Source organism: Calliphora vicina, chromosome 1 (genome assembly GCF_958450345.1).
Source record: "Calliphora vicina chromosome 1, idCalVici1.1, whole genome shotgun sequence".
Classification (NCBI taxonomy): Eukaryota; Metazoa; Arthropoda; class Insecta; order Diptera; family Calliphoridae; genus Calliphora; species Calliphora vicina.
The window spans coordinates 98,404,953-98,477,041 of record NC_088780.1 but is presented as its reverse complement, the minus strand read 5'-3'; the positions used below and the strand labels follow the sequence as shown (position 1 = coordinate 98,477,041).

The 72,089-nt window shown below is 29.6% G+C and overlaps 4 protein-coding genes across 4 annotated transcripts; 2 read left to right on the top strand and 2 right to left on the bottom strand.

The window, feature by feature from the left end:
* The first annotated feature begins 22,207 nt into the window (after positions 1-22,207).
* LOC135956762 (lectin subunit alpha-like) lies at positions 22,208-23,170 on the top strand. The gene is made up of 2 exons (XM_065507370.1): positions 22,208-22,347; positions 22,418-23,170. Exons 1-2 carry the CDS (start codon positions 22,216-22,218, stop codon positions 22,922-22,924), a joined length of 639 nt encoding a protein of 212 aa, XP_065363442.1. The 5' UTR covers positions 22,208-22,215; the 3' UTR covers positions 22,925-23,170.
* Positions 23,171-29,914: 6,744 nt separating this feature from the next.
* Positions 29,915-30,515, top strand: LOC135951774 (lectin subunit alpha-like). Its single transcript, XM_065501497.1, has 2 exons — positions 29,915-29,932; positions 30,015-30,515. The coding sequence occupies exons 1-2, from the start codon at positions 29,915-29,917 to the stop codon at positions 30,513-30,515; spliced, it is 519 nt and encodes a 172-aa protein (XP_065357569.1).
* Positions 30,516-46,654: 16,139 nt separating this feature from the next.
* On the bottom strand, positions 46,655-52,920 carry LOC135963387 (CLIP domain-containing serine protease B8). The gene is made up of 4 exons (XM_065515219.1): positions 52,182-52,920; positions 47,512-47,608; positions 47,101-47,399; positions 46,655-47,022 (listed from the first exon to the last, which is right to left on the bottom strand). The coding sequence occupies exons 1-4, from the start codon at positions 52,780-52,782 to the stop codon at positions 46,688-46,690; spliced, it is 1,332 nt and encodes a 443-aa protein (XP_065371291.1). The 5' UTR covers positions 52,783-52,920; the 3' UTR covers positions 46,655-46,687.
* A 6,938-nt stretch (positions 52,921-59,858) lies between these two features.
* On the bottom strand, positions 59,859-71,469 carry LOC135963388 (serine protease 7-like). The gene is made up of 4 exons (XM_065515220.1): positions 71,326-71,469; positions 60,868-61,302; positions 60,692-60,797; positions 59,859-60,628 (listed from the first exon to the last, which is right to left on the bottom strand). The coding sequence occupies exons 1-4, from the start codon at positions 71,438-71,440 to the stop codon at positions 60,058-60,060; spliced, it is 1,227 nt and encodes a 408-aa protein (XP_065371292.1). The 5' UTR covers positions 71,441-71,469; the 3' UTR covers positions 59,859-60,057.
* Between the last annotated feature and the right edge of the window lie 620 nt (positions 71,470-72,089).

Genomic DNA, 72,089 nt, shown 5'->3' with positions numbered 1-72,089 from the left:
TGGGAAGTGTAAATTCATGTTTGTATTTGGTTTTAGTTCAAGAGGTTGTATAAAATAAATAAAAAATCAAAGTTAAATGTTGTTTCTTAAACAGTGTTTGTAACCGAATTTAAGTAGAACACACTTCACATACAAGGAGTAGCACTTGAAATGCTTGTATCCATTAAATATGTATAAATAAATTTAAGAAGACTCAAGAAATGAAATCTGTTGTAAATTTTGATGAGCCAACTTTAACTTAAAGACGTACATATTTCTAAGTTGAACGTTTTTTTGTTGCTTTAAAAAGATCTAGTCTAAGAGCACTGCTACATGTACAATATATGAGGAGCCGCAGAAAAAAAGGTACTTTTTCGCATCTTTTCAAAAATTGGTTTTTTGGTCAAATCTTCTAGAAACAATCAAGTCAGCAACATTTTTTTAATTTTTTTACTAAGTAAATGAGTTCTTAGCAAAGCGTACAACACTTGTACAAAACGAACAAAAAAATTATTTAATTTCAATGTGTAATTTGTTTATATATTAGATCAGGATTAAAAACATTCATTTAAAATATTATCGTTAAAGAACGCATAAAAAACATACTTTTTAATTTTGTTTTTAACAAAACGTACTTTTTTTCTTTAGTTTTTAACAAAAGGTTCCTTTTCCGATATTAAAATGGTTTTATATCAAACATCCTTAACATTTCATGTGGTGACTAATGGCAGTTAGATGTATCTATTGATAATTAAGAAACTTGTTACCATTTCCAGGTTAATGCAGTTTTTTAAGGGGTCGAAATAAATAAAACTCATTTTCCCAAAAATTTGAAATGTGCGAAAAAGTACCTTTTGTTCTGCGGCTCCTCATATATTGTGATATTTGGAACTCGATCAATGGATTGATGGATCACGCGCCAATGCTACATGTTTTATATTTTTCACGTCAGTATTTACATTATTTTTATATTGTAAGGGTCGGCGTTGATTACAAAATGCTTTGAAAAAGGTGGATCAAAAAATGATTGCTGGATCAAGAAAAATACACTCGCTTTCACTATCTTGAGACAGCCACAAACTACACAAAAACATGCTAAAATATTTTCCTTTCTTATTTGATTAATTTTTTGTACAGCTTATCGCTATTTTTATTTTATTTTTTTTCATTTCTGACTAGGGTTTGGGGTTTTCCGGATAATTTAATTTCCCGGGAAACGGGATGAAAAAGTTCTTCTTTTCAACTATAAAAATAAGTAAAAAAGAATATAATTTTACAAAATTGTTTAATTTTATTAAAAGAAAATGAAAAACAATACATTACAATTCATTCTACTAACATATGTAAAACCAAAAAAAATGTTTGATAAAATATTTGGAGATCATTTGTTACTATAAAATTAAATATTAGCGATATTCATGATGTAGAGCTCATGTCCTGGTAATAGAGCAAAAGAGCAATTAAGTATCACAAAATTTCATATAAATAATGTTATATGTTCGTCAAGAACTATTTTTTTTAAAAAAATGAGTTTTCAAAATGCATTCAGTAAGTCATTTGACGATTTCTTATCTTATTTCTTATTTAGACACCGAGAAAACACATTCGTTTTAAACAGGTGGTGGCTTTATCGATAATAAAGCATTAAAAGACAATATCATTTTTTGCTAATTGCTTCAAATAAAGCTAATTCCCACTTAAAACGACTTTCAGCATGTGATTTTAAACGTTTAGGATTTTCAATATTGATTGAATAATATAATTCGTTTTTAAAATTTTGCTCCATTTGTATTTCGGAAACATCATCATCATCGCTTTGAACTGATGAGGGAACATTGCGGTCAAATAGGTGTATGTATGAACATTGTATTTATACCCTACACCACCATAGTGGGGAGGGTATTATGCGTTTGTGCAGATGTTTGTAACGCCCAAAAATATTAGTCTAACACCCACCTTAAAGTATACCGATCGACTTTCTGAGTCGATTAAGCGATGCCCGTCCGTCCGTCCGTCTGGTTGGCTGGCTGGCTGTCCATGTAAACCTTGTGCGCAGAGTACAGGTCGCAATTTTGAAGATATTTCAATCAAATTTGGTACATATCATTTTTTCGGCTCAAGCCAAGCCTATTGAAACTGGCTGAAATCGGTCCACTATTTCACCTAGCCCCCATACGAATGTCCTCCCGAAATTGGACTTTATCGGTCATAAATGTTTAATTTATATATGTATCTCCACAAATTCCGCTCCAAATAAGTTTTATATACACAAAATTCATGTCACCAAATTTTGTTACGATCGGTCCATAATTAGTCATAGCTCCCATATAGACCCGCTTCCGAAAATCACTTTAACGTGCATAAATCGCTTAAAAATGTTGGTAAACACACAAAATTCAACATAGTTAACTTTAATATAGACATAAATCACATGACCTAATTTCATGGTGATCGGTCCATAATTGGTCATAGCCCCCATATAAGGCCCACTTCCGAAAATCACTCAAAAATATAAATAATTTAAATTTTAAAAGAAACATTTTTTTGCTCTTTTACTTAGTGTAGGGTATTATATGGTCGGGCTTTACCGACCATACTTTCTTACTTGTTTTGTATTATAATTTAGCTTATTATGTTGTAAAGTTATTCGGGCATTTACATAAGTCTGCTGTTATATTGTTTATTAACTTTACATTTTATTGCAAGAACATTTTTTTGAGAAATCGTAGAATTTTTAGATAACAGCTGTTCATAAAGTGTGTTCGTCATAGCAAAATGTCGGCTTAATGCTTCTACTGTATCCTTAATGGGGTTTAAAACCTCCACTAATATTTGGAACAATCCATTCATCAAACAGAGATGTTATATTTAAATGTATTAAAGTATTTTTAATTTCCCGTTTTTCCCGGGAAAAAAATTTAAATTTCCCGGGAATTCCCGGCAATAATTTTACGGTAATTCCCAGGATTTCCCGGACCCCAAACCCTATTTCTGACCAACATATCGCTACACATAATCAACATTTTTTGGAAATAAACCTGTCATTTCTAAACGGCTGGTCCTATCAGTATAAAATTTGACGTGGACGTAGCCAAGGAGTATTCGAGTTTAAGCTATTAAAATGTTTTTTTCTTTTTCTTGTTTAGATAAGTTAATTTTTGGTCTTACAAAAAAATGTTCAAGTCAATATATCAATTAGATTCAAAAATATTCCACTTTAAAACTCCGTCCTTCACAAATATTGCACTTTTTCATACTAATAAATTTTCTTAATATTTAATTCAACAACAAGTCATTATTGGTTCTGACTCAGTCACATTAAGAAAATTTATACAAATTTTTTAGTATGAAAAAGTGCAATATTTGTGAAGGACGGAGTTTTAAAGTGGAATATTTTTGAATCTAATTGAGATACTGATTTGAAATTTTTTTTGTAAAACCAAAAATAAATTAGGTCGTGTGATTTATGTCTATATATATAAAATTGTTCAATGACATGTATTAAAACAAGTAAGTAAATGAGCAAAATCATTTTTCTTTTAAAATTTCAATAATTTATTTTTGGAAGAGGGTCTTACATGGGAGCTATGACTAATTATGGACCGATCGCCATGAAAGTTATTTGCGTTGAATTTTGTGTGTATACCAACATTTAGAAGCGATTTATGCACATTAAAGTGTTTTTCGGATGCAGGTCTATATGGGAGCTATGACTAATTATGGACCGATAGTAACAAAATTTGGTGACATGAATTTTGTATATATAAAACTTATTTGGAGCGGAATTAGTGGAGATACATATATAAATTGAACATTTATGACCGATAAAGTCCAATTTCAGAAGGACATTTGTATGGGGGCTAAGTGAAATAATGGACCGATTTCAGCCAGTTTCAATAGGAATGGTCCATGGGAAAAAATAATATGTACCAAATTTGATCGAAATATCTTCAAAATTGCGACCTGTACTCTGCACACAAGGTTTACATGGACAGCCAGCCGACCAGCCAGCCAGACGGACGGACGGACATAGTTTAATCGATCGGTATACTTTAAGGTGGGTGTTAAACTAATATTTTTGGGCGTTACAAACATCTACACAAACGCATTATGGATCAAATTGTTCCTAATACTTGCAATACTGTTAAAATGTTGATACAATTGTAGTTTTAGAAACTCAATTAATAAGTAATATGTAATAAAATCTTTATTTATTAACAAAACTCAATGAAATTTTCAGCGTTTTTCTAAATTTGCCATTCTTAATAACAAAGTGTAAAAAACCTTGTCAAAAGGTCAAAGGGAAAATCCCAAATATTGTATTTATTACAATTTTGCCCATAGGATCCACATTTAATTCGGGGCTGGGAAAGTACTTTGGGGATAAATAGGAAACACATCAAGTTTTCCAAAAGCTGCTTTTCGTTTTCTGATTCCTGCTTTGGGATTTTAGAACATGTGGCCCAAATTTTAAATTTTTATAAAAAATAGGTCAAATTCAGAAGGGCTTAATGGCGACATATTTCCATAATAGGACACGCTTTTTACGCCAAAATGTTCTCCGTAAAGATACCTTACAGAAAAACATAAAATTGTTATATGTTCTTAAAGAAAGTTTTTTTTTAATAAAAAAAAGTTAAGTCACCTTTTCACCCTAAAAACAAAATCAAAATTTTTTTTTTAATTTTTAAATTAAAAATCGTTTATTTTTGGATCCATACTTGATATTGCTCTGAAATCCTTTGCATATTATTAGTAATTTAGTTGTCTAACTAACAAAAAAATTCAAGTCCATTAGGTCCAAAAGTACACGCAGAGAAAAAATATAGTTGGGCATGGTTACTGTAAGCATTTCAATATTGTTACAAGTTTTTTAACTATATTATAGTCACAGTAACCATTTACATGATTGTGGTAACCATAATATGGTTAATTTACGATTCACATGATTGTATCAACCATATATATGGTTACAGTAAACAAATATATGTTTGTGACAACCATTCATATGATGAAGGACTTATCATATTATGGTGCTCTCGGCTTAAGGCTTATCATAATCTGAGAACAACATATTATGATAAAATTATTCATAATAAATATGATTGCCACAAACATATATATGTTTACTGTAATCATATATATGGTTGATACAGTCATGTGGATCGTAAATTAACCATATTATGGTTACCACAATCATGTAAATGGTTACTGTGACTATAATATTGTTAAAAATCTTATAACACTATTTAAATGGTTACAGTAACCGTGTACCATTACATAACCATTATTTTTAAAAAAGCGGACCAAGGCATGGTAAAATTTTGAAATTTCAATTTTGAAATGCTTATAACTCGGAAATTATAAGGGATTGTAAAGAAATTATTTCTTTATTATTTTTTTATTATATTATTTATTGATAAAAATTTTTTTATTATTTTCAATTGAAATGGAAAATTATGAATGATCATTTTTTAAAAAAAAAAAAATATGATAATTTTATAAAGTTGTGAATAGTTGATCAAAGTTATAAAATTTAAAAGTAGTAAGTTGTGCAGTACAATATGTATGTCGCCACAAGATAAATAACACAATTAAGCATGTTTTTTCAAGACCTAGCCAAGCACTTTCCAAAAGTATAAGTATGAAATCGGATATGAAACAAAAAAATGGCACGTGTTTAAATATTTTACATGTCGATGGTACCCTATTTTGAGCCCTCATATCGTCGCCCGTAGTACATCTGTAAGATCCATTTTAATAACTTAAACTCGAATAGTTCTTGGCTACATCCACGTCAAATTTTATACCGATTGGACCAACCGTTTAGAAATGCCAGGTTTATTTCCAAAAAATTTTGATTCTGCACCACTATGAGCTAGTTGATACATATCACGAAGTATGCTAAACTTTCAATACTTATCGCGTAAAATGCTAAGCTATTCTGCTATATGGATCGCGATCCATTAATAATGCATGTTAAACTTTCAATAAATATCGAGATACTGGATCGCGTTCAATATATATTGTACTTGTAGCAGTAACCTAACATTTGGTCCTTCGAACCATTTTCAAAAGAAAACTACATATTTCCCTAAAGCGTTCAATTCCTCTACAAAATTTGGAGTCAATTTTCTTTAGTTTCTAAAACTCCATCGAATACCAAATGATTCGAAAGGCAGTTCTAATTTATAGAAAATACAGAATCCTTTAGATCACTCCTTACATGTGTTCGAATTTCTCACATTTTGGGGTTGTTTCCTAACAAAACAGTTTATTTGTTAAAACTTAAAGTAATTACATTGCAATTTGCAACTACCATTTTATCAAAATTGTTAAATTTTTTATAGGGCAAATGTGATTTTCACAGCATGTTTCTTTATATGGATGTATGTTTGGTAATGTTTTCTATTTAACTTTAAACGATTTTCCCGCTTTTCTACTTCAGAATTCTCTCTATAGCCTCTGGCTATAATTTGATTGTCAAACTGAATGAATACAACAGGCAAATAGAATAATGTTTATGTTGTGTCGGTTGGTTGGATGGTTGTTTGGAAATTGTTACAGTAACAATTTAGTGGACCACATACACGTTTTCACATATTCAAATTTTTCCCTTTAGAAAATGGGAAAACAAAAGGAAAATGTAACATTTGCATATGATTGTTGTTCTTGCACAGCAAAAACAAACAAACCAACAATAAGCAACAGCGGTGCTACCAACAGCAATAGTCTTCATAATATAAATAAAAAAAATTAATTGTTTTTCAAAATAACCACTTTTGTAACAGTTTTCCTTTTGATTTTATTTAAAATTCTAACGTTGGGCTCATATGTTGCCTTTTGTATTGTTTATAGTCACAGTCACAACCCAGTAAAGATCCTTTATAGGTTATCACATTTGGTTTTTATTTGGTTACACGAGCATTTCAAATGTTTTTTTTCAATTTAATTGTGTTGTTATAGTTTTATGTTGCTTTAAATTATAGTAATTATGTGTTTTTTGAATCGTTTTTATGATATGTGTGATAGTTTTTGTATGCAAAATGTGTTGTGTAAACTTTAATTACTATTTTAAATTTTTTAGTCCTTTTTAATGTCTAAATGGCTTTTGGGTAACATTTGCAATTAATGAGCTAAACAAAATGGGATTTGGTAAAATTTTAAATTATTAAATAACATAAATAACTATTATTTAAAAACCTTTAATTTTAAACTATCTTGTCTATGTTTTCTTTAAATTAACATGAACCACCTGCGATGTATTTAAAAATGTGTTTTGCTATATATGAATTTTCTCTTATCAATACAATTTTAAAATATTTTTTAAATCGTAATAATCATAACAGAAAGATTTGGCTTTGATCTCAACAATCCAAATATTGACACTAACAGACAGAAAATAGCAGACAGCTGTTTGAAATTACAACTTTTTAAGGAAGAAAGTGTTCAAAAATATATATTGATGCTTTTTTGGCATCCTATGTATCTTTTAAAACCAACTTTTTTGACTTTTTCAAAATGGGCCTTTTTTTTCTTTTTTTTTCTTAAAATAAAACTTAGATATTTTCCTTCAAGACCTATTTGGCCGCTTAGTAAGATGCGAGTTTGGTATCTATAAAAATAAATGTTTTGTAACTCAAAACATACAATTTTTTACTTTTTGCAAAATCAAAAACTTTGTTGACTTTTTTTTCAAAATGGACACTTTTTTACATTTTTTTTAGCTCAAACAAAAGCTTCGAAATTTTCCTTCAAGACCCTGCCAAATAGGTATTGAAGGAAACTATCTAAGCTTTATTTTAAGAAGAAAAAAGGGTCCATTTTTAAAAAAAAAGTCAAAAAAGTTTTTGATTTTCCAAAAATAATATTAAAAATTTTTAATTTTAATTTTTTTTAACCCCTATAACACCTAAGGAGTGAGATCGAAAAATTCTTAACACACGTTTTTCATTACATTTTTTAACCCAAGTATTATTTGAATTTTTTTTTGATCAAGTTACCTTTGAAAAACATGTCAGTTATTATGTGTAATGTCAATTATATTAATTTTTTTGTTAATCTGATTAAAATGAGTGACCAGAAAAAAGTGCGTACTGAAATTATTAAATATTTTCAACAAAACCCAACTTGGTCTTACAAAAAGTTGGCCAAGCATACAAAGGTCTGCCGTCAAACTGTTTCCAATGTTATTAAACAGTACCGGGAGAACTTGTCAGTTGATAGAAAACCTGGTTCAGGTAGAAGGAATGGTCCACATGATGTTTCTAAAGCCAAAAAAATAGAACGCATTTTCAAAAGAGCTCCCAACACATCCGGTAGGAAAGCAGCCCGGTTAGCTCAGTGCTCGGACTATTTGGTACGAAAAGTTAAAGCTAATGCAGGTTTAAAAACATACAAGGCTCAAAAAGTTCCTGACAGGAACGCTACTAAAAATTTAGAGGCCAAAAACAGAGCACGGAAATTGAAGTCAAGTTTTATAAAAAAATATTCTTGCTGCATAATGGATGACGAAACGTATGTTCTGGCAGATTTTTCGCAACTTCCAGGTCAAAAATTTTATGTTGCTGATGCTCGAGGGAATGTTGAAGAAAAGTTTAGGACCCAAAAGCAGACAAAATTTCCCAGAAAGTTCTTGGTATGGCAAGCAATATGCAGTTGCGGCAAAAGAAGCCACTCATTTGTTACAACGGGCTCTATAAATACCGAAATTTACATCAAGGAATGTTTACAAAAAAGGCTGCTTCCATTCATAAGACTTCATAATGTGTCCACTTATTTTTGGCCTGACTTGGCATCCTGTCACTATGGCAAACAAGCCCTTGAGTGGTACAAGAACAATAATGTGGTATTTGTACCAAGAGAGGCAAATCCTCCAAACTGTCCGGAGCTAAGGCCAGTGGAGAGATATTGGGCTCTTGTTAAAAGAGAATTGAAGAGTACAAAAAAGGTGTCCAAAAGTGTGGTAGATTTTAAACGGAGATGGACTACATGTTCGAGCAAAGTGACAGAAAGCACTATAAAAACGTTAATGGAAGGGTTTCCGAAAAAGGTTCAAAATTTCATCACTAGTGATTAAAACTATAAAAATAATTTTTTTTGTAAATTGTAATAATAATTTCAATCAAATAAAAAAAAAATTAAAGCTGTAAGTTTAGTGGTTTCTTTTTTATAAACATATATGTATGTTAAGAATTTTTCGATCTCACTCCTTACATCACAAAAATATTTTATTGTTTTTTCATTTACATTTCCCTCCCCTTCAGATCTATGTTCGATGTATTTATCTTACAAATATCTACCCCTGTTAGAACCGTCAGGTCGTGCTAAAATTGACTGCTCAATATCACAGTCCTTATTGATCTGGTCTGAATGGACCCATAAAGTTCCTGACGTACAAGTCACTTACAGCTTAAAAGTTTAACACCACCTTGAATACGTTACCCAGTTTGTATAAATGTCGTGTAGAGATATGTTCAAATAAATTTACCTTGTGAATTAAGAATTGTACATTTTTTTTCTTTTTATACCCTACACCAGCATAGTGGGTAGGGTATAATGCGTTTGTGCAGATGTTTGTAACGCCCAAAATATTAGTCTAATACCCACCTTAAAGTATATCGATCGACTTAGAATCATTTTCTGAGTCGATTAAACGATGTCCGTCCGTCCGTCCGTCTGGTTGGCTGGCTGGGTGGCTGTCCATGTAAACCTTGTGCGCAGAGTACAAGTCGCAACTTTGAAGATATTTCGATAAAATATGGTACATATTGACCGACCATACTTTCTTACTTATTTTTTTTTTTGTTTTTTTGTACTCTTCACCATGAGTGGCAAGTATGTCATTCCTTTTGTAATTTCTATATTTCTATACGGACTGAGCTACATATCGATAAGTTGTCGAGCATCGTTGAAAACGGTTTTTTATACCCTTCAGCTTCGTGAGAAGGGTATATATAAGTTTGTCATTCCGTTTGTAATTTCTACATTTTTCATTTCCGACCCTATAAAGTATATATATTCTGGATCCTTATAGATAGCGGAGTCGATTAAGCCATGTCCGTCTGTCTGTCTGTCTGTCTGTCTGTCTGTCTGTCTGTCTGTCTGTCTGTCTGTCTGTCTGTCTGTCTGTCTGTCTGTCTGTCTGTCTGTCTGTCTGTCCGTCTGTCTGTCTGTCTGTTGAAATCAGTTTTCTGAAGACCCCAGATATCTTCGGGATCCAAATCTTCAATAATTCTGTCAGACATGCTTTCGAGAATTTTGCTATTTAAAATCAGCAAAATCGGTCCACAAATGGCTGAGATATGAGGAAAAAACCAAGACAACCTCGATTTTTTACCAATTTTTTACCTATATCTGGATTACTAAGACATTAATATAGACAATATGGATATCTAATGATAGATATTTCAAAGACATTTGCAACGACGTATATAAGACCATATTAAGTTGGACCTACAATGGGTCAAAATCGGGAAAAAAAATTTTTAACCCGAATTTTTTTTTTCAAAAAAAAAAAATTTAAAAAACCAAAAAAAAAATTTTTAAAATTTAAAAAAAAAAATTTTAAATTTAAAAAAAAAAAATTTAATTTAAAAAAAAAAAAATTTAAAATAAATTTTTTTCCAAAAAATGAAAAAAAACAACTAAAAAAAATTAAATTTTGTTTACCTAAAAATATTTAAAATTTTGAAGTATAATTTGGTGAAGGGTATATAAGATTCGGCACAGCCGAATATAGCACTCTTACTTGTTTTAGAATAACTTCTGCATTTGAGAGTGTTTCTGACATTTTTACACTTTTGTTCTTCTTGTAAAATTTTAAGTTTTGTTCAAATAAACTAAAAAAGGACATACAAATTTCAATTTGTTGTCCGAAAAAGACATAATTATCTTTCAAATGCATTTTAAATCAATCAAATCTGACATCAGCTTTAAAAGATACGAATATGTGAAGATACTAGGGTATTAAATTAATCGGGTTTCTGGTGAATCGAGCAAATAATTAATCGGGATTTTGATTTAATCTGTTAATAATCGGTTAATTTGAAATTCTTCGATTAACCGAATAATTTCTATTTTAATTTTAAACTGAGAAACAAACAAAACATAACAATTCAACAATATTTTTTATATAAAAATGTGAGTATTTTTTTAGGATTTTAGTGAGATCTTCTGAAAAAATCTTTAAACAAAACTAAATAATTTAAATGTTTTCCTTTTAAATGATTTTTTTCTTTAGTTTTAATAAAAATTGACTTGAAAAAAACTGTATCACTGATTGTCGATGTTGGAGAAATATAAGTAAGGCATTATAAAGAATATCCAATTTCGCAGTTCTTTTTTTAGTTTTTTCTAATTTTTTTAAGATTTTGAATACATTGAATACTTTCTTTAAGTTCTGATAAAAGACTCTGTCTCTGTAATGTCCTCCGACTCATTTGGACAAAGTTAATCATAGAACATTCTAGAAAAATTGTAATTTCCAAATTCCTTAGTTTCAGTTTTGGAGCTATACTTCAAAAAACTATTGTTAGAAGGGAATGTTCATGAGTTAAGACATAAAATTTGTTTCTATATAAAGTGAAAAAAAGAAATTTCGGTTAATCGGTTAATCGACAATTTTAAATTATTCGAACAGTTAACCGACAAAAATTAATGGAGTAACCGATTAACGGTTAATCGATTGAATACCCTAGAAGATACACAATACCTAAATTTTATTATTTCTTCAAAAATTTAAATCGCGAATAAAGTAGCGAGCTTTCGAAATTCGCGAAAATTAAAATCGAAATGTCCCAATGACTCTCTAGAGTATATATTTATTAGAGTGTCCAAAAAAATCGGCAAATTTAAAAAACCGGTTCCCGGTTTAACGGAAAAATGTGTTTCTGATTGTTGTCGTTTAAAAAAATCGGTTAAATGGTTTCGGTTTTTGTCTGAAAAAAAGCGGTTAACCGGTTTATATTAAATTTTTATACAAAATTAAAAATTTTTGAATTCTTAAAGCTCTATCTTTATGCAATTACTTTATATCTTTTACGAAATATTGTCAAATGCTACAATTTTCTATAAAACAAAACAATATTTTTAAAAATGGTATCAAAGTTTTTCAAAAATATCTTTAAATGAGATTTGGAAAATATATTTCATTAAAGCCGGTTAATCGTCTTAAACCGGTTTCTCAAAAAACCGAAAAGTAAAAGAAAACCAAAACCGGTCGAGTTTACAAAGATGAAAAAACCGGTTGAGCGGTTTTCGGTTTCGGTTTTGGATACTCTAGTTTTTATCGAATGATGTCTGTTGGAATTCATAATAAAGTACAATATATTAAGGAACATTATTTATTATGTTTTCTTATAATTTAATAAGTAGTGAAAATTTAACTTGACTTCCTTTAATTTTTTTATGAAAGTTTTTCTTTATTTAGTTTAGTTATTTATTAAATTTTTTTTTATTTTCTTATCAAATTGTCTTTGAAGTCATTTCATTTTCATCTCTCACTTTTCATTTCTCCTTTGGGTTTTTATTGACTTTGAATATAAAAAAAATGTGAATAAATGTATTGTACTATCATAAGCAATTTGTTGCTGTTGTTGCCAATATTTAATGTCAATATCAATAAATGTGTCTGTTAAGGATGTCAATAGATTTTGACATAATAAAAACAACAAATACAATACAACAAACATTGAACTTGAAGGATATTAAGAACATCATGTGTGTGATTGTGTGCATAAATATTTACGTTGGTATTTGTGAATGTGATACAATAAAGCTGGCGCAATACATCCCAGCAGTTCTAGGAGACAGTGCCGAACTAGTGATTTTACACATCATTTAGGGTGGGAACTAGTTACTTCAATAGCTACGTGGCTAGGTAATTTAACACATGAATGTCCTAAGCATGGATTCAATTGAGCCTTTTTGACTACAATGAGGCTGTCCGATAGCTGGTCCAAAGTAGTCAACGCATTGGATTCAAATGCTGGTTACATAGCGGCAGTTACTTTACTAGCCACCTGGTTGGTTACTTGATCAGCTACAAACTAGTACATGCTAATTGACCTCAAATAGTCAGCTAAAAAGACATATCAAAATAAACGTTTAAAGTGACTTCACTATAGGTTACTAAGAGACACTAAAGTGACTATTACCTTCACGCTATGTTACATGGATATCATTATACTTAAGCAGAAATAAAAACAAACTGTATGAGAATTATATTAACAAAATTTGTATAAAACCAGTTTGTACGAATTACTCACAAAACGTTTAAATAAACTACACTTTAGATTACTTAGAGACACTTAAGTGACAATTGTCTTCAAGCTAGATTATCTGGGGTGTATAAAGTAACCAATTTATAGAACATTAGTGACAATTTCTGACTAATTGCTAAACTGCTGGGATATGCATACTTATGGAAAGGAAACTAATACAAGAATGAACAAGGTGTAGACAATTTTGTAAGGAAATGTTAAGATTGTTCAGATATTTAAAATCAACGAAATTGAGAACCAATATCCAAGAGTGATAGACATTATTTTTTTACATCTTAAACAACTTATATCAAGACTTTATTTTGTTTATATTTCAGTTTATATTTATTTGCCGATACCCTGTTTATTTCGCCTTAAAAACATTCATACATACATATAAAATGAAACAATTTACTTTTATTATACCCTACACCACCATAGTGGGGAGGGTATAATGCATTTATGCAGATGTTTGTAACGCCCAAAAATACTAATCTAACACCCATCTTAAAGTATACTGATGGACTTGTAATCACATTCTGAGTCGATTAAAAAATGTCCGTCCGTCTGGCTGGTTGTCAGTCCATGTAAACCTTGTGCGCAAAGTCGCAATTTTGAAGATATTTTGATAAAATTTGGTAGATATAATTTTTTCGACCAAAGGACTAAGCCTATTGAAAATGGCTGAAATCGGACCATTATTTCACTTAGCTCCCATACAAATGTCCTCCCGAAATTGGACTTTATCCGCCATAAATGTTTAATTTATATATGTATCTACACAAATTTCGCTCCACATAAGTTTTATATATACAAAATTCATGTCACCAAATTTTGTTACAATCGGTCCATATTTAGTCATAGCTCCCATATAGACTCGCTTCCGAAAATCACTTTAACGTTCATAAATCTCTTAAAAATGTTGGTATACACGAAAAATTCAACATAAATAACTTTCATATAGACATAAATCACACGACCTAATTTCATGGTGATCGGTACATAACTGATCTTTACTCCCATATAGGGTAGCCAGATATTGAATTGGCAAAAAAAGTACACCAAAGAAAAAAAAGCAGTACAATTAATAAAAAAAAAGTACATTCGTGTTTTTTATTGAAAACTTCCTTAAATTCATTAAATAACATAAAATAACATATTCTTCAGTAAATGAGATCGTAAATATTATTTACAACAAATTAATAACTTAAAATTAGTCAGGTTTTAATTTGTGATTAAAAACAAAGTTAATTTGTACAAATTTATATTAATATTTTTAATACTGATATCACTTGTTTTTTTGTACATTTCGGTTTGGTTGATTAAATAATTATATTTAATTTTTTTTAATAATTTATAAGTCTTACAAATATTTATCATTCTTTTTAATATGGTTAACAATTCCATTTTTGCCATTTTCAGTTTTTAAAAAATTAAAAAACTCGGCACATGTCAATTCAAAATTAGTCTTAATAGTCAGTTCACTCTCTAAATTTTCAATTAAAAGCTTATTTCTTTCTTTTCTCCAAAAGTTAAACATTAAACTGAATATTCTCTCAGTTGCCGCATTTGAATGTGGTATAGAAAAAATAAACATACAAATTTTTTCAAAATTTGGAAATGATCCACTATTTAAAAACTCTTTCCATTTTTCTTCAACAGTTTTTTCTTTTGTTACATTTCCAGCAAAAGTTTTTAAATTAACGAATTCATCAAACAGTTGATCCATGTCAATGTTTTTGATAGAAAATGATTTAATGACATCTGCAAATTCATGAAATGATATGTTCGAGTTAAGATTAAAAACAGAAAGTTTTTCGAAATTATTTTTTTTCAGTGGAAAACGTTCTTTAATATAATTATTTATATACAATAAAAACTCATATGCACGTTTTTTGAATAAAGAAATTTCCCGTTCATTATCAGAGTTGTTGCAGATAGATTCAGCCAAATATCCATAAAATTTTTCATTCTTTTGTTGTTCAAATTTATCATAGAGCTGTTTAATTATCTGGAATAAGTCAATGATTACTAGATTATGGTTTTCTTCTAATCTTTTTATGGACAGTAATATTGAATTTCCAATGTTGTGGACGAATCCCAAATAGGCTTCAGAAAGTTCATGTTCAAAAAATTGGCTTAAAACTGGTGAACAGCTATCTTGAGACAAAAAATAAGCTTTTATTGCTGGATAATTTTTTAACAATCTTTCTACTGCAGGTGTTAGAGTAAGCCAACGTGTTGGTACGTGACGCAGCATTTCAGACCATTCCAATTCACAAAACTCAAACATTTCTTTTAGAGTTGCAGTCTTTTTTGTTGAGGTCGAAAATTCGTTAAAAATCTTTATTATAATATTTTCTAAATCAAATTTCATCAGCTTCATAGCATTTTTAAACGAATTGTTTAAAACATGACACAAACACCCAACACCAATAATATTGGGGTTGTTTTTTTTAAGCTCCACAAATACACTTTTCTTAGAACCAAAATTTACATTTGCGTTATCCGCGCAAAAGCTAGTTACATTTGCCAAACTTAGATTTCGGTATTCCAATTTTGATTTTAACGAATTTGCTATGTCTAACGACATTTCAGAATCAGAGTTGTAAAAACTCAAAAGTTTTGTGTTCACTCCTTTTTCTTTATTGAAATATCTCAAAACAATAGGAAACGTTTTAATATTACCTTTATTCGACGCGTCAGTCGAGATCGAAAATGGGTGAGAATTGCCTAAGTCTTTCAATAGGGATTCAACTGAATACTTAGCTAGAATGTTGGATATGATTTTAGCCATTTTAGTTTTACCACAAGTAAAGTTAGAAGCCACATTTGAATCTGGAAAAATCTGTTTGACTAGTTTGCTTGTGCAATCTGCTGATTGATAACTATGGCCATGCATTACAGTGTGGTAAGCAAAAGCTGCTTCTGCTGCTGCACTAGACTGTTTCGCTTCTGATTGTTTATCACTATTACGATTTAAAAAGACACTGACGGATTTTTGTTGGCTGCTTTCCAAGTTTCGCAAATGTTTTGTTGTTTTCATATGTCGCTTAATATCGGCTAATCCCCCATACGCAATAGAAAACACAAATCCACATGCCGTACACTTGGCCATAGTATTATCATTAGTTCTCGCAATCCAACTAAAATTATTTTTCCACATATCATTGAATTTGTTTTTTCGTCTTCTAACAACTTTTTTCTTCTTTTGCCCAGGTGATTTGTATGATACTTCCTCGACTTCAGAGTTTGAGCTACTTAAAAGCGATTCATATGAAATATTTGCATCTTTTTCCATTTCTAAAAATAAAGTTTTGCTGTTTATATTTACAATTGAAATATAAATGTTACTTACTGTGAACTTATCAACATTTTATTTAAAAATTTATAAATTATTCGATATTCTGCTTTACAAACTTTTTTATATTGAAAATTCTTTATTTTATTCGCTTTTCTAAAAAGACGTTTGCAACATATGAGCAATATTTACGTTTTGTTTTGATTAACAGATTGATCACAATTCTGGCGATTAACGACTGATTAATATAAAGAAGAAAAGTCGTCACGACTAGCGATTTTTTGCTTCTAATATAAAATACAATGAAAAATTTTTCGGTTTGTCGCCACAAATGTGTTCTGGTTGTAAAAACATTTTAACAGGGCGCTTCAAACTATGTGATTCTTTCTGCACTGAAAAAAAATGTTACTGAAAATGCTAAACAGAGAAAAAAGTACAAATAAAAGTACAAAAGGCAAAAAAAAGTACTTTAGCGTACTTTTTTAAGGGTTATGCAGACAGCAGTACATTGACTAAAAAAAAGTACGCGTACTGCTGAAAAAAGTACGTCTGGCTAGCCTACTCCCATATAAGGCCCACTTCCAAAAATCAGTCACGAATATAAATTATACATATTTTAAAAGTAAAATGTTTTTGCACTTTTACTTAGTGTAGGGTATTATATGATCGGCCTTGACCGACCATACTTTCTTACTTGTTTTTTTTCATACATTTTCATATAAATACAAATGTAATGTTTATGTTTACAACAACAATTGAATAAATAAAAAACAACAACAACAAAAATTTAGTGAAAATGTACGTTTAGATGTTTGAAAATTGTTGCGTTCGTTTGCTCCGTTTAAATGGGGTTGTCAAAACAATTTGACATGTTTTTTCAATTTTATTTTGGGTGAAATTATAGAGTGAATTTAATGAAATTACAATGTGATAATACAGGGTTTTATACACTCACACACACACAACCAATTGCACTCATACATATGAACACATGCCCTCAGTCATATGTAATAGTCCAAAATTGTGAAAACTGACTACAATTGAGTGGTAAAAAAAAAAGAAAATATAGGATTTTTTATAGAAAAATTGTGTTGTTATTTTGTCATAAAAAAAAGGAAATGAAACCTTCCTTGTCATCATGATGATATTGGTTGGTTGGTTGATGGTTGCAATTAGTTAATAGAGTATTATATGTTTATTTTTTATTTATTTTTTATATACATATTTGTATTTACAAATAAACTTTATTATTATTTCTTTACTGTACTTAAATATGAGTATTTACTTAACTTGGTAAATATCATCCTTAGTTAAATTTCATAGTAGGTAGGTACTACTGAGAATCATTCATACGTCCCAGTATTTGTTTTTCATTTTATGTATAGAACTGGTATTTGTTTGTTGATTTCCATACTCCTTAACTTGGACACCACCTGGTTTAATTGATTTAATTTTCTAATTACATTTCAAACATCTGTCGTTTTTTTTTTATTATTTTCTATTTTGTTTTTTGGCAAGAGTTTTACCCAAACGTCAATCAAATATTAATAATAGTGTTGACCACAATAGATTCCTAAAAAAAAATAAAAAATGTTATGTTCGAAATACTTGTAAAACCTCCCCTCATTTATTAGAAGTCAATTTGTTTTTTTTTTTAATTTCAATTTTACAACCCACAATTTTAAATATAATAAAGTTTGTTTTTTTTGTATACACTGAGCTTTTCCACCATTCAATTTTCCAATTAATAAAGTTAATAGAAAATGTACACAGTTTTAGAGGGCTAATTTTTTTGCTTTTGAAAAGGACTTTTTCATGGCCAATTGTTCGCATTTTTTCTCTTCATCGGGGGGTCATTAGAATTGTAAAAAAAAACTCTTGCATAATGAAATTGTTTTGAATTTTAAATGTAGCATACTTTTTGGATGTATATCAGGGAGGAAAAAAATGTGTTGGATATCAAATTGTATTGAACGAAATTTTGAACAAGTAAGAGTGTACAATGAGGTATAATCTATATATATGTACATATGTATGTTGGAATTAATTCTTGATCCGATTGAGATGAAATTACACATAGGCTTAACAGAAATATATTCCAGAACCTTAAGGAGTGGCGCTACGGGGTTTTAAAATACACACAGTCTCAAAAGTGAGTAAACACCTGTAAATTTACGAGTGCAAAAAAATACATTTCAAAATTAAGAAAATGTTGAATTTTGGTATTTCCTTGGCCTAGAATAAAAGTTCCTTAATGATCAATTAGGATTTTTTTTTAAAATTTTTAGTTTTTATTTTGAAACATTTGTAAAATAATAATTTATTCAAAGTATTGGCTATTGTTAGCTATGACTCTTTGCCATCTTTCTGGCAACATATGAATTTCGAACCAAAAGAACTGCTTATCTTTTGAGGCCAAGAACAAATTAAGCCAATTTTCGGACGAGGCACGATCTAGACTATAAATCGAGTGAGCCAACACTTCCCAAACTCGGTGGCCAGTTTACATTACTTCCGCGTGAGATAGCCATGCCATCAAATTTAGGCCAAAAGAAGTTGGAATTCATTCTTCTATAGCGCTCGCCGTTGACGGTGATCATCGTCGCACAGTGGCGCCATTTGAGTTTTTTCGTTGCAAAAGTCATAACTTTTGAACCAAATGAGGTAATCAAAAAATTTAAAAAGCATATAATAGCTAATTGATCCGCCTATGAAATGAGTGTTGGAAAATGGTTCTATGCCTTTCAGGTGCCTACTTATAAATAAAAAATAAAATATTTTTTAAAATTTTTTCATTTTTTATGAAAAGATAAAAAAAAAATTTTTTTCTGAAAACAAATTTCTGTTGAATTTTGTGTTTATACCAACATTTTTAAGAGATTTATGCTCGCTAAAGAGATTTTCGGAAGCGGGTCTTATATGGGAGCCATGACTAATTATGGACCGATCGCCATGAAATTAGGTCGTGTGATTTATGTCTATATGGAAGGTATTTCTGTTGAATTTTGTGTTTATACCAAAATTTTTAAGAGATTTATGCTCCTTAAAGTGATTTTCGGAAGCGGGTCTTATATGGGAGCTATGACTAATTATGGACCGATCATCATAAAATTAGGTGCGTAGATACCTATATAAATTAACCATTTACGTATAATTTCGGGATAACATTTGTATGGGTGATAGGTGAAATAATGGACCGATTTCAGTCACTTTCAATAGGCTTTGTCCTCGTACCAAAAAAATTTATGTACCAAATTTTATCGGAATATCTTCAAAATTGCGACTTGTACTTTGCGCCAGACATATGAATAGGTAAAATAAAAATAGAAAAAAAAATTGGGAGTAATTTCATTCAAATGAAAAAAGTGTTCAACAAACAGGTCAAAACAGGTCAACAAGTATATATGGGCGCAAAGAGGACACTTTGGCCTTTCTCCTGGTAGTAAAATTTGTTTAACCCCTTTTGTCCCTAAGCACTTTTATTCCACTGAAATTCAAATTTGACTAAAATATAGTACCTGAGAAAAAATTAATAACACATCAGTTATAAATGGTACAGTGACAAATCATACCAGTTCTTAAAGACTATTATCCTACCAACATAACAAAGAAAAAATCATCCAATTGTCTATAATAGTTTGCGAGTAATGATAATTTATTTCTGATCAAATTTACAAAAATCACATTTTTTATAAAATGACATAAAATATTTTAATTTAACAGCATGCCACGCACACAATTGCCAATATTTTTATCTATTTTTTTGGCTACCATAGTTTCAATGTGTTTACCATTGAATGGCATTACAATTTTTGAAATCGGAGTTAACAAAAAGTTGGACTTTTGGCCGATGAAATTGGATATGAGTCACCGTGCGTCATTCTCAAAGAAATATGGATAACGATAACGCCACCAACCCAAAATCCACACCAAACCGATTTTTCGGTACGGATTGGATGTTCCAAGATCTCATGGATATTGGTATCGTACCAAATTCGACAACTTAAAAACAAATTTGTTTGTTGACACACTCATTCATCCAGAAATGTATTTAACCGTAAAATGGACGAAGCGCTCGGAACATTTCCCGAATTTTGAAAAAAAAAAAACAATTTTATCATCTGCAAGTGTTGTAGAACGCTGATTTGGCAAAACGAACTGAATAAATGACGGAAAATATCGACCTCAAAATTTTACTTACGAAACAAATAAGTTTAGGCACATTTTTAAGAGTTTTTTGTTGATACTGTTCCGACATTTTTCCTAAACCATGCGCCGCTATATAAAATTTGCCTCCCACACATGTGCAAATTCCGCAAATACATATTAAAATAAAACAAGTAAGAGAGTTATATTCGGCCGAATCTTATATACCCTTCACCAAATTATACTTCAAATCACAAATTTTAAATATTTGTAGGTAAACAATATTATTTTTTTTTCCAAAGTTGTTTTTTTGATGATTCAAAACAAACAATTTAGTTTTATTTTATTTGATGCTGCTTGATCTTACAAAACACTTGTAAGAGTAAACACGTCAAACAAATTTGTGCTAAAAAAGTGGTTACGCTTTTTTGGGCAAATATTTGCCATGTGTGGCCCTACCTTAAGTAATCCAGATATAGGTAAAAAAAATCGAGGTTGTCCTGGTTTTTTCCTCATATCTCAGCCATTTGTCAACCGAATGCTGATTTTAAATAGGAAACTTCTCGAAAGCATGTCTGACAGAATTATTAATGATTTGCATCCCAAATATATCTGGGGTCTTCAATCCAAAAATTGATTTCAACAGACAGACGGACTGACAGACAGACGAACATGGCTTAATCGACTCCGCTATCTATAAGGATCCAGAATATATATATAGGGTCGGAAAATTATATTGTGAAAATTACAAACGGAATGACACACTTATATACACTTACAATTATACCATTCACACGAAGGTGAAGGGTATAATTATACTATTTATGATTATTTACTAGAAATATGTGACCACTTCGGTTTTTATTCACATTTTCATTTCCCACAAAATTCGTTGAAGTAGTATATTTGTAAATAAATGGTAATACTGGGTAAAAGAATGAAATTAAGTTTTGATTAAAATTGTATATGTACTATGTAATAAAGTAAACGTCAGATGAATTTATTTTAAGTTGTGGTTTGTCCAGAACTCAAACAGGCTCCCTTAGCACTTAAGAATTTCGATATCGAATTGTTTTCGTACGCCATGTTGTGGTAAATCACATACAAATAAATTCTCTCGTTAAATAATGAAATCTACAGCAAGTTTAACTCTTTGATTAGCTAAATAATACGCTACAATTAAATATTATGTATGTTTAGTTTGTTTCTAATTAAGGAATATAATAGAGGGAAAATGTTTAATCTGAAACTAAGTAATATGTAAAATATAAGTATTATGTAATTACAGTATAATGGTAAAAAATATAAATTTTTACAAAAAAAATCACACTATCCTTGATCTTTGCCGATTATTAGCTTCTTCCCTTATATTCAATTGATATTTGACTAGTGTGTTAACAAAAGAAAAACTTAAATCTATAATACCAACCCGAAATAAATTTCTCTACATTTCAAGATTTTTATATATAAATAATTTCCATTTAATAAATTCCTCCGCAGTCTTCAAAAGTAAATGAAATAAACAAAATGGCAAAATCTAGTAAGGTGCTGCTAGTAACTTTTTTAATATTTATCACAAAACTTTATGTCATAAAAGGCAATGAAAATATTTTTGTATCGAACCAAAAGAATGTTTATTTCATTGAAAGTGAGCAAAAGGTAAAAATATTTAACTTCAAACGTTTTTAAACAAATCAATAATTCGAGATCTTTTAAAACATTGTTACAGTTTACCTGGTATGATGGTCTGGCAAAGTGTGCCAGCATGAACATGAGTTTGGTGACCATCGATTCTAAGCTTAAATCTGAAGAGATAACGGCCTTGTTGAATGATATATTTGGCAAAAAAACAAATCTGTGGATGGGTGGCGCTGTTAATGAAGATAATCCCAGACAATTTGTATGGATCTCCACTGGTAGAAAATTCACTTACACCAATTGGGCTAATGCACAACCAGATTTTGCTAGCAATAATGAATATTGTGCCCAAACTGGCTGGACCAACGCAATGGAATGGAATGATTATAAGTGTTTCAATAAACTTGGTTTTATGTGCGAATACAGTCATCAATATCAAGGGGAAATGCAAAAGAAAGTCCAAGAGGAAATGATAAAACAACAGCAAGTAGAGTTGAAGGAAATGGTGGGGCAACTGCTGCATGGTCTTAAGAAGGTTGATGGGGAAAGTCGAACATTTCGTGATATAGTTTTTAATATTAATCCACATAATCCTTAAGTAAAATGCGGGATTTTGCATAAAATAAGTGTAAGGTTTTTTATCTAAATTATAATTTATGGTACTTAACTGAGTGAAATTGAGATTGTGTCTACAATGACGCACAGTGCACTACAAGAATTATGCTTCATAAATCCAATGAATCAATTTCATTAGAATTTTTCATTAATCCAATGAAATATTTCACAACGTGAATTGTATTTTTTAGATACAACGCAAGAATTTCATTAAAATTGCTTCATTAGACAACATAATTTCATTGGATCAATGAATTTTTTTTTAATTAAAGAAAATTTTTTAAATTGTTAAACATTTTTTCAATAGATTATTTTGCAATATGGCTTAAATTTAAATAAAATATAAAAACACACTTATTTATCTTTCCACTAATATATAATATGTCAATATAATCCAATTCAATTAATAAATAAAATGGTCAAAAGATATCTAGGATCAAATTTGTAAAAAGTGAATTATTTCATAATGTATGTATACTTGAGTACTCCAAAAAAAACTTCGAATTTTGGCCTTACCCAACCCCCCTCCAGAATTGTTGCATGTATTGTAGTAACACGTTGAGTAAAGGTTTGAGCTGCATTTACAGGAAAAAAATGCAATATTTTCAGTTTTTGTAAAAATTTTGCCATTAAAAAATTAATTTTGCAATTTAATATAAAAGAATCGAAATGTATACGTAATTGTCGTTGTAATGAGATATAAAAGACAAAAATTGGTTAAACAAATTTTAAAGTTATTAAAAATTGCCCAGGCCATTAACCTGTCTCAGGCCACTAGAACAAAAAATGGAACAAATTTAACATATTTTGAGAAATCTATATAAATAAAAATCAAATGTCGTTCGTTGGCAATTGCATCCATCAGTAGAGAACGGCCGGACCGATTTAGACAATTTTTTTTAAAATGTTGGTCATAGCCCAACTTAGGTTTCTACTAGGGTATTCGAATTATTCGATTTTTCTCTTGTTCGAATAAAACGAATAATTCGAATAAGAGATTTTAACTTGTTCGAATAATTCGATCACACGTTTAAAATTAATCGAAGTATTCGAATAATTTAATTTTTTTTAAAAAAGTAAAGAATGAAGTTTTGATGTCGGTTTTTTAATATTTTATTGTTAAATAAAAACAAAAAATAACGTTAAAGTTAACAATTCAAGTATTGATAATGTTAAAAAACATTCGAAAACAAAGTCCATCATTAAATTTTCAACAGAAATATTCTGATCAGATTAACTCCCGAACAATCTTCAAAATAATTGACTAGTAAACTCTTTGGTTTCCGTTTTGGAGCTATGCTTTAAAAAATTTGAACTAGTTGGACATGATCCTGAATTCAAATAAAATATAAACGTATTAAGAACTTTTTTATTTCGTTCACTAATTCAGGTTTTAAATTGAGTAACTAATTCTTTAGTAAATTAATTATTCACTTTATCTAAATTATTTATAACAAATTGTATTATACATCAAGCTCAATCAACGTTGCCGAATCTTTGCTTAATAAAGTGGTCTTGGCGAATTACATAATAAAGGGAATCTGTCCAAAGTTTGATATCATTGTCAGTGATCGTGGCTAATTTGAAGTCAGGGAGTGCATGATTGACGCATTTACAAATACGCGAAAAGTTTATTACCATCTTAGACAAAGATGTTCAACGATGTTCAAAATCGTGTATAAGACGAACTCCATGCTTTTCTTGCAACAAAACGTTAGTTTGCAATATTTGTGTTCATCATTCGATTTATTAAATATTTTGCAACACTTACATACGCGGTTAATAACATCACTTACATACATATATTTTAAGATCATGGCCTTCATCTATTTCAATGTAGTCATTATAAATATCATCCTCAATATCACTTTCGAAGACCGTTTCAAAATCACATTCTCCATCACATTCAACTCCACTTTAATCAAAGTTAATAGTTTGATTATTAATTGCGATTCTTCTAATATTTCGCCAGCTAAATAACAAATATTTTATTCCGTACCTTTTATTTTCATTGGTTCAAGTCCTAAGTTAAAAATTTTGAAAGATTTGTTTTTAGAATTGTAACTTCTTGCAGATTTATTTATATATTTATAGAAGCAGCTAGCGGAACACTCATCTACAGTGATCGAAAGTTCCTTTGTCTTTAGTTATTTGTCGAATTTCAGAAACAATACAATTTTTATGAATCATTATTACTTATTTAAATTTGAAATTATGAAAAATTTTAAGCAATTTAATAAATTTAAATATATATGAACATTTATTCGTTTTATTCGATTATTCTACATAAAATTGTTCGAATTATTATTCGTAAGAAATTATTCGATTAATCGAACGATCATTAGTCGAATGAATACCCTAGTTTTTACGGAATGAAAAATTGACCACGCCCACTTTTTTCGATTTGGCTAATTTTTTGTTTAAATGACTTAAAATGACCACGTCCACTAATACACCCACTTATTAAATACATCTGCAAAATACATCGGTCTGTGATCATATTTCAGACCAAAATTCGATTACTTGTATAAAAACTCACAATAGCTTTAATCGATAATAACTTGGCCAATAAGCGTTTAATCAAGAAAAGGAGCTCGATCCGTGATCACTCATATTCCTGAACAAAAATCGATTTTTTATATAAAAACTCAAAATATCTAAATTCGCTAATAAATTGGCCAATAAGCGTTTAATCAAGAAAAGGAGTTTGATCTGTGATCACTAATATTTCTGACCAAAATTCAATTTTTTATATTAAAACTCAAAATATCTAAATTCGCTAATAACTTGGCCAATAAGCGTTTAATTAAGAAATAGAGCTCGATCTGTGATCACTCATATTTCTGACCAAAATTCAATTTTTTATATAAAAACTCAAAATATCTAAATTCGCTAATAACTTGGGCAATAAGCGTTTAATCAAGAAAAGGAGCTCGATCTGTGATCACTCATATTTCTAGCCAAAAATCGATTTTTTATATAAAAACTCAAAATATTTAAATTCGCTAATAACTTGGCCAATAAGCGTTTAATCAAGAAAAGCAGCTCGATCCGTGATCACTCATATTCCTGAACAAAAATCGATTTTTTATATAAAAACTCAAAATATCTAAATTCGCTAATAACTTGGGCAATAAGCAATAATAAAAGGGCAATAATAAAAAAGAGCTCGATCTGTGATATTTTTGACCAAAATTCGATTTTTTATATAAAAACTCAAAATATCTAAATACGCTAATAACTTTTAATCAAGAAAATCAGCTCGATCTGTGATCACTCATATTTTTTAACAAAAATCGATTTTTTATATAAAAACCCAAAATATCTAAATTTGCTAATAACTTGACCAATAAGCGTTTAATCAAGAAAAAGAGCTCGATCTGTGACCACTCATTTTTCAGACCGAAATTCGTTTACTTATAATAAAACTCAAAATATGTACATTAGGGCGGGTCTATTTTTTTCACGAAAAATCGTATAGCAGAAACGCATTCTACAGAAAATTCTAAGAAATTTTCCCCAAGAAACCATAGGTCTAAAATCAAATCCTACCTTGCGCATTTCGTCTTTTATCCAGTGATATTTCAATACATATTTTTTTTAATAGTTTTTTTTATTGGATAAAAGTCGAAATGCGCAAGTCTGCTATTGTGAATAAATTCGGAAATAATCCATTGATTTTTATGATCGATATCTCATTTTGTTCCTTTTACATGTGGCTTTGCGATAAAGCAATAAACATAAACAGTTTCTGCCGTTTTCGATTTTTCATAATTTTTATAAAACAAAAAAATTGGATATTTTTACATAAAAAGTATATTTTTTGCTTCAATATATTATTATAACTCCCAAACTACTGAGCCGATTAAAACGCAATATATATGGAAATATTTGTACATAGTATGGGGAAAATGTTTTTAATGTTCAATCAATTGAAAGAAGAACATTAACTACTCAATTTTATGTATGTCAAACAAAAAACTAAATTTTTGTGAAAGAGCGAATTCACTTAATTGTGAATAAATTCGAAAATAATCCATCGATTTTTATCATCAATATCTCATTTTGTTCCTATTGTACGCGGCTTTGCGACAAAGTAATAAACCTGAACAAGTTCTGCCGTTTTCGATTTTTCATGAGTTTTTTAAAACCGGATTAAAGGTTATGTAAATTTGAACTTTTTTAGGTTTACTTCAATAATATCGGACTAACCGTTTTTGAGTTATCATAAATTATGTGGAGAAACATTTAAAAAAATTTACAATTTTAGAAACAAAATTTTTTAAAAAAAATCTATCCATAGAATTTAATAATTTTACCATTTTTGTACTACTGGTACCACAATACATCAAAATTGTGTAGTGGTTTAAAAAGCCAGTAAATATACAATTGTTTATATTTGTTTAGATAAATAAATATAATTAGACTATTTATGGTTATTTACTACAAATATTTGACCATTTCCATTAAAGAAGTGGTCACTTAAAATCGGTACGGAGTAAAGCGAGCATAAGTTTTAAATGAAACAACTTATGTTAACATTTTATACATGAAATTAAAGGTAAAGGTAATATTAAGATTTAAAAAAATATAACTGTAGGTTTATGTGTCTTTATTGCGAATAAATTTTCTGGCTTTTCTACTTATGCCTCCCATTAATAGCTGCACAACTTTTCTTCCCACTTCATCCGTTATTCCAGCATATTTATTCCACTTTGTTCTCATCAAAATCTGGTTATTTACTAGGGTATTCATTCGACTAATGATCATTCGATTAATCGAATAGTTTCTTACGAATAATTATTCGAACAATTTAAAAATATCCATTTTCGAATAACGAATAATTCGAACAATTTTATGTAGAATAATCGAATAAAACGAATAAATGTTCATATATATTTAAGTTTATTAAATTGCTTAAAATTTTTCATAATTTCAAATTTAAATAAGTAATAATGGCTCACAAAAATTGTATTGTTTTTGAAAGTCGACAAATAACTAAAGACAAAGGAACTTTCGATCACTGTAGATGAGTGTTCTGATAGCTCCTTCTATAAATATATAAATATTACTGCTAGAACAAGTTACAATTCTAAAAATAAATCTTTCAAAATGTTTAACATAGGACTTGAACCAATGAAAATAAAAGGTACGGAATAAAATATTTTTTATTTAGCTGGCGAAATATTAGAAGAATCGCAATTAATAATCAAAATTTTAACTTAGATTAAAGTGGAGTTGAATGTGATGGAGAATGTGATTTTGAGGATGACATTAATGTCATTTACTACATTGAAATAGATGAAGGCCATGATCTTAAAATATATTCATATAAGTAATGTTATTAGCCGCGTACGTAAGTGTTTCAAAATATTTAGTAAATCGAATGATAAACACAAATATTGCAAACTAACGTTTTGTTGCAAAAAAAGCATGGAGTTCGTCTTATACATGATTTTTACCATCGTTGAACATCTTTGTCTAACATGGTAATAAACTTTTTGCGTATTTGTAAATGCGTCAATCATGCACAGCCTGACTTCAATTTAGCCACGTTCACTGACAATGATATCAAACTTTGGACAGATTCCCTTTATTGTATAATTCCCCAGACCACTTTATTAAGCAAAGATTCGGCAACGTTGATAGAGGTTGATCTATAATACAATTTGTTATAAATAATTTAGAAATAGTGAATAGTTAGTTACTCAATTTAAAACCCGAATTAATGAACGACATAAAAAAGTTCTTAATACGTTTATATTGTATTTGAATTCAGGATCATGTCCAACAAGCTCAAATTTTTTAAAGCATAGCTCCAAAACGGAAACTATAGGGTTTGCTTGTCAATTGTTATGTATATTGTTCGGAAGTTAATCTGATCAGAATATTTCTGTTGAAAAATTAAGGATGGACTTAGTTTTCGAATGTTTTTTTAACATTATCAATACTTGAATTGTTAACTTTAACGTTATTTTTTGTTTTGCTTTAACAATAAAATATTAAAAAACCGACATCAAAAATTCATTCTTTAATGTTTTAAAAAAATTTAAAATATTCTAATAATTCGATTAATCTTAAATGTGTGATCGAATTATTCGAACAAGTTAAATCTCTTATTCGAATTATTCGTTTTATTCGAACAAGAGAAAAATCGAATAATTCGAATACCCTAGTAAATATACAATTGTTTATATTTATTTAGATAAATATAATTAGACTATTATGGTTATTTACTACAAATATTTGACCACTTCCATTAAATATATGTGTAAAAAAGTTAGTTTTCATTCACAACATTTTCAATTCCCATACAATTTGCTTGATTTACTATAAAATAAATGATAAGAGTTAGTATATGAATGAAAGTTTTGAATAAAATTGTATACTAAGAAAGTAAACGTCAGATGTATTTTTTTATTAAATAGTGGTTTCTCCAGAACTCAAAGGGGGTTCCCTTAATAATAATAACTGTTCAGTAATGAAATCTACAGCAAGTTAACCTATTTTACGCTACAATTAAAAATGATGTGTGTTCAGTTTATTTGTAATTAATGAATATAATACAGGGCAAATATTTAATCTGAAACTACGTAAGTAATGTAAAATAAAAGTACTAAGCAATTACAGTATAATGGTAAGAAACATACATTTTTTACAAAACAAATTACACAATCCTTGATCTTTGCCGATTCAAACTTTCTCCCTAATATTCAGCTGATATTTGACCAGTGTATTGCAAAAGTAAAACGTAAATCTATAATACTGACCCGAAATAAATATCTCTCCATTACAAGATTTTTGTATATATAAATAAATTCTATTTAATAATTTCCTCAGTAGTCTTTGAAAGTAAATGAAATAAACATAATGGCAAAATCTTCACAGCTACTACTAATAACTTTTTTAATATTTATCACAAAACTTTACGTCATAAAAGGCAATGAAAATATATTTTTGTCGAACCAAAAGAATGTTTATTACATTGAAAGTGAGCAAAAGGTAAAAACATTTAACTTCAATCGTTTTTTAAACAAATCACAACTTCAAGTTCTTTTAAAACATTGTTACAGTTTACCTGGTATGATGGTCTGGCAAAGTGTGCCAGCATGAACATGAGTTTGGTGACCATCGATTCTAAGCTTAAATCTGAAGAGATAACGGCCTTGTTGAATGAGATATTTGGCAAAAAAACACATCTGTGGATGGGTGGCACTGTTAATGGAGACAATCCCAGACAATTTGTGTGGATCTCAACGGGTAGAAAATTCACTTACACCAACTGGGGTAATGCACAACCAGATTTTGCTGGTAATAATGAATATTGTGCTCAAACTGGCTGGACCAACGCAATGGAATGGAATGATAATAAGTGTTTCAATAAACTTGGTTTTATGTGCGAATACAGTCGCTATCATCAGTGTCAAGTGGAAATGCAAAAGAAAGTCCAAGAGGAAATGATGAAACAACAGCAAATTGAGTTGAAGCAAATGGTGGGAGAAAAGCAGCTTGGTCTTAAGAAGGTTGATGTGGAAAGTCGAACATTTCGTGATATAGTTTTTAATATTAATTAGAGGACAATCATCTATTTCAACTGGCTGTCATCTATAAAATTTGTGTCCTCTATCTGTCATCTTTTTTCCAAATCTGCCATCTTTTGCCACCTTAATTTTTAAAAAAGCATGATCAATATTTATTTTTAATTTTATAAATTAAAAGAAATTTTATATCCCGCCGCTCACCGGTGTTTTGGTCATATCGTTCATTTCTGTTCATTGTTCTGTTCATACTCTTCTGAAATTTGTTAAACAAAATTTGGTGTTTGTTTAAGCTTTGATATTTTTACAAAATAAAGCGTCTGTAATTCTCATTCACTCTATAGTTTTATTTGTATAATATCTTTAGTTTTTCTAAAGCCTTTTGGGAAAAGGTTTCCTGATGATCTGACCTAAGCAACCAGTGAAATACGCATAGGAACTAGCTTATCCCCAACAATAATTTTTAGTGAATTTATGAATAATTGGATGGAGTTTTGAAACTGCCGTTAAAAAAATTAAATTTTGTGGGTCATACCTGCGAAGAGGTTAACGAAGACAAAAACTCATATACAAGTAAATATGGATATATTTTAAGTAAAAATATCTTTTATTTTAATATTTCTCAGAATATGTTAATACTGTTCCTACATTTCTTGTTCTAGTGGCCTGAGACACGTTAATGGCCGTCTCTAAAATTTTGTAACCAATTATTGTCCTTTATATCTGTTAAGAACGACATGCAGTGACTCATTATCATTTTTCATCGGCCAAAACTCTGTAACTTTTAAACCGATAGAGATATTTTAGAAATTTTTTTCTTTGATGGACAGATATCTTCTTGAATTTTTCTCCAGTTTTAATTTCATTAAAAGCGGTTCAGCAGTTGTTTAGAAATTTACAGCTAAATTTGAACTTTTAATTTTTTATGATAAAAACAACTAAGGAATTATGTTCGGTCAAGCTCGACCATATACTAGGGTATTCGAATTATTCGATTTTTCTCTTGTTCGAATAAAACGAATAATTCGAATAAGAGATTTTAACTTGTTCGAATAATTCGATCACACGTTTAAAATTAATCGAAGTATTCGAATAATTTAAATTTCTTTTAAAAAAGTAAAGAATAAAGTTTGATGTCGGTTTTTAATATTTTATTGTTAAAGAAAAACAAAAAATTACGTTAAAGTTAACAATTCAAGTATTGATAATGTTGAAAAACATTCGAAAACAAAGTTCATCATTAAATTTTCAACAGAAATATCCTGATCAGATTAATTCCCGAACAATCTACAAAACAAATGACTATAAAACCCTTTAGCTAGTTGGACATGATCCTGAATTCAAATACAATATAAACGTATTAAGAACTTTTTTATGTCGTTCATCAATTCGGGTTTTAAATTGAGTAACTAATTCTTGAGTAAATTAATTATTCACTATTTCTAAATTATTTATAACAAATTGTATTATACATCAAGTTCTATCAACGTTGCCGAATCATTGCTTAATAAATTACAAAATAAAGGGAATCTGTCCAAAGTTTGATATCATTGTCAGTGAACGTGGCTAATTTGATTGACGCATTTACAAATACGCAAAAAGTTTATTACCATGTTAGACAAAGATATTCAACGATGGTCAAAATCATGTATAAGACGAACTCTTGCAACAAAACGTTAGTTTGCAATATTTGTGTTTATCATTCGATTTATTAAATATTTTGCAACACTTATGTACGCGGTTAATAAGGTCAGTTATATATATTTTAAGATCATGGCCTTTATCTATTTCAATGTAATCATTATAAGTTTCATCCTCAATATCACTTTCGACGACCGTTTCAAAATCACATTCTCTATCACATTCAACTCCACTTTTATCTAAGTTTATATTTTGATTATTAATTGCGATTCTTCTAATTTTCGTTAAATAACACATTTTTTATTCCGTACCTTTTATTTTCATTGTTTCAAGTCCTAAGTTAAAAATTTTGAATGATTTGTTTTTAGAATTGTAACTTCTTGCAGTAATATTTATATATATATAGGAGCTATCGGAACACTCATCTACAGTGATCGAAAGTCCCTTTGTCTTTAGTTATTTGTCGAATTTCAGAAACAATACTATTTTTGTGAGTCATTATTACTTAAATAAATTTGAAATTATGAAAAATTTTAAGCAATTTAATAAATTTAAATATATATGAACATTTATTCGTTTTATTCGATTATTCTACATAAAATTGTTCGAATTATTCGTTATTCGAAAATGGCCATTTTTAAACTGTTCGAATAACTATTCGTAAGAAACTATTCGATTAATCGAACGATCATTAGTCGAATACCCAACACTATAATTTATTTTCGTGAATGATTTTCGGAAGATGGCATTATATGGGAGCTATGACCAATTATAGACCTATCGCCATGAAATTAGGTCGTGTGATTTATGTCTATATGAAAGTTATTGATGTTGAAGTTTGTGTTTATACCAACATTTTTAAGATATTTATGCTCGTTAAAATGATTTTCGGAAGCGGATCTTATATGGGAGCTATGACTAATTATGGACCGATCGCCATGAAATTAGGTCGTGTGATTTATGTCAATATGAATGTTATTTCTGTAACTGTCGCACACATTTCGATTCGTTTAAATTAAATTTCAAAAGCTATGATCCTAATATTTTACACAAGGTATTTATTTCAACAATACATTGTAGAACACGTACCTTGAATTCAAATAAATTTTTGACTTTTTTCTTTATGTCATCTATTTTTATTTTCAAAATCTGTTGCCTTATATTAATCCATATAATTCATCATATTAAGTTGGACATACAATGGGTCAAAATCGGAAAAAATATTTTTTAACCCGAATTTTATTTTCACCAAAAAAAAATATTTAAAAAACAAACAAAAAAATTTAAAATAACAATTCGAAAAAAAATTTTTTGGAAAAAAAATTTTGTTTACCTAAAAATATTTAAAATTTGTATTTTGAAGTATAATTTGGTGAAGGGTATATAAGATTCCGCACAGCCGAATTTATGCTACTTTATTGGGTGATATTGAGATTGTGTCTACACCCAGCAAAAATTTTGGGAAATTTTGTAATGACAACTAGTTATTTCATGCATTCTTTTGTAAGGAGTGGTGGTTACCCAGCACATTATTTTATTTAATGAACTTTTGCATTTTTTTTGCACAGCTATCTAGTGTGTTGGACTGGAAAACGGGAGGTTAGTGGTTCGCCACCTGTCAAAGCCATCAATTTTTTTGTTCATATCATATTCATTTATATGTTGATGTTAAAACTATTGTTAACTTCCAATAAAATAACTCGTACATGGAGCAGTGAGTTAGCTGCTTGACTATCAAACACAAGCAAATAATGTGACTGTTCGATTCCCACACAAGGCAATATTTTTTGTGTTTTTTTTTTAGCTACATATTCTTGTTGTGAATTTACTACTTATTTCTCAACTGATTGTAAGTACATTTGTAAGCTTGACCCCTGAATTTTTTAAAAATCTCGAACAACGGTAAGTAGTGTTTCAGTCAAATAATAAGTAGTTATCGCTTTGCTCCAATTATACTTGCTGGCTTACTAGTTAAGCAAAGTTTTTGCTGGGCAATGAAAGAATTAAGCTTCGTAAATCCAATGAATCAATTTCAGTAGAATTTTTCATTAATCCAATTTAATATTTCACAACGTGTATACTATTTAACAGATATAAGTCAAGAATTTCATTAAAATTGCTTCATTAGACAACATAATTTCATTGGATCAATGAATTTTTTTTAATTAAAGAAAATTCTTTAAATTGTTAAACATTTCTTCAATAGATTATTTTGCAGTATGGCTTAAATTTAAAAATACACTTATTTATCATTCGTTAAAATAAAATGGTGAATTATTTTATAGTGTATGTAAACTGGAGTGCTCCAAAAATCCAGGCCATTAATGTGTCACAGGTCACTACATAGAACAAGAAATGTATTAACAAAATTAACATATTTTGAGAAATATTAAAATAAAGGTTAATTTTGAGTTTTTGTCTTCGTAGGCTACCGTTAACCTATTCGCAGATATGACCAAAAAAATTTAATTTTTTTAACGGCAGTTTCAAATCTCCAATCTAAACTTAAGTAATATATAACATAAAAAATGGAAATTAACCTTTAATATCACTTGGGGTTAAAATTACCCCAAAGTTATAAAATCGTAAAAAGATCTTGTCAATTTCAATAGTGCACTACAATTAACTTTGTTAGCATACATTTGAGCGCAATGAAAATAATAATTTTTTAACAAACGTGTATCTTTATTTTTTTGGATATGAATTTTGTTCATTGTCCACTTAATATTGTTAGGTTTCTAATGAATAATAAGAAAAATAGTTTAAAACTAATGAATCTGAATATAACTTTAATGCAATTGAATAAAAAGCTATTGAACTATTTTTACAATAAAAGTCAGATTAATTCCCATGAAGACATTCAACATGTCAATATGTAACATGTTGAAATAAGTCCCCAACAACAAAATTAAATTAGTTCCCAAAAAATATGCAGAAAGCAACAATAATGTTTTTTGGGGATTTATTTCATTTTTTTTGGGAACTTATTTAATTTTTGCTTTTGAGGACTTAATATTTCATTTCTGTTTATGACGTTATTTCGTCGAGACTTATTTCATGCCGCCGATATTTATCTCATCAGAAATTTATTTAATTCTGTTCCTTCTAATGTCTAAAAATGATGTCACTTATTTCCCAATAAATTAAAGATAATCCTTTCAAACCTATACGCTTTTTGCCAGTTGATGTTGCACATTTAAAATGCCGCCAAACAAACACAACTGTACTAAAACAAAAATATACTACTATACAACACTACTGCTCTACTAAATGCTCAACTAAACTCACCACTTTTTTTTACAATGGTAAATATCACCACCCTAAAAGCATACTTTAATTTTAATACAAAATTACCCAATAACTAGATAATAACAGCAAAAGCAACAACAACACAAACATTCAATGAAAATAAATAAACAAAATGCTTGAATCTAAAGTTCACACACACAATCAAATATACTCGTTAAGAGGAGAAGAGGAAGCAGAAAAAAGCAACAATTTCTATATTAAATATTGTTTTCTCATTGAGAAACACGTGTCACACACGCAGCATTTTCCACTCCATACATGCAAATCACAATATTCATATATTTTGCAAATAGCTCAGGAATAAAAGGAATATTAAAAAAAAACATTAATTTTTAGCATTCATATTCAATATTTTCATTATGTTTTAACAAATGATATATGTATGTATTTGTTTCATGTCTATTTGGTGTGAGCAACAAAAAAAAAACAAAACAACGCTTGTAAGTAATAATCATTATAATCGCTGGCACATTATCCCACCTTCTGCTATCTGAAAACTGCTTTGGATTATTATCATCATCACTGACTCCCCCACTCCAGCTTCATCACTCAACGACTTTGTAATTTTTGTGTGTGTTGTTATTGAAATTATGGAAATTATTTTGATTAAACATCAAATTTGCATGTGTTTGCAGATTTTCCATACATTTTCCTCTGATGATAGTATGAATTAATATTTTTAAATTAAAAAAACAAATCGTTGACGAAGTAATAAACATATTTTGCCAACAAGCTGTTAACAACCATTTTGCCACAATCATCATCAGTGTCTAAGAACGTGTGCAAAATTATGTTTCTGTTTAGTTTTCTTTGGCAACATCAAATTATGTTGTGTATTGTTTGTATTTGTTGGTTTTTGCTTTCTTAATATTTACTTTTAATTTGAGAATATTTATTTATTATTAAAATGGAATTATGCAGACGAATAATAATAAATTATCAATGTGAGGTTGTTGAGGCAGTAGGAAGATTTAAATTAACTCTATAGTAACTGAAAGGCTATAGATTAGGTAGGAAACAATATAGTTTTCAACCAATTTTAACATTACCATTTTTGAGTATCTTTGATTCAATTTCTATAGAACATTTCTTTAGAGACTTACCCTGATTTTTTCAATATCTGGTTATTTTTTATCTAGACGATTACAGTTTTTCTTTTCCCGTACTTTTTCATTTCCTGGGAAATTGGGATTACTTCTGAAATTTCCCGGATCCCGGAAATTCCCGCCTAGAACAAATTATTTAATTTTAAGATCGTAGACTTCGTTGGTTTTAAAATGTAATTGGATAAAAATAAAAAAATCCAATACAAATTTAATATAAAGAGATAAACTGACTCGATTTCTAATTTTGGTGATATACAATCCTGTCTCCATTTGTCATTTGTATCGGAATGGCTTCAATTTCCTTTAGATTGTGTTCTACCTTCGTTATTAATTCTGTTAATTCGGAAAAATAAATATTTTATTTTTTTTAAATTTTGAATTGGCAGTCTTTTGCTTACTAAATTAACATGTTAAGATGTTAATTAAATCTTGAAGAAAACCCAATAATATTAAACAAAAACTCTATTCCACGGAAAATGGTTTTATTCCCAGAATGTTAGTTTTACTCTTCACATAAAACTAAGAAAAATTATTCCCGGGATTTCTCGCACAATCTCCCGGGATTTCGGCATTGAAAATTTGGCGGAATTCCCGGGATATACCGTCCCGGGGGGTGTAGGCCTAGGTGAGGACATACAAAAACCGTTTTCAAAGATTTTGAAACACACTTAAAAATTTCGAGTTATTTTAGTATGATAGTATATGAAAAAACATAAAAAAAATTCAAAGGGGGCAATGTTTGTGGAACTTTTTAGGAGAAAATAAGTTCTTCTTATATAAATAAATATTTGATATTAGTGAAAATCTTAGGACTTAAAGTTTGATATTTTAAATTAAATAATTTTATAAATTTTTTGGACTAAAAACTAAATAAATTATATTATGGTGATTTTCCAGGAAGAAAAATATAAAATTTGAATTAATGTAAAATTTTAACGGGTAAAGACATCATAACAAAATGTTTAACTAATATTGACTCAAATGTCCATTTTAATTTTTGAAATTTTTTTTATTTTCAAATACCGAAATTTCTAAAATGGGGAAAATGTATTCCAAAAACTTACTTTTTTTTAGAAAGGTTTCTACTGTGACGTTATTTACCATGTGATAGTAAAAAAACTTTGTAAGTATTTAAGAAACATATAGGGTTATACAAACATGGAGTTATTTTGAGGATTTTTTTTTAAATTTTTTACTTAAACCATTTTTTTTTTTAATTTAGCCAAGTTTGGATAGGTCTGGGGGTGTTATGTCCGGTTAAGTTAGCCATATTTTACTTTATTCGATTTTGCATTAAGTTCTCTTCCGGACCATATAAAAATTGTAGAAGAAGAAATTTTTTTTCAACAAAAGAAAAAATATATGATCTTTTTTGGAAAAAAAACGTAAATAATACTGCCCTTTTTACATATTTTAACTTTGGATGTGTGTAACTTTTTATAGGGACAAGTTAGCAAGTTTATTTTATTTAATTGAGAATTTTATGGCCAATATAGGTGATATTTTAAAATTCGAATTCGAGGCCCGCGATATCTAAAAAAAATATAAAAAGACCGAAATATATCTTCAACTAAATAATACAGAAAACTATTTTTATTTTAAATTTCAGCTCATTTTTAAAAAAACTTAGACCCGAGATGACCTACTTTGAGGGGCTACGCACTGGCCCCATTAGCGTTAGGAAATTTATTTATATACAATTTATAAGAAAATGCACTTCATTTTAAAGCGTCATCAGTTTTCTGTAAATTCGGACAAAAACTGACTGAGTACAGGCCGATAAGTTGATGAAAATCACTGAAAACGGTTTTTTTAGAATAACTTCTGAATTTGAGGGTGTTTCTGACAATTTGTACTCAGCAAGACCTATAACCCACGCTAAGGTGTTTTCCTACAAGTCATCATTGAATAAATTTAAAAACCTGGTCAGAAATGCAAAACGGAGGACATGGAGGGAGTTTTGCAGCGGCGTCGAAAGCACCTCTGAGACTAGTCGTTTGCGCAAGATTCTGTCTAAAACACCAACCGTTCAGGGCTACATCCAAAAACAGGACGGTAGTTGGACCACCAGTGGACATGAAACACTTGAAGTACTCATGGACACTCACTTTCCGGGAAGCATGCCAGCTGATACGGCATTTGAATCCCAACCGCATTATAGAATCTCACCCTCAATTGAGATCAACGCGGACAAGGTACTATGGGCTATTCGGAGCTCCTGATGGTATCATACCGGCTGATCTGCAAAACAATGCAGAATTAGTTACACCATGGCTGATTACAATATTTTAAGCCTGTCTCTCATGGTCCTACATACCCGTTGGACCGAATGCAACGTGACTTTCAGCCCGAAAGGTGGGAAGGCTTCACATACCAAGGCAAAGGACTTCAGGCCGATAAGTCTATTATCCTTCTTGCTTAAGACCCTGGAAAGAATTATCGATACTCACATCTGAATGTCTACCTCTCATTATGCCAACACAAAGGGAAAATCAGTTGAGACAGCACTTCACTCACTAGTAGGGTATATCGAAAGATCCATCGAATTCCGAAATTACACACTTGTGGCCTTTCTGGACATAGAAGGAGCTTTCAACAATGTGAAATCTGCAACCATAATATCAGCCCTAGATTTTTGTGATCAATATCTCATTTTCTTCCTTTTACATGTGGCTTTGCGATAAAGTAATAAATCTGAACAATTTATGCCGTTTTCGATTTTTCATGATTTTTTAAAACAAAAAGCTTTGCTATTTTGTATGTAAAAAAAAATATTTTTTTCTTAAATTTGTTAAAAAAAAACTCCGAAACTACTGAGCTGACTAAAACGCAATATATAAGCGATTAAAGGTTATCTAAATTTAAAATTGTCTAAGTATATTCTAATAATTGCGGACTAACTCTTTTTAAGTTATCATTAATTATGTGGAGAAACATGTAACAAAATTTATAATTTTTTTAAAAAATATCTATCCATAGAATTGAAAAAATTTACAATTTTTGTACTTAGGTAGCCATGGTGTATCAAATCTATTCTTTTATAGATAGAATAAATCAGATAAATAATACTGCGTTAAATTTGGTGTGGCCGGTAAATTATATTGTTATAGGAATTCGTTAGCATTTATTTTTTACCAGCAGTACAATGATTCTCTGTGCAAATAACTCGATCAGCTGAGTTATAAACCAAAAAAACACGTCATTGATTGTTATATTTTGCTTTCACCGAAAAATTCGCAATCACACAAACAAAATTTACAAACAAGAAACTATGAATGAATGAGTCTGTTTGTCCGGCAGTCTGGCCAAAGCGTAGCGGTTGGAAACCACTATAAGCCATTTGGGAAGCGCAGGCAGTTAATTGCCGTGGTAAATAAATATTATGTATAAAAAAATACAAAACTGCATAATACGATACAAATCGATAAAGAAATAAAATATAAAATAAAATAAACATGGAAATAAATGATGATGTGATGCAATCCTACTCGCTATAAAAAAACAAAAACAACCTACAAAACTAAAAAAAAACTATGAATAAATGTATGTAGTTTTCATAAAACTAACGTGGCTGCATTGAGAAGTTATTTAAAATACTAAATGGTTAATGCCTTTGATATTACTTATTTATTAAAATTCTAACTTATAAAACACTGATTGAGTTTAAGAAAATCTATTATTTATCGCAACGCAATATTGGGAAAAGACCAATTTTTATTTTGGCAATTTTTAACATTTCTCATTCTACCTATATGACTTGTCAATTATACCACGTTCATAGTTAACTGCACGGATGGACATTAAATGTACGAGTGAGTAGCTCATATCAGTTGCTCATTGACCAATTGCTAAAAATAGTAACAGCTCCGATACAAACATACAACGACGATCCATGTGATTTTATGTAAATCGTCGTAAGTGATCAAAAAAAAAAAAGAACGTGTGGGAAATTTAAATGATTTCAATTGAACTCAATCAACAAAAAAAAAATTAATAAATAAAAAAACTCGACTTGGGGCAGCCATTGAAAACTGATGTTGATGTCCAGACAAAGACAAAGTATTGGCCAATTTTTAAGTATAAACGATTAATTCAAAACAATGACAACGACAACTGCAACAACAAAACAGCCAAGTCGAGTAATTGACCAAAACAGAAATACACCAACAAAAGTGAAAGTGTCAAATTAATTTTGAACTTGACTTATAATTTGTCTTGACAAGCGCTTGTCAATAAACGTCAAGCCCAAATAATAAATTGTATGAAAAAAAACAAAACATAAACAAACATAATTTATGTGATCATCAATAAAACATTTAATATTAAATTTAATTATTATTTATTAAGTGTTGTGAACTTCAATCCCGTATTTTTTTTTGATTATGATTGTAGAGCGTCATCATTTGTATGCGTCTCCACAAACTTGATCGTCATCAAGACCCAATGGCGCCATTCGATCGATCGATCATCATCATTAACATCGATTATCAGCAATGCTGATTAGTAGTTTTGAGATGGCTTGAAAGAGAGAAAAACCACATTATTGTTTACTTTTGTATCATGTTCAAATATTGATTATGAGAAGCAGTTTTTTGTGTTTTTAATTATCATCTTTCATTCCTCTCCATCTATCGTTTTATTAGTTTGGCTTTGTTTGCTTTGGTTTAACCTTGACCCAAATATGAATTCATAAGTTTGTACATAAATCTTCTTCTCATGTTTGTAGTCTTTTCAGTTGGTGTTTTAAGAAAATTATTTGAACAAAAAAATTCCATAAATGGCAAAGATTTGAAGAAGACACACACACAGATGACTAGATCAGTCTTTTAATGGGGTCTATGAACCAAATGTGTGGGTTCTCTATTCATTTAAAAAAGTATACCTATAAATTAGTGATTAAAATGGTGTGATTTTATAGATTTCTATGATATAAATAACAAAATGAATGTAATAACTAAAAAAAGATTTTTGATTCATTTATAATAACAATAAATTCAATCAACGATAAAATGTTAACTAGAAATCAGCTCTAACTATAGGTACTAAAATTAGTCCTTTGGTAACATCATAATTATGTACATTAGGGTGGGTCAATTTTATTTGTCTACAGGCGTATAGCAAAAACGTAATCTACGAAAAATTGAAGAAAATTTCCTCAAGAAACTATGGGTCTAAAATCGAAATCTAGCTGCCACTAAGAGACTTCAAAATACACGTTTTTTTTAAAGAAAGCTTAGATATTTGCCTTGAAGACCTATTTGGTCGCTAAGTGGGATGCAAGTTGGATATCTATCAAAATAAATGTTTTATAACTCAAAACATAAAATTTTTTGTTTTGCTCAAAAGAAAGCTTGGGTCCATGCTTTAAGAGGTTTTTTGTGCTTAGTGTGATGCGAGTGGGATATACATATATCAAAATAAATATTTTGTAAAACAAGAAAAAAAAACTTGTAAAAATTTTTAAATTGTTATGTTAAACATGTACAACTATATTTTTTGTCTGGGCTTAAATAAGTTGATTTTAATTAAGTTTTTTTAGATAACTTACTAAAAAAATTATGAAAAACTGATTTTCAAGGGTCCCACTCAATGAAAACCAAAAATCCCAATATTCTTTATAGACTATGTAGTAGGGTATTCAATCGATTAAACGTTAATCGGTTAACCGATTAATTTTGGTCGGTTAACTGTTCGAATAATTCAAAATTAACGATTTTCAAATAACAAATAAACCGATTAATTTGTGTCGATTAACCGATTAACCGAAATTTCTTTTTTTTTGCACTAAAAAAATATCTGAGATATTGGATATTATTTATCATGCTTTACTTTCGATTTCTCCAGCGAGAGAGTTTTTTCCAAGTCAAATTTAATTACAACTAAAGAAAAGAATTTATTTTTTGGTTGAATTGTTATGTTCTGTGTTTTGTTTATGTTTTTGTTCTTTTTATAATTGAGGAGCCGCAGAACAAAAGGTACTTTTTCGCACATTTCAAATTTTTGGGAAAATGAGTTTTTTTTATTTCGCCCCCTTAAAAAACTGCATGAACCTGGACATGGTAACAAGTTTCTTACTTATCAATAGATACATCTAACTGCGATAAGTCGCCACATTAAATGTTAAGGATGTTTGATATAAAACCATTTTAATATCGGAAAAAGAACCTTTTGTTAAAAACTAAATTAAAAAATAAGTTTTTTATGCGTTTTTTAACGATAATATTTTAAATGAATGTTTTTAATCCTGATCTAATATATAAACAAATTACACATTGAAATTAAATATTTTTTTTTCGTTTTATACAAGTGTTGTACGTTTTGTTAAGTACAGATTTTGTTAGAACCCATTTACTTAGTAAGAAAATTAAAAAAAAATTTGCTGACTTGATTGTTTCTAGAAGACTTCAACCCAAATATTATGAAAATACTAAAAAAAAAAAATTTTGAAAAGATGCGAAAAAATACCTTTTGTTCTGCGGCTCCTCAATTAAAGTACTTAAATAAGTACAAAAAATTCGTGGTTTTATTTTCAGTTTAACATTTAAATAGGAATTATTCGGTTAATCGAATAATTTAAAATTTTAATTAAAACTAAACCCCGATTAATTATTTGCTCGATTAACCGATTAAACCAGAAACCCGATTAATTGAATACCGGAACTAATAACTTTTTATTGACCGATGTAAATTTTCCCGGTGATCAGAACCTTCGGCGATCACTGACCATTTGTCGCTTAGTATAATTCACGAAAGAACTTTAAGCTGACCTGTATAGACCATATTTTAAAGAAGTTTAAAGCCAAGAATACTTCTAAAAATCCTGACTTACGAATCAAAAGTAAAGGACTGGGATTTAATTCAGAAAAAACAGAATTAGTTCTTTGTATTAGAAGATGCAAGGTGGTGTGAAGTTAAAACTATCAGTCAAAATATAAATCAACATGAATAAAATGCTTGAGAGGAGAATTAATACATACATACTTACGTCCAAATAAAGTAAACTACATTGATGCACTATGTGTTGGTAAGAAAAAATTAATTCTTAATTCAATTTTCAAAATCAAATAAAATTTTATCTTTGAAAAATTCCATAGGCAATCAAAAAAGTCCTTTCAAAAAGGACACTTAGGGATTAAAATATTCCACGAAAATTTTTGCCGGAAGATTTCTGTCTGGTTCACCAACGATACCAATGTTGTTAATAATGCTCTTTACGCTTAATTTTGCAAAATTACACGACTCCTTGATTGATAGGAGCTAGAGGGTTAAGATCTTCCACAAATATTATCACCATAAAAATCCACAATAAACTCTTACAACAAGAATTCTCTCAGACATTTACTTGCAAAATATTTTTCATTCAGTATAATGCAACCTTCGACCAAAAAATTAAAACTTTGACCCACTGCACGGTGGTAAATTTAGGCCAAAAATGTTTTTTTTTTTTTGGTTTTTTTAATTTTTATAAAATTTTGATGGTAAATTTTTCTTAACACTTCAGAATATACAGTATCATAATTATTTTGGCTATAAAGTAACTATATGGTTATTTATAGAGCTGTAAAGTCAAAGGTTTTTTCTTGTCATTTTAATATTAGAAAAATGTGATTTTTTTACTTTTGAATTGAAGTAGCCTGTGCTTTTTTCTTTAAAGTTTTTTTTTTGCAAATAAGCACATGTTTTTATAAAACAGTTAGCAGTTAACCATTCTACGTAGTTATTAAGGAGTTTTTGCATGTTATTTTTATATAAAAGTGAAATGATTTTGAACTAGTTTAAAATCTATAGAAACTAAATTAAAAAAAAGTTTGAAAGGCCAGAACAAATTAAAAGGGGCTATTAGAGGTTAAGTGTAAATTACATCTAATACTGTAAAGTATCAAGAGCAAGTACTATAGATTTCAGCTGCAATTTATTTATGTTATTTTTAATTATAAACCTAATCGATACTTTTATAACGTCAATGTTTATTTGTCCAACTCCTATATGCAATTTATAATATTTTTTGGGATGGATCAAGTGTGTTTTTTTTAAATGTACCCCAAATTTAAAATTTTACATGAATAAGCTAACTTTTTCGATCATTTCAAAACGTCCACGTTTGTTTGGCCAAACCCTGTATATGTATTCCGAAATTTGTACGACCATTGTTATACCCTTCACCTTCGTGAGAAGGGTATATATAAGTTTGTCATTCCGTTTGTAATTTCTACATTTTTCATTTCCGTCCCTATAAAGTATATATATTCTGGATCCTTATAGATAGCGGAGTCGATTAAGCCATGTCCGTCTGTCTGTCTGTCCGTCTGTTGAAATCAGTTTTCTGAAGACCTCAGATATCTTCGGGATCCAAATCTTCAATAATTCTGTCAGACATGCTTTCGAGAATTTTGCTATTTAAAATCAGCAAAATCGGTGCACAAATGGCTGAGATATGAGGAAAAAACCAAGACAACCTCGATTTTTGACCTATTTTTTACCTATATCTGGATTACTAAGACATTAATATAGACAATATGGATATCTAATGATAGATATTTCAGACATTTGCAACGACGTATATAAGACCATAGTAAGTTGGACCTACAATGGGTCAAAATCGGGAAAAAAATTTTAACCCGAATTTTTTTTTTTCAAAAAAAAAATTTTTTTAAAATTTAAAAAAAAAAAAAATTTTAAAATTTAAAAAAAAAAATTAAATTTAAAAAAACAATCGAAAATTTAAAAAAAAACAACTGGAAAAAAAATTTAATTTTTTTTACCCAAAAATATTATAAATTTTGAAGTATAATTTGGTGAATGGTATATAAGATTCGGCACAGCCGAATATAGCACTCTTACTTGTTTTCAATCACTTATGCTATTCTTCATTTTTGGACTAAATTTCAGGCATTTACATGAATAACCTAATTTTTTCGATACTTTTAAAACATCCATGAGTGTTTGGACAAACCGTGTATATGTATGTAATCCGAAATTTGAATGACCGATTTTTTTTCGATCACATATTTTATTCTTTATTTTTGGAATAAATTTCAGCCGCTTAATGCAATTTTTTGATACTTTTAGAACGTCCATGCTTTTTTGACCAAACCATGTACTTGAACATCGAAATATTTATCGATCGGTTGGTTATGCTATTTTTAATACAAATACCAAATTATGGATTTTTGGCCGGAATTGACCACCGTGCACTGTAAAAAAAATTCAGACCAGGTGGACTATAAGTTTATTCTACAAAAATGATCTACTCAATATGTACTTTCAAAATTATAAAGTTGCTATTCTGTTCCAAAAATGCACTGTCCAATGTAGTTAACAAGAGCATCTGGGAAAACTTTGCAATAGTTTTCGATTTCAACTTATTCAAAATCAAATTCGGCACACGAGTTATATTTTATTTCAATTATTTCTTTTTTGGAATATATGTATCTGTTATTTCATCGATAGACATAATTAAAGGTATTGGTAAAGTACAATAAGAATAAGCTACTAAAACTAAAAGTTGAGCAATAAGAAAATAAATTAGAATATTGCTTATACGGATCCCTTGAGGGCTGAGAACCGTTGTGCTAACCTAATACAACTTTATTACAAAAAGTATTATCGCAAAACTTCAATATTTATTTGCATACGTCATCGGGTTATTTTCAACTGTGTCAATGAAATTAATTGAGACTCGTACCATATTTTATTTACTTTTATCACATTTTATTTATTCTTAACATTCCATTAATACTACAACTTATAATATTATTCTATAATTGAATATAATATCAATAAAAATATCTACATACATACAAAATTATATTTATTTTCATATTTTTAAACTCTAATATTTACAAATATAAAGGTGGGTGGATTTTAAATTAATCCTGACAAGATTCTAACATTTTAATCAAATTATTTCAATTAAACAAAATGATCAGCAATTAAACAAAACAAAAAACAAGCTTTTCAAATAATTGCAATTAAAAGCAAATACAAAAACAGCTGCTACTTAATTATATTTATAACAATAATTTAGCTAAGTTAGTGCTAATAATTAATCTAATTAAATTAATATAAAATTTAAGCATGATGTTTGAAACATAAACACTATTTTATAAGTTAACAATTCGAATATTATTTAGAAAGTTACAATAGTTATGTTTACGTTACTTTATCGACCACTGTGTGAATCCAATCTATGTATTCGGCCACATTTGTGTACACAGCCGGATGTCCGGCCATGCCACACTGGGTGAAACCATAACTCACAATACCGTAGGTCACCCATCTTGAATGTTTGCGATCGAAAAACATTAAGGGACCACCACTGTCACCAGCACAAGTGTCTTTTGCATAGTCACCACCTGCACACAATTGCTTGGGTCCCAACTGCACACCAAACAACTCCAAAACTTTGGTGCAATTTTCTTTGGCCACCAAGGGTATACGAAGTTTTAGTTTGATAGGACTGTGTATGTTTATGAAATATTTATTGACTAAAGGGAAAATAGAAAAAGATATATCATTTTGTGGTATCATCTTAAACATATTAAGTTTTATTTAGTCAAACTTACACAAATCGGTTCTACCCCAACCAGACACTGAAAACATTTGCCCCACCTCAAATGAATTATCTTCCGTTTTGTTGGGCAAACATATGGGCATGACAAAGTGTGTAAAGGAGACGGGATGTTTTAGACGTATCACTGCTATATCATTGAATTTATTAAATGAATATTCCTTATATTCAGGATGTACAAAGATTTGTTCCACTCCTATATCTAGAGCAGCATCAGCACAACTCAAATAGTTGGGCTCTTCTATGCAGTCCGGTTCAGTTTTCACATTAAATTCTCCCAAGCGCACATGTTTTCTATATGTGTAGGGGAGGGGGAGGGGAGGATATTGTTTGTTTTTGTTCGATATCAAAAGAATTCTAAATTTAGAAAAAATTTCGAAATTATTTAAAATACTATACCGCTTACAATCCCTTTTTCTCACGATAACCTTCGCCTTGCACACAATGGGCGGCAGTCAGTATGTGACGGTCATCGATTAGGGCACCACTGCAGCCGTATTCATCTGAAAAGGGAAATATTCATGTTATTCAAATAAGGGAAATGTTAATATTAGGTGTATATTCTTCTAGATGAATTGTATGTTATAATTAGCCTACTCAATTTAATCAATTAAAAATCTATAATTCGAAATAGGAGTATTTAAAGATAGTTCAAAAGAATATCATTCTTACATCCTAAAAGAAGAAATTCTACTTTTCGGAACTTATTGCATTTTATTTGATTCCTTGCACGCCAAATGTAAATTCTATTAACATTTTTATAAACATATCGATTTTGAATTTGAATTGAATATTATATTTCTAAAGTTCAATAATGAACTAAAATTTCTTTATTTTTATTTGTAACTAAAGAAGGCATTAAAAACACTAAATTACAATACAACTTTCTTATTTGTTAACAAATTGAAGTGGAATTAAGAGAATTTGGTACTACAACTGTGTTCTATGGCATATTATTAAAAGTAGGGGAAATTCTGAACTCATTTCATTTTGTAGGGTCTTATATATATGAAAATCGCAGTTAATTTTAAATGTTAGTGAACATAGTGCCTCTACCTGGGTGTCGAAACAAAAGTGAACCATGTCGAATGAACCAGTAAGAATGTTGTATCTCGATTTTATTTTCAAAATCGGTTTTTTTATATATTCTAGTAGACAAAACCTTAAAATGCAGTTTCCTATATTGACGAATAGCAGATTTACAGTAATTTAAAAAAAGCCCTCACTCATTTCAAAAATAGTTTGAAAGAAAAAAGGGCTAATTTAATGTAGAATGCCTATTTTTTGGTTTATATTAAAACAAACAACTTTTCTAAAAGTATTTTTTGATATAAGGACTGAGATCGAAAAATCTTAACATACATATATGTTAATAAAAATTAAACCACAAGTATTACAGTTTTGATTTTTTTTTTAATTGATTGAAATTATTATTACAATTTACAAAAAGTATTATTTTTATAGTTCTAATCAATAGTAATGCATTTATGAACCTTTTACGGTAACCCTTCCATTAAGGTTTTTATAGAACTTTGTTCGAACAGGTAGTCTATCTCCATTTAAAATCTACCGCACTTTTGGACACCTTTTTGTGCTCTTCAATTCTCTTTTAACAAGAGCCCAATATCTCTACACTGGGCATAGCTCCAGACAGTTCGGAGGATTTCCCTCTGTTTGGTACAAATACCAAATTATTGTTCTTTTACCACCCAAAAACTTGCTTACCATAGTGATGGGATGGCAAATCAGGCCAAAAATAAGTAGACACATTAAGAAGTCTTATGAATGGAAGCATCCCCTTTTGTTAACATTCCTTGATGTAAATTTCGGTTTTTATAGAGGCCTTTTAAACAAATGTTTGGCTTCTTTTACATCACCTGCATATTGCTTCCCATACCAAGAGCTTTTTGGTAAAAAATTCTGCTTTTGTCTTTGGCCTCCAATTTTTTAGAAGAGTTCCTATCATGAACTTTTTGAGCCTTGTATGTTTTTAAACCTGCAATGACTTTTACTTTACGTACCAAATAGTCCGAGTACTGAGCTAAACGGACTGCTTTCCTACCGGATGTGTTGGGAGCTCTTTTAAAGATGCTTTAAATTTATTGGCTTTAGAAATATCATGTGGACCATTCCTTCTACCATAACCAGGTTTTCTATCAACGGACATGTTCTCCCTATACTGTCCATTAACACTGGAATCAGTTTGACGGCAGACATTTAATTGTTTGGCCAACTTTTTTTAGGAGCAAGTTGGGTTTTGTTGAGAATATTTAATAATTTTAGTACGCACTTTTTTCTCAAGTAAAACAATACTTGGGTTTTTGAGTTTTTTCCTTCTCCTGTAAAGTAACTAAAAGTTGAGATACGACCTTTCTATATTAAGCCATCGATATTCAATATAACATGATCACCGATTTTTGTACATTTTGTTTATCAACATTTATGCTCGCTTCAAACGAATCAGTTGCGTTCGGTACAGGTTCCCTGTGATGGTCTGGCAGCTCATCTATATATATAAAAGAGTAACGTTACTGACTGACTGACTGACTGACTGACTGACTGACTGAATGAATGACTGATTCATCATCCCACAGCCCAAACGACTGAAGCTAGAATCATGAAATTTTAACTGTGGGTTCCTCCCTCCCCAAAACGATCCACTAAGAAGGGATTTTTGGAAATTCGAACGTTTAGGGGGTAAAAACGGGTAAATCCGGTAATCTTACATCTTCAAAACTAATAAAGATACAAAAAACCTTGAAATTGCATGTTACTCCATTTAAGAAATAAACTGACAGGTGTTTCGTACTTTTTCGAAATTCGAACCTTTTGGTACTTTTTCATAAAATATGTTTTTCTATAATTTGACATAGACATTCGAATATTTTACTATGAGCTCCCACCACGATACAGAAAATTATTTTAATAATATTTTACCACCGCAATGGGGATAAAAAAGGTACCAAAAAGGGGATAAAATCGGGAAAATACATTTTACTGCAAATTATTAAGCCGATTTTGATAATTTTTTTAACATTGATTCCTGGATTCATACAAAAATTATTTCTTTATTCGAATGGTACTTTTTGTAATTTCTTCACCAATGAACATAGAAACATGAAATAAAGCTTACATGGGCCCGAGTGGGTGGGAATCCACAAGTGGCTGTTTTTTGGTACTCTTTCTATATTCTAATGGTACTTTTTGAATTTTCTATAATAATGGATATGAAATTAAGCGTATATGGTCCTAATTTAGTGAAAATTCAAACGGATACTTCATGGTACTTTTTTATTATAACTGTACTTTTTTAATTTTCTATAATAATAGACTTAGAAACATGAAATTAAACATATATGGTCCTAAGTGAGTTAGGATTCTAGGGGTAGACTTTTTGGTACTATTTCTTTATTCGAATGGCACTTTTAGTAATTTCTTCACCAATGAATTTAGAAACATGAAATAAAGATTATATGGACCCGAGTGAGCGGGAGACTTAATAGTACTATTTCCTTCTTCTATTTGGTGTGGCGAGTAATATTTATATAGGACCAAATACAGAATCCGGGTTGTTGGCCTGGTTTCACATACGATGTCTTACGCTTCGGGTTATCGTATTTGATCCATTGCAAGTAATGATTCGGTGCAAAAAAGATTTTCTTTTATAGCGTAGCATTCCCACATATTTTACGGTTGTGGCTATGAAATTTTAGAAATGATAACAAAAGTTTGGATGCATCAACCGAAATTCGTCTTTACCAACCGACTTTCTGCTGATTGAACCGAAAAACTCTATGTGTGCAACCGAATCATACGATTGGCAACAAATTCGGTTGCTACTACGAATCTGCTTTCTCTGTGTACTTAAAATGTACAATATTACTAAATTTTCCATTCCTATTTTCGTTAATTATAAAGGGTGTGAAAGTTTAAAGTTGGAGTTGTTTCATAATGTAGTAGTTTCACAAAGGACTTTAATGAGAACTTATTTTGATTTCGGTATCTTCGTTACTACTTAATCGAACATTTTCTAGGAATAGAACGACGTACTATACGATTTATACAGATGAGATATCATTGAACAAGTTTAATGTTGATTAACTAAACTAATACGTAATTTTCTAAATTGCCTTCAATTTCAAACTTTAATACCTATATATTGGTAGATATCAGATGTATTTTGTATAAACATAACCTGTATAATAATTTCCATTTTCAAAAATTTTGAGATTTTTGTTACTTATTTGATCAGTTTAATGATCATGCTGGAGGCATGATCATTACATGCAAAAAATGCATGTAAAGAATGTTTTTGACAACTTTTCAGAAGTGTCAAAAACTGTTTATTTTCTTAAAAAATCATAGAAATTTTCAATATCTTCGGAATCAGAAGATATACTTTCGAATGTTAATTAAATTTTGAAATAAAAGAGTTTTTCAAAACCTGGACACACGTGTCCAAGAACATCAATCAAATTACCCACAGAAATCGTATGTGAATAGGACATAACATTAATGATATGCATTCTTCAGCCAATTTAATGGGTTTCACTCTACTTAGATTTAGATTTTTTAACAATCCAAAAGTAGAATATTACATTTTTAATGTTTCTGAAATTAATCAAAATTACAAAGTTTTTTCACGCAATTTCACTAATATTTGGTAATGACTTATGACCTTTGTTTGTAAACAAACTAATATAACTCTAGTCTTTAGGTGATAGCGTTTTCTAATGAATTTGGATACAAATTATTTTCAACGTTGATTAAAATTATAGATCTTATTGACCGCTCTTATATATGACATTTGATTATTCAGCTCAATTAAATAATTTTACAATCTATCGTTCCTATTTTTATAAATATTAAATTGAAATTATGAAAAGTTTTGGTATTCGATTAGAGAACAATCACTTTCATTACGGAAAATATTAGATAAAATTCGTAGAAATAGAACTTCTCACAATTTGTCACCAAATCTACTCTCTTTCCATGTTTTTAGGGGGACCAGAAGAAATTTCATCATAAATCATTCTTAAAACATCTGTTTATAACGACGAATTTCATATAACTTACTAGTATTATACACCAACAACGCCAACCATGGAAATTCATCAAGCTCTGCAATTTCACCACCATAAATCCGATGAGTCACTTGTTTGCCACACTCGTTCCACAAATTGAAACCCTCAATGGGTTCAACCGTTTGTATGCGTCGCTTTAGTTTTTTCTTTTTAAAACGTGCCGTGGCATCTTGAAAACGTCTATATTCGAACTTACTAAACTGAATACTAGGAAACCGATAATCTTGACCATTAGTGGTGCAACAAACTAATGGCTCCAAACTGCGAGCCCGCTCGTCATATGACACATTCGAAACACACTGAACTTTTTTCAGAAAATTCACTTTTTCCGCGGGTAAATTAGTTGCATTACGAACTTGTAAATAAGCCGAACATTTGCTGACTTCCAGGCATACACCCAGTTTATCTTCGTTCGGTATTTCACAAGGTAGGCGCACTCTTTCACTGTCATCGGCACTTTGCAAAACGGAGGACACATCTTCGTCCTCGTCATAGTCAGCTAAATTATTGAAGGGAACTTTATTCACACAATGGCATTTGATAACTAAATTGAATATGACAAGCGTTATTGCTAAAGAGCTGCGTTTAAACATGACGCGAGTTCAATTTATATTTATTTGTTATTTTATAAATTTTAATTTTTCTTTTAATATTATTTTTGCAACCGTTAAACGATCGCTGGTAAATAATAGTCATTTAGTTGAATACACTTCAGAAAACACTTGTATTTATTTAACTTTTGTTTAATTTATTTGTCTGTTTTTTTTATTTAATTACGCGGCAAATCAAAACAATTAAACTAAAACAGACTGAGAAACACAATTTACCGTCGAAACAACATGTCGCGTCAACGTACCGCTTAACTATGGCTCTCTATAGTTTAAATGAAATCAAGAGTTAACCAACAGCTGTTAATCCTACGCGCACTTTTTTTAGCCAAAAATTTTTTTTAAAATTATAAAACAAACAAATCAAATATAAATCCAAACCACACTAAACATACTTGTGCACACACTTGAACAAACACTCTCAATTTTCAACATTAAAAAAAGAAGTAGAAATACTACTGCCAAACACACATTAACAAAATACTAAACGTTCAAGATCACCTTGCTTGCGATCTTTAACAACACCCAGAAACCATAATAAATTGTACTAATAACCAGCAACGAATGTTGGAGCAAAACAAACGATAAAAAAACAAAACCAAAAACAGCTACAATAGCTGACACCTTTTTCACATTTTTTGTTTTGTTTCTTTCCACGTTTTCAGGTGTTAAAACTGCAATCACGGAAAGATATGCGACAAATAACAAGTTTAACCTTCGCTTTACCAAAGGTTTTTTATGTACATGGTTTACCAATACCCACCCGGGTGACACTACACTTCTATAAATATATGCGACGAACGAAATTTTAAAAAATTGAAAAAACCTTATAAAAAGTTTAAAATCTTTCTATTAAATTCTATAGAACTCTAAAATTTGATCAGTGAGTATAAATTTCATTTAAATCGAAACAAAATTAAAAAAAATATTAAACCAATAAAAACGATGTGGTCACCCGGGTGGGTATTGGTAAAGCGAAGGTTAAACGACATCGATCATGCTCATTATTGTAGGCTTTGTACATACCCACATACTTACCGGTCATTTACACTTCGTTGCATACGAACTGGAAAATTATGCAATACGAATGATTGAGTACCGGTTCCGTGGGATCCGATGTGCAAAGTGTGTTTGTGTGTGATTCATGCAAAAGAAACGAAATAAAAACAAAAACGTTTTTTCGGTTTCACTTTCGTTTAAAATTAAATTTAGTGTTTAATGGAAAAAAAAACTAAAGCATATGTGAAGGAGCTTTATAAAAATTGAGGATCTATGGACAGTCTGTCAAGAGACTCTTTTGACAAAACAAATTTTGATTGAAATTTTGTTGTTTTTTTTATTTGAAAACAAGTAAGAAAGTACGATCGGTCAAGCCCCCCGATGAGTGGGGGTTATATGGGGGCTATGACCAATTATGGACCGATCACCATGAAATTAGGTCGTGTGATTTATGTCTATATTAAAGTTAAATATGTTGAATTTTGTGTGTATACCAACATTATTAAGCGATTTATGCACGTTAAAGTGATTTTCGGAAGCGGGTCTATATGGGAGCTATGACTAATTATGAACCGATCGTAACAAAATTTGGTGACATGAATTTTGTTTATATAAAACTTATTTGGAGATACATACATAAATTAAACATTTATGACCGATAAAGTCCAATTTCGGGAGGACATTTTTATGGGGGATAGGTGAAATAATGGACCGATTTTAGCCAGTTTCAATAGACTTGGTCCTTGATCCGAAAAAATAATATGTACCAAATTTCATTGAAATATCTTCAAAATTGTGATCTGTACTCTGCGCACAAGGTTTACATGGACAGCCAGCCAGCCGACCAGACGGACGGACATCGTTTAATCGACTCAGAAAGTGATTCTAAGTCGATCGGTATACTTAGACTAAGGTTAAGGTTAGACTAATATTTTTGGGCGTTACAAACATCTGCACAAACGCATTATAACCTCCCCACTATGGTGGTGTAGGGTATAAAAATTTAAACAAATAAGGTGCGTGGCAAAATGATAAGGTACTTTTCATTCGGTTTAATAAAAATATAATACAACTAGCTGACCCGGTGCGCTTCGCCACCCCAATTAGAAGAGTGAAATAGTACTATTAAGTCTCCATTTGTGAATCTGATTGTAAATGTCTAATTTCATATTTTTGGGTCCATTATTATAGAAAATGCAAAAGAAAGTTACCACTAATGTCACCTTTTGTGAAAAATGGAGTAACATGCTATTTTAAGTGTTTTTGTATCATTATTAGTTTTGAAGATATAAAGTTACCGAATTTACCCGTTTTTACCCTTTTTACCCCCTAAACGTTAGAATTTCCAAAAATCCCATCTTATCGGATCGTTTTGGGGAGGGAGGAACCCACAGTTAAAATTTCGTGATTCTAGCTTCAGCCGTTTGGGCTGTGCGATGATGAATCAGTCATTCAGTCAGTCAGTAACGTTACTCTTTTATATATATATAGATAGATTGGTTATAATTCTTGTTGCTTAATAACAACAAGTGTTAATAAATCTGAATATTCTAAACTACTGCTCCAAATGCAAAATGAACTAATCATCAAGAGGAAAACTTTGTACAGCATGTTACTTCTACAAAGCTTTGGCCATATGGAAAAACTAGTTAACTCTATTATTTGAAAACACGAGAAAAACACACTTAAAGTTTTAAACATATTTCACAAATTATTTAATAAGAGTTTATGTTATTATGCATGCGCATTAAACTAAACATAATTTTCAATAATGTTAAAGATTTCTGGTTCCATTGAACTCATTTTGGACATTAAAACCGAAAATCGTTGTCAGTTACCCGATTTTTTTTTCGAAAAATGGAGTTACCTAGTTTTTCCAAAAAAAACTTTCTTTTCAATTCATTTTAATATTTTATGGAATTAAGGCAACTTTAGTAATCACTTGTGAAAAAAACATTAGCTATTTGTCTCAGCACGTTAATTTAGCCGCTTTTTTACGAAAAATGGAGTTAACCAGTTTCTCCAATAAATATTTTTTCCTTTTATTCTTTTAGGTTCAAAATTTGGACCCAAAGTGCTTGTGAACCGAATTTGTTCTATTTCGCTCTTTTTCTATTAGTTTTCAAAACAACGTCGTTTCTAATTTTTTTTTTCAAAAAATGCATGGAGTTAGCTAGTGTTTACATGAAAATAACTTTTAAATGAGAATCTATAATAGATATAGATATATTCTATATCAAAATTTCGATCTGACAGAGGGATAGTAAATGACACGCACTATCTATTTTTGGTATTATATCAATTTTCGCAAAAAGTGGAGAGTATTTTATAAAAAACAAGTTAGAACGGTATATTCGGCTTTGCCGAATCTTAAATACCCTCCCACCTGCATACATATTTTTTATGTTGATATATATGGGAGCTATAATCAATTATAGACCGATCATCATAGAATTAGGTATAGCGATTTTGGTATATATGGGGATTATTTATGACGAATTTCAACTTAATAGCGATATTTATAAGATATTTATGCTAATTTAAGTGATTATTTATATGGGGGCTATGGTCAAATATGGGCCGATCCACAAAAAGTTTAGTGTTGCGATTTCTTTTAGCACGAAACTTATTTTTGCTGAATTTTGTTTGGATACTGCAATTCTGAAGGCATTTATAGACCATAGAACCATTTTTCGGTTAAATTTGTATGGGGGTTAGGAGAAATCATGAAACGATTCTTATAATTTTCATCAGAGTTAGTTCTTTTATTATAAAAATAACGTATGTAAAGTTTTATGGTATTATCTGCAATATATTTACACAAATAACCAAAAATATGTGAAAATTGTCAATTTTTTTAGGATGCCTCACATTTTGGTTCATAGCCCTGGTTCTACTGAACCGATGTTGCTGATTTTCAATACCAAACTGCTTAGGACAACAATAAACATATTTTTGCAAGTCTACCAATTTTGTATGCGTATTTTGGACGTGAGCGTGTTTTACACAGACACACAGACGGACATGGCTCAATCGATTTAGAATTTCATAAGGATCAAGAAAATATATACTTTGTTGGGTCTCAGATGAATATTTCTCAATGTTACACACGGAATGACAAACTCATATATACACTCATTCACCACTTGTGGTGGTGGAGGGTATAAAAATAAATGAATATAATTACACAGTGCAACACGAAAAAAATAACCATATACGGACACCACTACGTGAAAAATTTCTAAATTTATTTCGAATTTTTTAAAGTTTTTTTGCGATTTTGATCTTGAAGATGAATTTTTTTGATTTTATTTTTGTTCTTTATGAAAAGTGCTACAACTTTGTCTCAGAGAGTAACTGTTTGCAAGATATGAGCCTGAGAAAATTATCACTTTTTTGCGAATGCCCCAAAACTGGGGACCCATAAAAAAGTGCATGCCTTTGGGCAAAACTTGGAGACGCGGGTCTTTTTTTGTTGGTCTTTTATCACGTACTAGTATCCGTATATGGTATGAGATATAAGATATTTGCTTCGCTATAATTTCGTATGTTTTTACAGTGGGCAAGTTTCGATCCAATCTATTTTATGTCAAACTACTTACAATGATACATGTTAAGCTGAAAAGCTGGGTGAAGGGGGAAAGGCTGGATAATTGGGAGGTGTTCAGACTCTCTGAGCCGAAACAAAATTGTTTAGATTTTGTTACTCAGAACAATTGCACAAATAAATATGGAAAAAAAGGAAAAAAATAACACAAAATAATTAGGATATTTTCGAATTATTTATTCAATTGTTTGAAGGATGAATTCTTACCAAGTAGAACAATAGGAGTAGGATAGCGAAGTGCACAGTTTAGAGTTAGATTTATATCTCTTCCAAAAATAAGTATTTAAGACCCTTGTGGAATTATAATGCAACACATAGCATTCTGCATTAGTATATATTGAGGAAAATAGAAATTGCAGGGGAAATGAGGAAATCGCTAAGTGTTGTTTTTGGCGTAAACAATATGAAAGTATTGTAATTTATAAAAAGTTATTTATCTTGTACCCTCCCATTTTCTGACAAATGACGTAATATTATAAAAAAATGTTTCTGACAATGTTTGAAGAAGCCCGCATTTTTGGTTAAACCTCATGCTGTGTTAAATATGTAACTGATTTGTATAAAATTTGTTCTGCAGAAATTCGAAAATACTATTTACTTTTCATGGGCGGCACCGAAGTTCAAAGTTTGAAAAATCTCGTAATTATAGTTCTTAAAATATTTGCAAAAAAAATATTTACTTTGCATGGGATGTTAAACTTCACGCAGTGATAAATAAGAAATTGATTCATATAAAGTTTGAGGACTTTCACAATTATAGTACTCCAGATTTCGGACAATAACTATATACTCTGTATGATAGGTGTCACGCCCACTAATACAATCCATCCCATTTTTAGCCAAACTCCGTATAGTGCAAATAAATTAATACTTTTGCCATTTGTCTAATGTATTCGGACAAATTTTGAAGACTTGCGCAATTATAGTTCTCCAGATATTTAAAAATATCAACAGTACACTCGCGATAATATGAACACCCCAAAATTTGAACACTTTTTACTTCCATAGGATACTCTAAAATATGAACTCAGTGAACAAACTAACTTTTTGTTTTTTTTTAACGTATTTTATTTATACAGAGTTGAAATCTAAATCAATAGGGTAGTGGCTAAATTCTAATTCAACTGCTTAATAATTTTTGGACTTCCCTAGCTGTAGATGGGAACTAGATGCCATTCGCAAATATGAACAATCTTGCAAAAGTGAACTGGCCTGGTTTTAATTAGTTCATATTATCACGAGTGCACTAGGGTGGCCCTTAATAAGCGAAAGTTGTATTTTGGCCATTCTCACCCCCCAGTTTGGTGAACATTAGTAAAAAAAATCATACTGAAAAATTTTTAGGTAAATCGGTTGGGGTTAAGTTTCATCAAAATCGGCCCAAAAATATACAACATTTCGCTATCTTTCAAAGAGAAATTCCAAATATTGAAAAATTTGACCTTTGTACTTCACGATTTAAGGTTTAACGTTTTCCAATTTTAGTAAAACTTTCAGAGTATATTTAGAATTATCTGGACTATAATATTCTGATTAGGTTTTACTTAAAATTCATAACAGTAATAAATAGACCTCATTCGCCAAAAAATGGCCAAATAATTTGTTTTTATCGAAAATTTCAAAATTTAAATCGCAGGTACGGAAAAACTATAAGAGATATTTTCATAATTTTTTCACATTTTTATTTCCTATTATATTCTCAAGAAATCCCAAATGAGATGATCAAAAAATTCTGAAATTTGTTTAACAAAATTTTTAAAAATTTGAAAATGGAGTTTTGAAACTTCCGTTAAAAAATTTAATTTTTTTGGTCATACCTGCGAATAGGTTAACGGTATCCTACGAAGGCAAAAACTCATATTCAAGTAAATATGGATATATTTAAAGTAAAAATTTGCTTTTATTTTAATATTTACCAAAATATGTTAATTTTGTTCCTACATTTCTTGTTCTAGTTGCCTGAGACACATTAATGGCCTGGCGAATTTTTAATAACTTTAACATTTTTTGACCAATTTCTTTTTTTATGTCTCATTAGAACGACAATTACTTACACATTTCAATTCTTTTATATTAAATTGCAAAAGTAATTTTTTAATGGCAACATTTTTACAAAAACTGAAAAAAGTACATTTTTTTCCCTTATAAATGCATCTCAAAACTTCAGAGGGCTTAACCCCAACCGATTTACCTAAAATTTTTTCAGGAGGATTTTTTTTTTCTAATTTTCACCAAACTGGGGGGTGAGAATGGCCAAAATCCAACTTTCGTTTATTAAGGGCCGTCCTAGAGTGCACTGTATTTACTTCTCGCCTGACATATTGAACTCATTAGAAACAGAATAAAACTCTTCACCAATTGTTTGTCGAATTGAACTCATTTTGTACTCGTCATTTAAACCCATAGCTGACTATCCAATATGAATGCCTACTCCAATAGATTCGAAATGAAACAATTATATTTAAAACTATAATATCTTTTTTTAATTTATTAAAATAATTATCATTCTCTTACAAACTAAATGAGTGTGTGAATACGAAAAATAAAAATCATGTCTGTATGAAAAACAAAAATACAATACTCTTAAAATTTCACTATATTTCCTTAAAAACTAGAAATCAGTTAAATTACTTAATTTGTACTCAATCACAAACTCAACTACGCAGCTTCTTGTTAATCCACTGAGTATAACTACTGACACGAGCATATACACCGGGCCAATCCTTGTAGCCACAGCGGCGACCGAACGATACCACACCCTCCAGCACCCAAACGCCATTGCGATAGTGCATTAATGGGGCACCGGAATCACCACGACAACTGTCTTTGTTGGCTGCACCGCCAGCACACATGTGTGAAGATTCTATGTTTAAACCCAATTTGCCATACTGTTGTTTACAGAACTTTTGATCCATTAGGGCAACATTAACTTTTTGCTTAATGGGACTGCTCGAGTCGAATTCCGTTGAGCCCCAGCCGGCCACCGTAAGTTTGGTATCCGATTTCAGATTAAAGGGTGTCAGCACAGAAGGCAAACAAATGGGTCGTACAGTTTTGGAATAGCGTACATTACTTTCAAGTCGTAGAAGAGCTATATCGTGAACAGGAGTCTTTTGGGATTTGTAGTTTTCATGAATAATTTTCTCTTCAACGCGCCAACGTTGATCATCACCGGAGAATCTAGAGCTTTGGGTATAGTCTCTCAGGCCCAAACGCACAGCCACACTGTAAAATTAAATAAAGAGGAAATTAATTTTAAAATTTTAGCTATAACGTAGAAACACTTACAGTTCTCCTTTTTGTCTTAATATGGGACCCTCCACACAATGGGCAGCTGTTAAAATATAGCGGGAGTTAATCAAAGAACCAGCACATACCGCTTCCTGTGTAGGATCTAATAATAAATAGAAAGAAGATTTAAAATTTTAGAAAATGTAAGAAAATGATTGTGTTTTTTCACTTACCAGCCTTTGTATACTCCAAAAATGCCATCCAGGGGAATTCATATAATTCCGTATCCCGGCCACCATAAATACGATTGTCTATGAACTCTCCACCACAGGTGGGAGGTTCTGGCAATAGCAACGATTTGGTTTTTGAGCGGTCTGGAAATATGGTTGTTGTCAGAAAATTTCCCCTAAAGATTTGTCTCAACCAAGATCTTTCATCAGGACTCAATTCGGGATCTTCTCTTGCTACTGCTACCACTTGTTTTCTGGGCTCTCTGGTGTAGCCCGTATCACTAGAACAGCAAACATAGGGTGTAGTGCCAAAACCACCGCCACATCGTGATGCTTCTACAAAAGAACGATCACTTTGCAATAGCACTTGGCAGTCATGTATGGCCACACATGTGCCTGGTCTTTTGTTGGGGTTTTCACAGCGTCTGTTGATAAAATCTTGTAAAAGGGAGAGAGAGAAAAATATAAATAAATTATTTAATAATGCGTGCGGTTATTTTATGGTTTGGATGCATGTTAAGATAATTAATGGTGATCTTGGGGAAACCCCCTTTTGAGGAAGTACAAAGTGCGAAGAATGCTAATGGCCTAGTCATTGTTACTAAATTGTAGCTGTGGTCTAAAAATGCTGGTATTTATTGCTGGCATGTTTTTGTGTTAAATCAATGGTTTATGTTTTTAACGTTCACTTTTATTAATTATGTTGTTATTAAGTATTTTTGTGGTTTCGTTTATGATTGTTGGCTTTGTTTATAATTTTTTAGGTTTATTTTACAACAAAGATGAATCTGAAACAAGTTTCGAGTGATCTTTGGTTTAAAGTTAATTTACGATTTTTTGGAACTCTTTTAATATTCATCTTTTAGGGATTTCAATTATTTAGCTTTTTATTATTATTTTTACATTAATTTAATAAAAAATTTAAAAAAACTACTCAAATAATAATTCAGTTTTGACACGCCATTCACTAATGAAGACATGATTAGTACCACTCCTTTGATTTGTTAAGAAAATATAAAATAAAATGTAATACAATTTCAAACAAATTATGTTATTATTTCTAATTGATTAAATAAATAATTTTGTTAGAGTCTTAAAATTACTCTTGCTTATTAATGATTACACTTATGTCTAACAATGAAGATATTCAGCAGTTTTGCAAGTAGTCAATGTATCCCTTTAAGACACACATTTTCATTAATGTTTAATTAATTGGCTGACTCCAATTTATATCAAGTGAACCAACTTTCGGGATGAAAAAGTTAGTATTATTATATAGTAATTCAGACACAATTTTTCAACAAGATCGATCGATAACTCTCTGAGTTAGTTTAATATCATTTTTCGAAAGATTGAAGAAATAGCTATCTAAACTATTTGGGTCACATTTTGCTAAGAATAATAGGTAATAAATTATATGGATGAGAAAAAACACCTGTTTGGCCTAAATGTCAAATTTTTACCCCCTCTAACTCAGAGAGTTCTCGTACGATCTTATTGAAAACTTATCGGAAGACATCGATTTCAAAAGTTGGTTCACTTGACATAAAATCCCTCTAAAGAGAGTCAACTCAAAATGTAAAATTATCAGTAGAGGCAAAAAACTGTTTTTTTAATACATTTCAATAAAAGTTGAAGACGAATACAACTGTATTTTTTGGCGAAAGAGTAGAAATTATGTAAGATAAGGGTAGATATGACCACTGTACATCGATTTCTTGCAAAAAGTGAAATTTGAAAAATTTTGAGTTGACTCTCTAGAAGAAAAATCTGTCACGTACGATATTATATTTTATTTATTATAAAATCATACAAAGATTATTTTCATTTAAATATAACGGATTGTAGAGGAAAAATATTTGGTTTAGCGTAAGAAATTAAAAGAAAGAATAACGACTCTAATGATTCACAAATTTTAGCATATTGGTACATGTAGCTCAAAATTACTTCCGTTTTATGTTACGTACGATATATCCTTATTTCGCTGGATATTTTGGACAACAATGCTTCGAAAGAACTTATTACTTTTTTTGAGATATAGTACCATATGAATGGATATAAAGACCAAATTATTTTTCAGATATTTTTATTATTGCAAAATCTAGTTCACTTTATAGGCGTTCATATGTCACGTACGATGACATGAAATTGCCCATATGTTGAAAAGCGAAACTAAATTTTATAACAGCAAAGCAAAGCACACCACTTCAGGCGTGGGAACCGTCCATACAATGGCGAATTAATTAGACGATTTTTAAAACTTATTATGTATAACTTAACCCTCTAATGTTTAAGCATGCCTCAAGGCACTCATCACAAAAATGCCAATAAATGCAAATATAACTGATTTTGCATTTCAAAAACTCATGTAACAGTTGTTAAAAATGCACTTAAATTATTTTAAAAAGCTTTCAAAGTTTTTTAAATGAAATATCACTTATATATGCATTTATTGGCATTTTGCGATGAGTGCCTTGAGGCATGCTTAAACATTAGAGGGTTAAGATTGTTAAGGTTATAAACATATTAGTCAAGTCGTTAATTTTCACAAAAATAGACAAAATTATATTCCATAGAGAACAGTTCTACACCATTTCCATTTATATTTCAGAAATTTTCAATTGACTTCTAGAAATTTCTAATTATATTTTTAGGAAGGCCAAACGCCGCAATTTTGAGATTAACAAAGTCATTAATATGAAAATTACAATACTTTGGATGATTTTGTACGATACTGTGGTCGTCTCATTATTTATTAAATATTGTTTAAAACGCGTTTGCCACTTTTTATACCCTAAACCACATAGTGAGGAGAGTATAATGCGTTTGTGCAGATGTTTGTAACGCCCAAAAATATTAGTCTAACACCCACCTTAAAGTATATCTACCGATCGACTTAGAATCACTTCCTGAGTCGATTAAGCGATGTCCATCCGTCCGTCTGGCTGGCTGTGCGCAGAGTACAGGTCGCAATTTTGAAGATATTTGGATAAAATTTGATACATATAAAGCCTATTGAAACTGGCTGAAATCGGTACATTATTTCACCTAGCCCCCATACAAATGTCATAAATGTTTAATTTATACATGTATCTACACAAAATTCGCTCCAAATAAGTTTTATATATACAAAATTCATGTCACCAAATTTTGTTACGATTGCTCCAATATAGAACCGCATACGAAAATCACTTTAACGTGCATAAATCTCTTAAAAATGTTGGTATACACACAAAATTCAACATAGTTAACTTTAATATAGACATAAATCACACGACCTAATTTCATGGTGATCGGTCAATAATTGGTCATAACTCCCATATAAGGCCCACTTTCGAAAATCACTCCCGAATATAAATTACTATATATAATATGGTCGGGCTTGACCGACTATACTTTCTTACTTGTTTAATGCTGTATTTTTACTAACTCTAATAAACTGTCTAACTGTTAATACCTTTTTAGCTTGCGTGAATTTTGGGACACCCTTTAAACAATCGTTACTTTAATGATTTAATATATGGATCTCAACTCAAGTTTAGTTTTTATTATATCTATCATAAAATCTTAAACAACTAAAATAATCAGAAATGATCAATTTTAACATTTATTTATAAATTAAACATTTTCTTGAAATACTTTTTTTAGGTTTGAATTTTACATTTGACTAATCGATTAAATAAAACAACCTAAGGAAGATTTGTTTTAAAAAAATTCAACAATTTTAATACTTTTTTGTAAATATAAAGCTGTTAAAGCGGGGGTTCTCACAAGCTTTTGTTTTACGACCTCCTTGACCTTGTCCCTATTTTTATCATATTATTTTATATAAAGCACAAAAAACAGCAATTTCAATTTTCAAGTTGAAATTGAGAATTTAATTGAAGTTCATCCAAATTAATATTGCGAAAACACAAATCGAAATTCAGAATAGCTAAATAATATTGGAAAAATAAATTAGTTTAATAATTCAGGTAAAATATAAATAATTGCGGAATTGTTTTCGTTGGGAGAAATTTCAGATACTGAAAATCTAAATCATTCGCAAGTCAAGTCAATATGATGATCACAATTAAATTAATGTCTTCAATACTTCAGAGGTAACATGCGGTAAAACTTTGTAACATATCAACCAAAGTTTTCGATTTCAACGAAGTAATTTAATATGAAATTTAACACAGGAGTTACATTTTATAAATATATTTTTTCACAAATATTTCATTCATCAACAGACACAATAAAAAGATTTCGAAGTAAATTATTTTACAAGATATCTAGAATAGAATCATGTAGTATGAAAGTATTAATATAAAGCAGAAGATATTATCAATCAAATACAGTGTTTAATGTTTTCTTGAGTTCTTCGTGGCCCCCTGGAATGTTTATACGGACCCCTAGAGGGCCGCGAACCCCCACTATTGAATCAAAAAGTATGCCAATAAAGAAGCGTAAATGATTTAAGTTTATAAACTATTTTTTTTATATTGGACCATTAAATTAAAACAAATAAATCAGGGTCAATATAAATTATAAGCTGATATACTATTAAACAAGTCATTGAATAGTAAAAACAAATGTAAAATATTGTTTATTTAAAAACTTCATTTCTCACTTCGAAATATGCCATCATATAATTTATGATATTTTTTTATAAAGGTCCATTATTTCAGTGAGCGGTTAACACAATTGCCTTTGTACAATATAGACTTACATCAGTATTTCTATAAGTCAACAGTTATTAACTATTTATTTAAATTTGTATTTGTTTAACAAATGATTCAGAATGTAAAGCCAATCTGAATATATTAAATGTGTATGCTTTAAATATCGTTTATTAATACCGGTATTATTTTTGATTCAATGTGTCAAATGCTATTGACACTTCTTAGACAATTATGAACTGATTGCTCTGAAAAGCTAACATGCTAGTTACCAATAAAAATATTGCACATTTTTGGAAACACCTAAGAAAAACAGTTCATGAAAAGCATTTGTCCAGTACTTCGAAAAAGTAACGATCAATTACAAGCTAAATAAACGATCGATTGTAAGATCTACGTTTGCTTTCCAGCTTCCGCATTGCTAGGAAGCGAAATAGTTCAAAAAATATTTCCTCTAGTTTAAAATTTCTTGTGGTTAACTCACGTATGTTAATTGTTTAAAAATTTCCTTTATGACATTTTAAATTTTAGCCATTTAAATTAGGCACTCCACTCCTACTTGCTATCATGAGTATCTTGTGGTTTTTTAATTTTTTTTCTGTTTTCTTTGTCTAAGATGTCATTAAAAATATTTTGATATTTTGTTTATTTCTGCGGTTTTTTGGACACACTCAATTTTAATTAATTAAACAAATAAGTATAAATACAAAAGAACACAAACAATATAAAACAGGAATTTAGTAGAGAACTAAAAAAAAATATTTTTTTAAAGTATCTTAAACATTTTTTTTTTTGGTAACAGAAAGTTTTACTTATTGCTTTTAGACGTAGATATTAAATTTTTTTTGTAAAGGGTCATTGTATAAATATTAAAATTATAGGGGATTTTTTATAAGGAATTATTTAATTGATAAACAAATAAATATTAAATACAATTGATTACTAAATAACATTTGTTATGTCTTTGAAATGTCGTTCGTATTATGTCTGGAAACTAAAATTTAGATTTGAATATTTTTGCGGGAATTTTATTTTATTAATTTGATTAAAATTTCCATTGTCTATAATATTTTAGATTGAAATGAAAGTTAATGTTTATTTTGTTGTTTTTTTTCTTTTCAGGTGAGTCAAATTTATATTTGGATTTCTTATATCGTAAGTCAACATTTTTTTTTTAATATAACCTACTTATGTATTTAATACAGTTTACAGTAATTAGGTTTTCATTTTGCTAATTAGCCAGAATGTGTTTCAATTTAATACAAATGTTTGAATATTCCTTAACTAATTAAAAAGAAAATAATTAAATCCTTCATAGAATTGATTGCATTTCAAAGACATACAATATTCAATTCGGATGTTGTAAAAAACAGCATCACCCATGAATTTAACACAGTGTTATTTTTGGATTATATTTTCTAAATCTATTTATACTATCTTAAATCAAGTGTATTGAAATAATGATTTAGTTGAGTGAAATTTCATATATTTTTAGTAGATTAGTAATTGAGTCTAATTTTTGACAATAGATACAACAGACCCCTCATGAGTCCCCAAACAGGGCAGTTCGGACATTCAAAATTATATGCATTTCTTAGTGGTTCTTTTAAAATCTAATTACTTCTATATATTCTATGCAAAACACGTTTTTATGTATTCCAACTTAATTATTTTATTATTTTATCAGGCCTGGTATTTATGACTAAAATTAAATAAAATAACAAATTCCACTAAAAGCTTTAAAAGCTCTATGTGCTCAATGTTGAAATAGAACATTCTAGTTTTTCCATTAGATTATTCATGAGACTTCTAGAATATGGCGCTGTGTATATAAATAGTAACAGGGGGTTGTGAGTGTGTCAATATATCGTAGGCACTGTTAGAGTTAACATCGACTATGTTACCAGTGTAATCTTGTAAACTATAAGGTGTGTTTTTAAAGTTTATTTATTAAAATATATCAAACATAGTTATTCCAATTATACAACTTCTCACGAAAGAACAACATTATTGTTGAACAATATCATGGTTGCCTAACGATTTTAAACAAAAAGGTAACACTAATTTGGATTATGTCGGTTACTGAATTTTAATGATAGCGATCATTAAGCCGCCCTGAATTAGTTTTTAATAAAATTTAAAATAATTTTGGTCCATGAGGTCCACATTAACTTCTGCACTAAAAAAATACTTTGGGGATAAGTTCCCTACACATCAAGGTTTCCAAAGCTGCTTTACGTTTAGAACGTGTGCCCCGAAATTAAAATTTAGATAAAAAAATGGGTAAAATTCCGAAGGGCATATTGAAAAATAGGACATGTTTTTATACCAAAATATTCTCCGTAAAGATGCCTTACAGAATAACATAAAATTGTTATATGTTCTTAAAATTTTTTTTTTTAATAAAGAAAGAGTTAAGTCACCAAAAAAAACAGCAAAAATCTACTATTTTTGAATCTTTAAATTGTAAATCGTTAATTTTTGGACCCATAATTGATATTGCTCTATTATTTGTATTTTAGTTTTCTAACTAAGAAGGTCCAAAGGTACCTCCAATATTTTTAAAATATCGGACTAAGGTATGGAAAAATTTTAAAATTTCAATTTTTAAATGCCTATAACTCGAAAATTATAAGAGATAAATAGCATACAGAAAAATATAAAAAGCTTTGAAATCGGATGGGAAACAAACAAATTTCCCATGTTTAAAAATTTTACATGTCGAAGGTACCATAATTTGAGCAAATATAGCGCCGCACAGTGGTATGAGACAAAAAAAAAGATGGAAATAAATCTGTAACTTCTAAACCCTTAGTCCGATTTGAATGAAATTTGACATGCGTACAGACGAAGTGTTGTTGAAGACGTATAATATGTCTACCTTATGTTTTTTAATTGGCAAATTAATTATGGAAAACTTAACAACTCGCAGAGAATTTACCTAGTACTGTTGTTTACATTCATAAAAATGTTATTTGCAGGCAAACATACTTTTTATGAATTTCTATGTTAGGTAAATTCTCTGCGAGTTGTTAAGTTTTCCCTAATCAAATTGCCAATTAAAAAATATAAGGTAGACATATTATATGTCAACGGATAGGGAATTTTGTCTACTTTTCAAAGATATATATAACTTTTTACAACTAAAAAAATCATGGAATACTTTTTTGAAAAATGTGACAAAAAATGCTTTTTGAGTTTTTGCAAAGATACAAATATTTTAATTTGAAATAAAATTTTATTTATGAATATTTTTTAACAAAATTTTACAGTAATATAGACTTTTCGATTTGAAATGAAAAACTGAACACCAACTTTTAAATTTGTAATCAGGAATCCCGCAATTCCCAAAAAAGTGTTGAAAAATCCCAAAAATGGGATTTTTTAGTTCTTAGGTTATAATAAAATAATAAGAACATATTGGGCCATGTAAAATGGGTCACTATATTTTGATATCGACATGCGATTTGAGAATTTTTGCACTAAAGTTGAATTTTACATAAAAAATAGGCGTTCTTTGAATGGACCTGGTCCCCTCGGTATTAAACATTTTCAATTTAATTTAAAACATTCGATGTAAAGTTAGCTTTTTAAAAAGTACAAATTCTTTATACATTATTTTAGAAATTTTTTAGATAACTTAAAAAGAATAATAATACTTTTTCCTAAAAAAATAGCGAAAAATGGCCTTTTCAAAATTTTTAAAATTCAAATGCATGTAACTTTGGACTCAGTCATGGTTTTTAAACAATTCTTTCTATATTTAAACATAAATTTATTGTTAGTCCAACAAAAGAAAAATGGAGAAAATCGGTAAATATTTGGATCCGCTGTTATCAAAAAACTGGAGTAGGGTGGGTAAAAATGATGAAAATTTAATTTTCGAATGCGAATATCTCCTAAGATATAAGAGATAATTCATAGTTACAACGAGGTTTTTTGTAGTGCTCGACGAGGAGATTCTATATAGGTGATCGTTGTGAAATCGGTAGAAAGCCGAAGAAATAGGATCGTTTTAAAAATTTAACATACCCGAGCTGCGGTCAAAATTCAAAACTTAAACTCCACAACACTTCGTCTGTGCGCATATCAAATTTCATTCAAATCGGACTAAGGGTTTAGAAGTTACAGATTTATTTCCATCTTTTTTTTTCTCATACCACTGTGCGCCGTCCCTAGAGCATTTGTAGTTCCCATTTTAATAACTTAAACTCGAATACTCCTTGGCTACGCCCACGTCATCCCGATAGAACCAGCAGTTTAGAAATGCCATATTTATTTCAAAAAAATTTAGATTCTGTCCCTTGTTGGGTGGGACATTTGTGAAATCATGGACCGATATTGACCAATTTCAATACCAAACAAACAGACAGACGGACGGACATAGCTAGATTAGAAGCTAGTCTTAAAATCTTATGAAGACCTATAATATATATATTTTGATGTGTTAAAAACGAAATGACAAAATCATTATACAAGAAAATAAGAAAATAGAAAGTGTTTGAGTTTACAAAATCGGTATTTAAATGAATATTATCTTTCATTTATTCCATAAATTTGTTTATGAAAATTCAAGTTTATGCGTTTAGAAATTATTCGATTTTAGAAAATGTAGACAAAAAGCGGTGGCTAATTGAGTAAACAATTGGCTATAATAATTTATAAAATAATTAAAAATGTTAATCGGTTAATTTTTAAATTTTCTGTGAGAAGTTTATCAATACAAACAACATTTCTAAGTCAATTTAAGGTGGTTATTTATGCATCAAAACAAAAACTAAAAAAACTGAATTTAAATAGACAAGCTCTGTTTATCTCTTTCAAAATAAGAAAATAAAAAATCTGCTAAAGTTAATTTTTGAGAATTATTTTTGTCATGATATTAAAATGTTTAGAATAATTTAGTGACATAAAACTGGGTTTACAAAAATATGAGACATACATTTTTAAATAGGAAATTTTTAAAGCTTTCACAAAAACAAAATATATAATATTTCTTAATTTCATTTTCTTCATAATTGTTTGCCTATGAAACGAATCTCTGTTTCTCCTTGTACTTGAACTTTTTTGATTTTTTTGTCATTATTGAAACCACTCTAAATTTATTCCAAAAAATTAATTACATATAAACATAATTAATCACTTGTGTCTGAAATTAGTTCAAAGAATTTCTTACAATCACATTAAAACAAACCAAAAAAATAACTAATTAAGTAATTATTTGAAATTTTTTTTAATTTTTTGATCAAAACACTTTCGAACTAAATTCTATGGAGTTGCAATTAAATCCATAATTTGTAATTAATTTAAATATAATTCTCTAAAATTATTCGCCCCCACACAGCAATTTTAATTTAATATCTTTATAATTATGAACCGAGTTCAAGGCCAAACGGGACGCACAAAGTATAGAACGTGCCCCTTTCGACAAAACGAACGTGATTTGCCAGCGACCAACTATCAATAGACAAATTAGCAAAAACACAAAAAATAGTTTATTTTTATTAGTTGTTAAAAAAACTCATAAATCTTTTATATCTTTGTTTAATTTTTCATTCATACATAAAATTACTAAGATGTATGAACATTTAAATTCCATAAAATCTTAATTAATTGTGGAGCAGCTCTAACAAGAAAGACAAACCAGCAAACAAGCCAACTACATCCACAACAAAAACAATTTGCAAATATAAGACTTGACTTTATGTCACTTCCGTTTTTCTACAAAAAAAATGTCTGTGGTCGGTACATTTATAAGTATGTAAGTGTGTGTGTTTATATTTCAGTTAATTTGACTTACAATTCGAATTTGAATTTGTTATAGATTGAGTTTGCACAGCGGCAATTGTGGTTAAAATTAGGAATCCAGCCGCCACATTTACTTTCATTTTAACACTTAAACAATTTAACAACATTTAGTCACGTCACAACAATGTTTTATTATTTTTTTTTTTATAAATTTTGTTTAATTTGTTTTTGTTTTTAATAATTGTTTAAATTACACATGTATTCTTGTACTACTGTTTGTTGTTTTTTATCTCTTTTGTCTAATTCAATTGTTAATTCATAATTTTGTGGTTAATAATTTAATTTTTAAAATTTTTTTGTTTCATTTATATTTTTTTTTCTTCGTTTCTCTAAAACCGTATGTATTGACCTTGTTGTTGATATTATTTTATTATAATTTTTTTTTTATTTCATTTCGTTTTAATTTATTTCTTGTTAAATAATAAAAAAATATAAAAAAATTTGCATTTAATATGAACAACCGTTGTTCATTTTATAGTTAACACTTTGATGCCTGAGATTAAACTGAAATTAAATTAAGAATAAGACAAGACTTTTATATATACCATAAATAAAATCTCCGCTACACACTGCTCTAAATGGCTTGTGCTTTAACTTGCTAACCGCAGTCTGTGTGAACGCATTCATTCATTATTTAAACCAGAAAAAAAAACACAAAAAAATTAAAAGAAAAAAAAATCTCTTAAGAACCAGCTAATAATGATGATGATTTGGTTTTGATTCATTTTATTGCAAAATATTTAAGGTAAAGTACAA

Excerpts from the sequence above, each read along its gene's own strand:
- LOC135956762 (XM_065507370.1), top strand. The coding sequence starts at position 22,216 with ATGGCAAAATCTAGTAAGGTGCTGCTAGTAACTTTTTTAATATTTATC. Across the intron at positions 22,348-22,417 it reads TCATTGAAAGTGAGCAAAAG|TTTACCTGGTATGATGGTCT; the intron begins GTAAAAATATTT and ends ACATTGTTACAG.
- LOC135963387 (XM_065515219.1), bottom strand. The coding sequence starts at position 52,782 with ATGTTTAAACGCAGCTCTTTAGCAATAACGCTTGTCATATTCAATTTA. Across the intron at positions 47,400-47,511 it reads TATCGTGAGAAAAAGGGATT|AAAACATGTGCGCTTGGGAG; the intron begins GTAAGCGGTATA and ends CTACACATATAG. Across the intron at positions 47,023-47,100 it reads TTGGGGTAGAACCGATTTGT|TCAATAAATATTTCATAAAC; the intron begins GTAAGTTTGACT and ends TTTTCCCTTTAG.
- LOC135963388 (XM_065515220.1), bottom strand. The coding sequence starts at position 71,440 with ATGTTGTTAAATTGTTTAAGTGTTAAAATGAAAGTAAATGTGGCGGCT. Across the intron at positions 61,303-71,325 it reads AACAAATTCAAATTCGAATT|ATTTTATCAACAGACGCTGT; the intron begins GTAAGTCAAATT and ends CCCTTTTACAAG. Across the intron at positions 60,629-60,691 it reads TTAAGACAAAAAGGAGAACT|TGTGGCTGTGCGTTTGGGCC; the intron begins GTAAGTGTTTCT and ends TTAATTTTACAG.